The following is a 69,941-nucleotide window of genomic DNA, read 5'->3' on the forward strand; positions in this document are numbered from 1 at the left end:
CTAATTTATCTTAATTTCTTTGGTTTTATTTTAATGTAAGAAAAAAAAATTAATAACATATAATTAGTTTACTTTATTTTGAAAATATTTAAATCCTAATTAAGTATGAATGATTTTTTTTTTATATATATAAATTGATATTATATAAAATTTTTGTCTATCAATTAAATGCAAAATTTGATAAAATTAATTTAAAGTTGTTCTTGCTTCAATATATCAATCCTTTCTCCAAAACCCATAACCACAATAAACTTGCTAGTGTCCAGCATGCAGAGAGCCTCACACAAATAAGCAAATAGAAACAAAGTAAAGAAAAATGTTCTAAGTAAAACTCATATCTGAAAGCAAGTTAAACGTCAAGATTTGAAAGCTCTCTTTGTCCACTGTTTCTCGAGAGCTACCATTAGCCACACACCAAGTTTGAAAGCATCTCAACTGTTAAGTTTGCTTCGCTGCATGACACACACTAGGGCGACTGCCGAGGACGGCAACTTCTCTATCATTGCCGAGTTACAGTATGTCGATGAGCTCTGCATTTTCACATCAGTTTCCAGCTGCCAGCCCAACTGTGCATGTTTGTACTTGTAATTATAAGAACCAAATGTTAGTCCAACACTACTTTGTGTCACGACCCAAAATTCCGAGTCATGACCGTCGCATAATTTAAGTATTCTTAAATCATGTAAACCTTATCAGAGTATCTTAAATAAATATATTGTCACTTTCTAATTTCAAAAAATAGACAAAATCTAAATAAACAAAATATTGAATAAACATCATAAATATCGCATAAGTAAACTGCGGAGTCTTTACAGATTTCAAATAAAAACTTAAACTGTTTAATAAACTAAACTAATTATTAGCCCGAAAACATGAATTCGGGCATACCATAAAAATAAATCAAAGATTGTCCTTCTCAACAAAATGAACTGAATATTTGAATCAGCTACAGAATTCTACTGATCTGAAACAGATAACAGACAGAGAAAACGTGGTTTGAGCTAATGCTCAATGAATGATAATTATAGCACACAACAGAACAGGAATAGGCAAACGCTTGATTAATTTCGCAATAAATTTTCTATCCAATAAAATCATGCACATGCTATCAAAATCATTAATAAAATAATTTCATAAAATATATATACAAAAGAAATTCATTCAATAAAAAATTTTATGGTACAGTGCACCAGGGTGATGATACCTCACATTACCAAAGGCCAAATGGCAAGCGCACTACCAGATATTAGATATCTTCCTCCTCCTTCATAGATATCAATGCATATGATACTAATGCAAACCATAAATTACAATGATGCATGACTCAACAATGCAACCTAATACCGTGATAGTCCACACGGCGAGGTCAGATAACAGAAACAGATACTGGACACAGATACCAATTCAAAACAAAAAATCAATTTGTACAAATCAATCAAAATTAACAAAAAATTTCAAATAGCAAATAATAACTGATAGATAGTTTATTTCAATAATTTCAGAGAGTCAATAAGATCAAATCGATCTCAAATGAATTCAGTATAACACATTAGTAAATTTTATAGTCAGATATCATTCAATATAAAGACATTAAAGGCCTATTCCCGAAATCCTAATGGCTCTAATGCAGAGATAATTGACAAAATCAATTATTTAATCAAAATAGAAATAAAATTCAATAATAAAATAAAACTCTAGAAAATCACATGTAAAATAATTGTTAAAATACTGATTTAAAATTTCATTTAATAACAAATTTAATGCTGAGAAATTTTAAAAGGAACTAAAACGGTGTCATGTACTATAACTACCACTCACCTGTAACCTCCAAGGCAATAGTTATTTTCAGTGGAAGAGAGACAATTTCAACTGACGGATTGAATATTCGAATCTCTTACACACTCAAAATATAAAAGAAAAGAATATCAAATGATAATAAAAAAAAAATATAACTTTAACAGATCCCTATAGTTAAGGTTTTGTGGAGGAGCCAGTCAGTGGAAGAGTGCACCTGGGAGTCAAAACGGGACATGCGTAGCAAGTACCCTTATCTGTTCAATGTGTAATAATGTACTTTATTCTGCCTTGTGTAAAATTCGAGGACAAATTTTCTGTAAGGGGGGAAGAATGTAACACCCTTGATTTTTTTATATATTATTATTGGGCTTCGTGTAGGTATCCTCAATTCGCGGAAATTCGACAGTTGTCCGAATCTGTGAATTTTCGCCGCATGCACTACCACCAAAAGTCTCCGATTGGATCGAGGTTTTGGCTACCCCACCATTGTCATGCATCCCGAGCGTTCTCAAGTCGACCGGCAAAGGTAAACCCGAACCTTACTATTTTGTTATTTTCTAGTGCTTAAATCCATAAAATATTCGTGGTAGCTTAGAAAATTACGATTCTTTTTGCAATAGCTTAGTAATATTTCTAAGGACCGCGGGGCAGAGTTTTATAATTTTTAGAGCTTATTTGAGCAGTTTTTGCAAAAATGATCAATTATAAGGACTAAATTGAAATTTTACATATTGTGATGGATGATTGATTTGGTGGGCCCAGGAGGGGCTGTGTGATGTGATTGAGTTGTGGACATATGGATTGTGAATATAGAAGTGTGTTTTGAGCCCTTTTGCAGGTTGGGTAGGTCCTAGGTATAGGGAGACTCTGCGGATTTTCTACACGACTTAGGACGTATTGGTCTTTTTCTTTGTTTGTATTGAGTCAAATTTATTAAATGATTGTAATAAAATTGTCGTGTGAGCTGACCTTCTTCCTCCGCCCAGTCGCCACAGTGATTATCGTCAAGTCTGTGAGTAAAATATTAATTTTAATTGTAATTTCACTATTATTATATGTTCAAGCATGCCCATGCATCACTTATATGCATATATTTATGTAGTTAAAATCTAGGCACGATTTATGTTGCATTGATAATAAAGTGCCATGGATGTTGTTGTGGTAATTTGGAGCAGCAGCGTGCGTTGGCGTGCGTGTGATATGGTGTGGACTATGGATAGGACGGGTAGTCACGCTTGAGTTCTTCGGGACCCGATCCTTCGAGGGGTAGTCACGCTTGAGTTCTTCACTGGGACCCTCGATTTGGTTTATTAAGCGAAAGTCCGGCTTGAGTTCTTCACGGCACCAGTTGGATTTAAGAGAGTCAGATAGGGATCGGCTCCCATATGTTATGATTGATGCTACAGGTGCGTGAGTGCTCCAAATTACCTTTTGATGTTATGATGTGAAAATGTTGTTGATGTTGCATTTCACTCTGTGGTGCATTAGTTTTAGATAGTTATAGAGATTATGGTTAAAATTGATATTTTACTCTCTGAGTCGAACGCTCACTCTGCTCAATATTTTTTCAAAGCAGGAGGATTTTATTTTGGTTAATCGCTTTTCTCCTTCGCAGTTGATTATCGATATTTGTGAAATTTAATTTACTCCTATAATTACCGCATGAGTTAGAAGTATTTATATTATTATCTTCTGAAATATTAATATCATCTAGGACCAGTAAACGTATAATGATAAGCATTTATTATGAATTGGATGAGGAGCCGAGCTCCCATTTATTTTTATGAGGATATGAGTATGTGGAGGGTGAGCCGAGCTCCCAATTGAGGATTTATTATGTTTACAGTCGGGTGAGTCGAAAACTCCCGTTGGAAAGTCCATTTTATGGCGGACTGTCCGCTTGTTTTCTTGATATTGGGCCCAAATGTGCCTTATAGTTGGGTTAATTAATAGTTAAGGCTTACTACGGGCCTCTGGGCTTTAGGTCGCCTGTGTCCTAGTGCCGGTCCGGCCCATAGGTTGGATCGTGACAAATGTGGTATCAGAGCTTAGGCTCCAGATTCATAGGGAAAAATTATCTAAGTGTTGGGAAGAGTCTACTAGGAGTCACATGCGGAGTATAGGATTCTGTTTCGTCTTTTCCTGTAATTCTTTGTTTCTAGATTCTACGTTATACCTCGGGAAATATAAGATTACCTCTGTTAGTGTCTTGATTTTCGTGGAGTACATAGAAACATGAAATGGATTTAGCAAACTTATTGATGTCTACGTTGGAAACACGTACTCCAATAAATACTATATTTTCGTCAGTATGGGTTTAAATGGTGTGCCCATTTCGTGCAAGGCACGAGTACATAAAAGTGAGTCTTGAAAGTACAGTTGCCCTAGAGAAGGATGAGGATACCATTGCTGGCAGTCATCAGTGGATGACCGAGACAGAATAAGTTTATGATAATAGAAGATTCAAGAGAGATAAGAGATTAAGAGATCTAGTCTGCCAGGACGTATCGTAGTAACTATACAATATTCTCGATGTCTGTTTTGTAAGCTGCAGATTACAGTACCGACATGAGATTATTGTGTAGAGCTGCGTACTTCCCTGTAGTGCTTATGATGAGGATGTTGCAGGCAGTCTCTGTTTTGATACAGTAATGCCAGAACAGAGTTCTATATCTGCAAAGGAGTTGGGAACTCCTGGTTAGGGATCTAGAGCTAGAATATCGAAGGTCACAGTTGGGTGGTAACTAGAGTCAGTGACCCAGTTACCCTAGCATGAGCTAGAGTTACAGTAAGAGTTGCAAAGTAAAGGTGACACCTATAGAGTGAGACCATCTAGTCTTCGATACAGAATTTTGGATGGTTTTTGCAGTATGACAAACATTTTGCTTAGAGCTTAGTGAGAATAGTATACCTTGTGTGTATCAGTATGGAATAAAGTACAACCCTACTACCTAGGGAAAGTCGGAACTATGAATTGATGATTCACAGAGCTATAATATGATAGGAGAGTCATTAATTTGACATGGTTTTGGGCAAGGTGGTAAATGTAGTATCTTTGTTGCAGCAAGTTAGGGTATAGTCCTATCTTTTCAGAAGGGATCGAAAGTTATTACTAATAATGGTGACCAACAAAATAGTGCCCCAGATGGGACTGTAGAGTGTGGTAGAGAATAGTTGGCTCGGGTATCCTGGAGAGGATACAAGTTCCATTATAGGAATCATATATAATCAGATCACGATGGATGTAAATCCTTTGAATTGGATGACGGGTTTGGGTGCCCGAAATCTTAAGTTTTGGAATTGAGTAAACATGGAAAATAATAATAATAATAATAATAATAATAATAAATAAAATTACTGCAGAATCAGTTCTCGAGGTAGTAAGGGTATTATGTAAGCTAAAGGATAAGAATAGAGATCATACAATAAAAGTATGACTGTAATTTGCTGAGTTCCTTTCTAATTTCAAATTATTCAAAACAATAGTATAATCTAATTATAATAGTGTTAAGAGTAATAAATTAGCGAAGATAAATCACAGAAGGCCAATGGATAAAGAAAGTGCGTAATGAAAGTTTGGGCAATTGATTGCAAATGCAATATAATCTAAATGCTAGTGGAAGTACTAGCTAGAGTGGTCAAAGGACCAAACTGAGTAGCAGGACATATGATAACGCGATAGAGACTCAAAGATATAGTTAGCAAGTACAAATTATTATGTTAGGAAGAAGAATGGAACCGAGGATAGAATAGTCAAGTTCTATTTTGGGTAAGACAAAGGAAATAAATGAAAGGACAACCTAAAGAGCGCATAATAAAAGGAACAAAGTTAAGATATAGGATAGGCTAAGTGTTATTCTTGGCAAGGAGAATGACAAGGATGGAAAACCCAAAATGGGACCACATTAGTGAGAAAAGTGATGGAGGTATGGAATACAATAATAATGAGTAAATGTTAGAAGGTGTGCGATGGTATTACGGACTACCTAAATAGGTAGAGAAAGAGAAGTTAGTAAGCAGTAAGTTGAATAAAAGTCAGTCTAAGGGATCAAATAGGTATGATGAGAGGAAAAGAATGATAGATAATGACACATAGGTTTTAGGTTAGACTTTTGAGATAGTGAGAAGGTAGTTAGAGGTTCGTTATGAATGTCAGGCAAACATTTTTAGTGTGATCAACAAAATCACTTTGCAGTGACGCAATAACGACAGAGCAACAGTAGGGGTAGAATAAAAAGTGACAAGTATGGATGGTAATAAATCACTAGAAAGTTTAAGGATCAAATTAATGACCATAGATAAGGGTGGAATTAGTGTTTGAAGAATCTATTAGCGAGAGAAATCTTTCAGGATTCAACAAGGGTTAAGGGCACAATATAAATGATGATAGATATGAATCATAGGTCGAGTATAAGTAAAGTTAATAAATTATAAAATATTATGTCAAGAAGGAAAATGGTACGGTAAAGGGTTCATGCAGATGATACCTTATAGGTAGAGCACAATTGTGCTAGGAGATGATGAAATTTGAAGAGAAAAACTAAGAAAGATAGGTTAAACATTATTATATGGACAATCGGGCGTAGTTGAATATAGAGGATATTTTTCTTTCTTTTCAAGTTTAGCTCGTGTTTTTGATTCAAAAGCGTTATATAAGGAGCAGAGACTGAGGCAAGGAGACCTAGTTATTTGAGATTTTGATAGGCACCAATTCATATACAATTTCCTGATATGAGAATGACAGTAAGTGCATACCTAGTGTTAAGTATGAAATGACGATCAGAGTAATGACAGGAGTTAAATTGAGTTAGCTACTAAGGCTTGCAACTGTTTTAAACTATGAGCTGGAGGAAGTACTATTTATGGATGAGATTCAATAGATGAAATTGTTGCTGATGGGTAATTTGAGGTTGAAGTTTAGAAAGCTATGGGCAGTATATATGATTATATTAAGGAGAATGAACACGTGAAGTATCTTGTTTGGAATTAAGGCTGATAGGGAATGATAATGTTCTGATAGTTAAGTTGGAAAAAAGGGGGTAAAAAAAAAAAAATTCTCTATGGGTAATTATAAGTGTTACATAAGGTGAAGAATGTGCTGATAGGAGTAAATTATAGGGTTAGAATTCTCGAAGTAATAAAACTAGTAATCAAGATAAGACTAAGAAATAAAAAGAAAGTTAAAGTTGATGATGGGATAGACATCTTTGAAGGAAAAGGTGTAAGGATGAGATAGGACTAAAATTAAGGAATAAGTACAGCAGATTGAAAAGATACCAACAATACCAAAAATAGGAAAAGGGAAGTGGATAAGATCCAAAGGACAGGAAGAGAGCTCGATAGAGTCAGTTATAATGATGAGGATAAGGAGTGTCTAACCACTGCCCCTGTGTTAACACTACCTATGAGCGGTGAAGGATACACCGTGTACTGTGACTCCTTCAGAGTTGGCCTAGGGTGTGTTTTGATGCGGAATGGAAAAGTAGTGGCTTATGCTTCAAGGCAGCTGAAGAGGCATGAGCAGAATTATTCCACCCATGATTTGGAAATGGCGGCTGTAGTCTTTGCACTAAAAATCTGGAGACACTACCTGTATGGTGAAGTGTGCGAGATATACACCGACTATAAGAGTTTGAAGTACATCTTCCAACAGAGGGATTTAAACTTGAGACAGAGGAGATGGATGGAGCTTCTGGAAAACTATGATTGCACCATCCAGTACCACCCTGGGAAGGCCAATGTAGTAGCAGATGCTTTAAGCAGAAAATCTTCCGCGCTTTACGCACATTTCAACAGAGAAGAGACCGTTGATTCAGGAAGTACATGAGTTAATGGATCAAGGTTTAATCCTAGATCTTTCAGATGAGGGGGTCTTGTTGGCTCATTTTTCAGTGAGGCCAGACTTGCGAGATAGAGTTAGAGTTTCCCAATACAGAGACCAACAATTAATGAAGATCATAGAAAGAGTACAGCAAGGTGAAGGTGGTGAGTTTGGATTTGCCAATGATGGTGCCCTAGTGCAAGGTTCTAGGATGTATGTGCCCGATGTGGACAATCTCAGAGATGAAATCATGCGAGAGGCACACTATACACTGTACAATGTCCACCCAGGTTCCACCAAGATGTACCATGATGTGAAAGATAGCTATTGGTGGAATGGCATGAAGAGAGACATAGCAGACTTTGTGTCCAAGTGCTTGACTTGTCAGAAGGTGAAGTTTGAACACCAGAGACCGTCAGGGAAGTTGCAAGAGCTCCCTATCCCAGAATGAAAGTGGGAAATGATTTCTATGGATTTTGTGGATCGGGTTGCCTCGTACCACGCGAGGATATGATTCGATATGGGTAATTGTAGACCGCCTAACCAAATCACTCACTTGCCTGTGAAGACTACATATTCTGTGGCACAGTACGCCCGGCTCTACATTCGAGAAATAGTCAGATTGCATGGAGTTCCGGCTTCCATAATATCTGACAGAGGGCCCCAGTTCACTTCTCGGTTTTGGAGAAAGTTGCAGGAGGCACTTGGCACACAGTTGAACTTCAGTACGGCTTTCCACCCTCAGACAGACGGATAATCCGAAAGGATAATCCAAACACTAGAAGACATGCTTCGCATGAGTGTTTTGAATTTTGGAGGTCAATGGGATGAGCAGCTAGCTTTGGTGGAGTTTGCCTACAACAACAGTTATCACTCCAGCATAGGGATGCCACCCTATGAGGCACTATATGGAAGAAAGTGTAGGTCTCCTCTGTGTTGGATGAAAATGGGGGAAGCGAAGGTGCATGATGTAGACCTAGTGCAGTACACTTCAGAGATAGTTCCTTTAATCAGGGAACGACTGAAAACAGCTTTCAGTAGGCAGAAGAGTTATGCAGACCCCAGACGGAGGGATGTGGAGTTTGCAGTGGGCGACTATGTATTCCTGAAGGTTTCTCCAATGAAGGGAGTCATGAGATTTGGAAAGAAGGGTAAGTTGGCACCTCGGTATATTGGACCTTTTGAGGTTATTGATAGAGTTGGAGCAGTTGCCTACCGGTTGGAGCTACCACCCAACCTTTCTCACGTTCATCCCGTGTTTCACATCTCTATGCTCAGGAAATACATTCTCGATCCTTCTCATGTACTACAGTCGGATGTAATAGAACTAAAGGAGAACTTGACATTTGAGGAGCAACCTGTAGCCATAGTGGACTACCAAGTGAGACAGCTAAGATCAAAACAGATCCCTATAGTTAAGGTTTTGTGGAGGAGCCAGTCAGTGGAAGAGTGCACCTGGGAGTCAGAACGGGACATGCGTAGCAAGTACCCTTATCTGTTCAATGTGTAATCATGTACTTTATTCTGCCTTGTGTAAAATTCGAGGACGAATTTTCTGTAAGGGGGGAAGAATGTAACACCCCTGATTTTTTTATATATTATTATTGGGCTTCGTGTAGGTATCCTCAATTCGCGAAAATTCGACAGTTGTTCGGATCTGTGAATTTCCAGCCAAACAGACCAGCTACTGGAAAAGTCTCCGAATTGGATCGAGGTTTTGGCTACCCCACCATTGTCATGCATCCCGAGCGTGTTCCCGAAGTCAGAATCGGCAAAGGTAAACCCGAACCTTACTTTTTCGTAATTTTCTAGTGCTTAAATCCATAAAATATTCGTGGTAGCTTAGAAAATTACGATTCTTTTTGCAATAGCTTAGTAATATTTCTAAGGACCGCGGGGCAGAGTTTTATAATTTTTAGAGCTTATTTGAGCAGTTTTTGCAAAAATGATCAATTATAAGGACTAAATTGAAATTTTACATATTATGATGGATGATTGATTTGGTGGGCCCAGGAGGGGCTGTGTGATGTGATTGAGTTGTGGACATATGGATTGTGAATATAAAAGTGTGTTTTGAGCCCTTTTGCAGGTTGGGTAGGTCCTAGGTATAGGGAAGACTCTGCCGGATTTTCGGCACGACTTAGGACATATTGGTCTTTTTCTTTGTTTGTATTGAGTCAAATTTATTAAATGATTGTAATAAAATTGTCAGGTGAGCCGGGACAGCCTTCTTCCTCCGCCCAGCCGCCACAGTGATTGTCGTCAAGTCTGTGAGTAAAATATTAATTTTAATTGTAATTTCACTATTATTATATGTTCAAGCATGCCCATGCATCACTTATATGCATATATTTATGTAGTTAAACTCTAGGCACGATTTATGTTGCATTGATAACTGTTAAAGTGCCATGGATGTTGTTGTGGTAATTTGGAGCAGTGTGCGTGCGTTGGCGTGCGTGTGATGTGGTGTGGACTATGGATAGGACGGGTAGTCACGGCTTGAGTTCTTCGCTGGGACCCGATCCTTCGAGGGGTAGTCACGGCTTGAGTTCTTTGCTGGGACCCTCGATTTGGTTTATTAAGCGAAAGTCCGGCTTGAGTTCTTCAGGCACCAAAGTTGGATTTAAGAGAGAGCGTATGGGATCAGCTCCCATATGTTATGATTGATGCTACTGGGTGCGTGAGTGCTCCAAATTACCTTTTTGATGTTATGATGTGAAAATGTTGTTGATGTTGCATTTCACTCTACAGGGTGCATTAGTTTTAGATAGTTATAGAGATTATGGTTAAAATTGATATTTTACTCTCTGAGTCGAACGCTCACTCTGTTCAATATTTTTTCAGCTACAGGAGGATTTTATTAAGGTTAACCTGCTTTTCTCCTTCGCAGGTTGATTATCGATATTTGTGTAATTTTATTTACTCCTAGAATTTTCGCATGTGTTAGAAGTATTTATTTGATTATGGTCTGTAATATTATTATCATGTTGGACCTGTAAACGTATAATGATGTGCATGTTTGATGGATTGGATGAGGGAGCTGAGCTCCCATTTATTTTTATGAGGATATGAGTATGTGGAGGGTGAGCTGAGCTCCCCAATTGAGTATTTATTATGTTTACAGGTCGGGTGAGTCGAAAACTCCCCGTTGGAAAGTCTATTTTATGGCCGGACTCTGTCCGTTTGTTTTCTTGATATTGGGCCCAAATGGGCCTTAGAGTTGGGTAAATGAATAGTTAAGGCTTACTACGGGCCTCGGTGGCTTTAGGCTGGCCCAGGTCCTAGTGCCGGTCCGGCCCATAGGTTGGGTCGTGACAAAAATGAATGTGGACAATTTGTTATTAAATAAAAATCCAAGAATTAAATTATTTTTATATTGAAAATAGAGTTAAAAATATTTTGAAATTTTGGCCAAATTTAATAAGGAATTAACTGTAAATTTAATAGTAAAGATTAATTTATAAATTTATTAAAATATTAATCACTAAATTAGTTAATTTTAAAATTATAGAGATTAATTTATAAATTTAACTAAATCTTAAGGATTCAATTACTAATTGAATAAAGTCACAGGACTAAATTATTTTCATATGAAAAATAAAGTTAAAGGATGTTTTAATTATTTTTACTAGAATTAACAGCATTTTAATTAAAATTCTAACGATAAAGACTAATTAAGATATAAGTTTTATCAAATTAAGAATTAAATTATTTAATTTTAAAAATATATAAATTGAATTATAAATTTTATTAAATTTTAAAAAATAAATTATAATTTATGCATAATTAACAATTATGTAATTAATGATTCCTGGACTGCTGCCGAAATTTCTTTGAAATTTGAATGCATGCTCACATTGAATGATGGGACAAAAAGAAAAAGCCACTCGTGTTTTGTATTTTGTGGACTTACTATTTTCGAATATTTTTCTCTAAAACTTTTTATGCGTTTCTACGGAAGGGATCTTTCGCACAGTAAGGAAACCGTTCAAAGATTGAGTGCTGCCCTGCTGTATTGAAAAAATAAAATCAGAATAATTCAGAGTCAATATGATAAGGACGCCCTTAATTACTATAAGCAGAATTTGCAGCGGCCTGCTCAGCACCGACACATCATGTTTTCTACTCACTCCTGAGCTGGTGAAAGGGAGAACGCCCCTCTACCCGACCAGTTAATGCAGTGAACACATTTTGGGAATCCGCCTTGATCATCAAAGATTGGAATCCTTTGAATGAGCTAGCTGCGAACCACACACCCCTGCTAAACACTAAGCCCTTTATGTTTCAATGTTAAAACCCAATTTTCAATCACATGCTCTCATGTGATTGAATGAATGTTCATTATGTATTTACTATTTTAGTTTGGTTCTAATTATTCTTCGTTAAGAACTGAATCATAATAGTATTAATATCAAACTAAAAAATTGATTTTATATATGTATATATTTTACTTTTTAGATGTATTTTATAATTTTAATAAAATTATGTATATTTATATGTAATTAATAAGATTGTAATATTATTTTTAATTATAAGTGTATATAATTTAATATTACTTTTTATTTTTCTAATTTTTTAAAATAATTAATTTTAATCTTAGGTACATTAAATCATCTGATGACCCTTAATTATATCACTAAATCACATGTTAATCATATAACATGTTTTTTAATTCTTAATTATATATAGTATCTTTTAGTTAAAGAATATAAAATAATTAAGAAATATGTAAAAGATAATATAATATTCTTATTAAGAAATACATTTTTTATATTAATATTATTATTTTAATGTTAGTTATGTAATATGCTTTTTAATTCTTAATTATATATATGTATTTTTTACTTAAAGAATATGTAATAATTAAGAAGTACGTAAAAGATAATAAGATGTTCTTATTAAGGAATATATTTTTTTATATTAATATTTTATTAAGGAATATATTTTTTTATATTAATATTACTATTTTAATGTTAGTATTATTATTTTCATTTTTTTCATATTGGAAATTTAAGATTGTATTTTCTATTTTAAGATGAATATAAGAATGTTATAGTTTAGGTGTAAAAATTGATATTTGAAATGAAATTAAAATCAAAATTGAATTCCAAATAGAACTAAAATTAGGATCACAATCGCACCGAATTATTTAGAATTGAACCAGAATCAAAATTGAAATTTGATTTCAACTTTGGTTTCTAAAAGTCACATAACCAAAGGTTTGGTTTCAGTTTTGATTCTTAGCTAGAATCATATCAGAACCAGAATCGAACAACCCAAATCGAAACCAACTCTATATTAGTGGTTGATCCAAAACCCCATCAAGAAATATTTTTCTTTGACTTTTAAAGTGTTTTTAAAAGTCTACAAAAGTCTTTTTATATATTTTCTTCTTAATATTTTTGTGTTGTTGTGTTATGAGCATCTATTTATAATAAGCTTAGTTGAACTTAAACTTAATAAATGACTTAAATTTAATTTAATTTATGACTTAAGTTACTTCATAAATGAATAGATTTAGTAAGCTTAAGTTATTTTAATACATTATTTTATTTAGATTAAAGTCTTACAACATTTACCAATAAGCCTTTCCCTATTAGTATTATTATGGGAAGAAGAGCCAAGTTTAATAGAGGATAAATTAAATTAGGAGTGGAGCAAGCAAGGCAGAGAAAGGAAGGAGGGAAATGAGGGATGGGAGCAAAACCCATAGCAAATCGAATCAAATTTCTATCTTTAATCACAAGCCAAAATCATAACCCAAAAATAAAAAATAAATTTGTACGCATAAGCAAAGGAAAAATTCAAAAGAAAATTAGCCGAAAAAATAATTGTTTACACCAAATATATTAATTTTTGGATATTAACTATTTTAGACATTTAAATAATTAAAATTAATTTTTTATAAAATTAATTTAATTAATTTTATTATATTAATTAAATTATAAGCCCTAAATATTATCAATTAGTTATTTTTAGTGAATAGAGATAATTATTAGAAAGTATACTACAATAAATGTTATAATTAGCATCAAAGATTTTACATTAACATTAATTTTATTGTCTATAAATCTAACAAACCACGTCAATATAAACATTGCTACTAATGTTATATAAAAAACATATGACAGTAATTATTATTATAATTAAAAATTTTTATAGTAATAATTATTGCTATTAATAATTACTTTTTTATAGCTATAATTTTATTATAAAATACTTGCAGTCACAATTTTATTGCGGTAACACATAGAAATTTATATATTCCTATGATAACTTATGGCAATAAATTTTATACATTTATTAGTAAAAATCATTACTATTAAATCTAACATTTTTTATTGTGGCGGAATTTACAGATGAGAAATAAATAGCAGCTAGCTGAGATAAGGAATGCTACAGAAAGTTAGAGATAATTAGAAATTAAGAGATAATTAGAAATTAAGAGGAAGCATTTGAAGTAACTTGCACATACAGGGGCATCCAAATCCTTCCATTCAGAGTTCTTCGAGTATCTTCAAGACGAGTATAAATAGTAGAGATATAGTAACATTGAAACCCCTACTCAATCAATCAATCAAATTAACAATCAGACTCGTTAGTCTTTTACAATTTACTTTATTATTGTCAATTTTATTATTCAAAGTTATGTCATTTGTTTTTTTAAAATTATTATGATTTACTTTTGAAAAGTCTTGTATTTACTTTTCAAACAATCATTTCAACTCTCTTTCAATTTTCAATAGACTTTATTTTTAATCTCATGCATACTTTTATTCGCAATTACTTGTGAGATTGCGAAATTACATATAGTAAAGTTAATTCATGCAATTATTTATTCTAGAAATTAGAAGCATAACTAGTTACTACATTCAATATCTACCAAATTATTTTTCAAAAATGCTTTGTGGATCAATTTGATCCAGATCAAGAAGGCAAAATGATACTTTCAACATCGTATTTACATTAATTAAAAATTGAATGAATAAATACTCTTTTGTAATGATAAGAATACCCTTTATGTGAAGAGATGAAATTTAAAATTTAAATTTTATCTTGATTATAGAGCAACATTTAAATTCAGTAATTATTTTCATTACAATAACTTAATTAAATCCAATACTATTAATCTTGAATTAATTTCTATTGTATCACTCTTCATCCATTACTATTTGCTGATTATGTTTTTATACCAACATTTTCCTAAGCTGAAAAATATGATTAACTGTAGACCCATCGTTACAATTTAACAATGAGTTATGGTCCATGAAATTGTTCAAAATTATGATGGCTGTGGAGAAAAATTATAACTTGTTCTCTTTTACAAGATATGAAAGAAAGAAATATGATAATATTAATTGAAACATGATAATATTAATTAATTAATTAATATTGGATAAAAATAATTAATTAATATTAAATAAAATATATATTTTAATTTATTATAAACTATTATTATAATTACAAATTAGAATAAATTGATAATATCATATTATTAGGAATTAGGATTCTAATATTTATTAACTTTTACTAAAAATAAAATTTAGAATAAAATTATTGGGAATATAATTAATATATATTCAGGATAAATTTATTTTTAGAGTTTTAATATATATTAAATATTACTTCTAATTTATATACATTAATTTATATTTTATGCATATTCTAACTCCATTTATAATTGTCTCCTAATATTCTATTTGAGAAAAAATAGTATACAACTTGTTTATATAATCTAGAGATATAAAATATCTAATTATATTGTAATTACATATATAAAATCTTTAGATATATATGAATTAAATTATATCTTGTAATTATATTGGTTATGTATATATTAGTTCATTGCACTATAGTATATACTAATTCTATATAAAATTATTATTCCTTATAATTCAATTATATATTAAATAGTGTATGACATTTTTAAATTGAAGCATATATTGCAATTATGAATTATAAGTCACATTTAATTAAATTGGTTATTTCATCAATTGTATCTTATAATACATTTTGTACGTAAATTTATTTATGAAATATATTATAATTAAATGTGCTATACATATTTTAACTCCATATAATTATAGTACATAGCACTATAATATATTATATGCTACATCTTTCATCAATTATTCCTTATAAAATTATTAATACTTGAATAAATTATGAAACATATTATAGTTAAATGTGCTAAAATATATCTTAGCTTCATATAATTACGACATTGTATTATAATATGTATTAGATCTCTCATCAATTGCTTTTTACAATTCAATTAATACCTAAATCAATTATAAAACATGTTATAAGTAATTGTGTTATGCATATCGTATATAATTATTATACAACATTATAATATTTACTAGATTTCCATCATCCACTCCTTATAATTCTTAGTACTTAAATCAATTATGAAATATATTATAATTAAACGTACTTTGCATATATTACCTCCATACAATAAGTATATAGCACTATAATATACGTTAAATCTTTCATTAATTATTCTATATAGTTCAATTAGAGTATGTACTTAAATAATATGATAATTATATATATAATTTATCCATATAATTATATTAGACATTAAACTGTATTTGATTTAAACATATAATAATTTAGTTGCTCTGTATTCAATAAATTTTAAACTTGGAAAAAAAAAGATAAAATAATGTAAAGATGCATGATTGGTTGGGTGATATTTAAATGTTAAAATTTATTCAGCAAACACAGTTATATATTTTGACCCATTTTATATTTCTTTTTAATTTTAAAAATTGCCAAGGAAAAAATGCAGTCATTGGATTGTGTTGTTTTCTTCTTTAATTTAAAAAAAATAGTAAATTGCTAAAAAAATGCAGCCTTTTTTATTATTCTTTTATTTTAAATAATGATTGACTTATAAATTCATCCCTTACACTTCACATATAAAATATCTAATTTAAAAAAATATATATATATAGATAAAAAGGGAAAAAACTAATCTGTGGTTTAATGAAAATTCCTAGAGTTAATGAAATAATACTTTCATCCATATAAATATATTAATGAAATAATGTATTATATTCCATATAAATTAATTAAATATAAGTAAAAATTAATTAAAATTTTATTTAATTGATGTATGATATGAGCAATTCTATATATTTATATACTCAATTCAACTCAACTAAACATTTATCCCAAGAATTTGAGGTCGACTATATGAATTCTCTTTCTTCATTTTAGACGATTTTGGCAATTCTATATATTTATATAATCTTAATAGCCACTGCCCTCTCGAATTTCTAGAGTAAAAAATAGCAAGACTCATATTTATAGCATTTATTCATTTTTAGCTGTAAATTTAGAAATTAGATTCAAAGTCCACATTGCAATAAACTAATTTCAAAAAATTACAAATTCACCTATTTTCACTGTATCAATTATAATTTGAAAACTTCAATATATAAAATTTTAATTGTATCTTAATTTGATCTCATTTATTTGATTTTTCTTCGTTGACTTGCGTATTTAGTGTTTGCATGTGACTACGACACCTCATTGGGATATAAAAGAATGACAAAGAATTTGAATTCACAACAACTATAATTATTATTATTTATTTCTATAATTAATTTTTATAATTATTTATTTTAAATTATTTTGTAAGGAAACAACAACTTAAGGCGGAACAAGATATGATCTTCGTTATTTGATTATTCTTCATTGACCAGCGAATATGCTTTTTGCATGCGAGTACGACACTACAGTGGGGTATGAAAGAATGACAAAGAATTGGAATTCACGGGTAGCCGCGAAGAAATTCTATGGCTGACGTGCTGCACGTGACACAGACTAATAACCTAGGGGAAATGAACTCTACGACAGTACCAAAAGTGTCAACCCCAGAAGTCCTGAGTTTCCTTCTTACTCGAAAACTCAGTCCTTGTTTGCCAGATTGAAAACCAATTGGAGAACATATATTTTTAGACAAATTTATATGCATTAATTATTTTTAATAATTATTTTTCAGTATCTTCTTTAAAATTAAATCCCAATTAACATAAAATTAAGATTAATATCTCTGAGTTAAAAGCTCTGTGTCTCTTTACTTTCTTTTTTTTATTTTTTGCTTATTTTTGTATTTTGAGTTTAGTAAATCAAATTTAATATCATAAATTCCTATATAATATTTTTATCCCAAAATAATTTTTTAAGTAATGAAAAGAAATTCCTATATAATATATATAATATAAAGTAAGTATGTCTATATTTTAAAAATATTATTCCAATTTTATTTTTGAAATAATTAAATACAATTTTAAAAAATCATATGTAAAATTGATTAGATGTCATTAGTAAAATGTACAAAATTTCCTTTTATATTAATTAGAAATTGGATTTTATTTTAAAGATTGCTTATTTATTTTTAAAATAGTTGATAAGTGAATAGATTAAATTAAAAATCTTTAATTTTACGTTACGATACTTTTTATAAAATTAAATTAAATTTTATTGAATTTTATAAAAAAAAATTAAAATTCAATAACTTTTATAAAAATACTCATAAAATTGAATGACAATATATGTTAATTTCTTATCACTTGATAGTATAATTAGCCACTGTTTTGGACTGGATTCAAATTAGAAGTTTAGAATTTATAAAGGGAATGAATCTAAAAGGTTGGTTCAGTTGATTCCGGCCTAATTTAGGCTGTATTTAATTTGGTTTAATGATGATTTTAAATTGGATTTTTGAGCAATTTAATCTCATTCGATTCATATTTTTTCTATTTTTGCTAAATACAGTTAAAATTAATTGAATTAGATTAGACTACTATTTCCAGTTTAATTCCACTTTAGAATTGAGAATGGATCAAAATTCACCTCCTATATGAATTTTACAATTGGTTTGAACCATTGACCAAGGTCATCTTCGGTCCGATTCAGGGCTTGAACAAGTTTCTGACCAGGTCTAGCCGTAATTAAGTTTACAAAAATTTTCTGAACAAGATTTATTAGGTCTTTTAATAATATTATTATTAAAAAAAAAAAGGGTTCACACAAATGTCTCCCACATATAAAAGCCAACCTTTTTGCCGCTTTTCACCAGGTCAATGTGGTGCTCCACACGTGATGACTCCTCTTTGCGGCACCGCCCTATTTTTTTTTTTTTTTTCAATGTGGTACCGCCTTTTGGCGCCTCTTAAAAAGGAAAAGCTGATAAAAATATATATATATTAAATATAGTCTCATCAGACACTTAATGCTCAATTTGAAAAGAAAACTCCAAGTAAAATTGTACTTGCGAAAGTACGCAGGATGTGGAAGAACTCTTAAAATTATGCATTCTTTTTTAATAAATCATTTATAAAAAAATTTTTAATTTAATTTTTATATAATAATATTTTTTTTAAAAAAAATAAATTTTTAAAAAAAATAAAATTTTTTAAACCACATACTTTCATTATTTAATTAAATTTTTATAAAATTTTAATTTACAAATAGGAATATAGACATATTTTTAAAAATTTTAGCTAAAATTTAAAAATACAAATTTAGCTTTATTATTATTATTATTATTATTATTATTATTTTAAAGTAAATTTAATATATTTTAATTATAAGAATATTAAAATAATTTTAAAGTTATTTTAATAATATTAAAAATAATACTTTTAAAATACTTTTTTTAACGTGTGAACCTCAATGTTTAATTAGTTATTTATTTAACTATCCATTAAACAATTTATATGCTTTTAGCAAAGAGTTTGAGTTTCGTATTATTGTAAGTAGGGTCGATAGAATTCGATTCAAATTAAAAAATTAAACTGAATCGAATAGAGTCAATTCGATTCAATCAATTCGATTTTAAAATTCAATCGGTTTAGTTCAATTTTACATTATAAAAATTTCAGTTATTTCAATTCGGTTAGGTTTTGAAGAGAAAAAAATCGGTTAAACCGAACCGAAGTGAATAGTAATTTATATATTCAAATCGAACTAAATCAAACTGAATTGATTTTTAAATTGATTTATTTTTATGAGAAATTTATGAATGATATTTAATTTTATATATATTAATTATTTAATTTCATTGATTAATGGTTATTAGGTTCAAACTAAAGTTAAAATTAAACCAAATAACTTGAAAATCAAGTCTAAATTAAAAAATCAATAAAAAATAAAAATCGATTGGTTTAAACCGAACCGAACTAAAATAAAGCGGTTCGATTCAATTCGATTTTTGACCCATTTCGGTTCGATTCGATTTCTAAAATTTAAAATTCAATTTTTATAATTTAATTCGGTTCAGTTCGATTTCGATTTGAACTGAATGCTCACCTCTAATTGTAATGTCTTATTTCAAAATTTAAAACTAAATAGTATATATAAAAAATTTATTTATTATTACTTAAAATTAAATTTATTGTTCACTTTTCTTGAATATTGGGTATAGGGATTATTAAAATATCCATCTTCTTCACTCATCAAAATTTCAATTAGAAGAACAAAATATTATTGAAAAAAAAATGCAAGAGAAGGAAAAAAATCACAAATTAGGAAATGTTTTATGATTTATTATTATTTTAAATATTAGCATAATATTTAAGATAATATCTTTGAGGATACTTAAATATTATTTTTGCTTAAATATTATTTTTGCTATCATGTGCATATAATTTTTAATCACAAAGCCTTTTTTTAATTCCAATTATACTGTAAAAATATTATATTATTACATTCTTATAAAGAATTATTTAGAAAAAAATAATTAATAATTATTTAAAAAATTAATTTAATTTTAATAAACATATAATTATTTAAAAATTTAATTAATATAAATTTAATTTACATAACTAATTAAGAATTTTATCATTAATAAATTTTATAATATAATTTTAAAATTATAAAATAAAAAATAAATATTATTTTATTTTATTAAAATAAAATGATAAATAATTTGCACAAAATAAATATATATGTGTGTGTTTGAGTTGAGATTTTACTAATATAGAGTTGGTTTACATTATATGACGAAATTATCAATCTGTTATATTCTAGAGGAGAAAAGTGTCATTTATAGGTTTTACTTACTACAGAGGGCTTAAACATTTTTAAAAATAAAATATTCATATCTTAACCTAATTAATTTCATTAATTTTTTTCATTATATTATTTAATTATTTTGTAATGTTTACTAAGAAAATTAATAAAAAAAATCTATATATTTTTTTTATTTAAACAAATTGCATGTTGAAAATAATGAGAAAATTTTAAAATAAATTATAAACGGAGGAAAATTCTTGTAACGTACTCAAATATATATACACTCAATCAATAAAATTTAATAATTCACAATTTCACTATAATTTAATATAAATTGATTGGTTGTGTACACGTAGAAATAAGAATCAGCCATTTTTCCTTCCTTGTTTTATTGAAAGAAGTGTTGACATGGTCTATAAATAGGAGTGTAGTGTCGTGCGTTCCAGTGACACTGCTCTAAGAAGTAAGAATCAGCCATTTTTCCTTCCTTGTGTGGCCGTAATTCCATCAACTTATTAAAAGCTTGGTGCAAGAACACATTTATCATTTTTCATTTGTTTCGTTTCTTTGGAATGGAACATAGCAGTAGCTCATTTAGACTTCAACGAACTATGAAAGAGAGAGATCGAAGAATGCACATGAGAGATCTCCTTGCCACTCTAGCTTCGGTTGTTCGTCCCCAAGCAACTTCCAAGGTTCTGTACTTCTATGTCCATCTAAACCATATCTAACAAAAACTAACTAATATAAAGCTAATAACTCTAGTGCATGCATGTTTTGTTACAGCTGACAGTTCCACAACTCTTGGATCAAGCCGCCATTCATGTGAGGCAGATGCATGCGAGAATAGAGGAACTGAAGCTAAGAAAGGAACAAGCCAAAGGATATGGGAATTTTTCCAGAGATTCTCACAGGACAGGCAACTCAAGTAAACTACCTGTACTAGATATAAGAAGTAGTGATTATACTGTGGAAGTGAACTTGATATGTGGATTGAACGAGAACTTCATGTTACATGAAGTTATCCATGTTCTTCAAGAAGAAGGAGCTGAAGTAATGAGCTTTTCAAGCCATCAAGCCGGTGCACGTATCATGTATATAATTAAGACCCAGGTACTGGTTTCTTGTATTTACAATTCTGGATTTCCAAAAAGGGTTTTGTCAGGTTCAAATTAATTATTTAATTAGCTATCTTTTTGCAGGCTCTCGGTGTTAGAATTGGAATAAACACATTGAGAATTCATGAGAGATTAAAGGAATTGCTATACACCGACTTTTTCGGGTTTGCCTCAACTTTGAGTTCATATACAGATACACAGAAAGGCAAGGGATCAGAAGGAACTTATCAGAATTGGTGGCCTGAATATAGCAATCGGGGACCTGAAGGAACTTATCGGAACTAGTTTCCTGGTTATAGCAATCTTCTGTCATGGCTGGAAATCTTGCATATGGTTTAATTGTCAGCATCCTCACCTTCGCACATTAGTTATTTCTTCTACTTTTTTTTTTCTTTTTTCTTTTTTTAAATATTATAGCAGTTTCTTTGGCGCTCGCTTGATTAATTTCTCTGCAGTCAGATATCTGTCCGTTGCTTCACGGCTTGGGCTTTAATTTAGATCATGTGTGTACACTCGTATATATATATTTGATTTATATGCGCAAAATCTTGATTTATCAACATGCATACATAATCTTTACTTTTGCATGATTCATAGTAGGATAATTTACAATTAAGTTCTTAATATATATCAAAGTCTAGTTCCTGATATGTTTTTAAATAATAATTTGATCCTTAAAGTTTAATTATATTAATATATTAATTTTTTATTTTCAATTTAAATCAATTTAGCTCTAAAATTTTATGTTATTAGTAAAATAGTACTTATATTTAAATTTTATATTTAAAAATTATTTGTTTTGTATTTAAATAACTATATAAAATTATTTTATATAATTATTTAAATATAAAATAAATAATTACTCAAATATAAAATTTGTATATAAGGACCATTTTAGTAATAAAACAAAATTTTAAAGAAATTGTTTTAAATTGAAAAATAGTAGTTATCGGCCAATTTAGATGACATGGACTAATTAGTTAATAGAATTAAATTTTAAGGATCAAATTGTTACTAAAAAATATATTAGTGACTAATAGGATAACAATCACACATGGTTACTCAACCTTGTGAGTGTTTTAATAGAAATCATCGAACTTCAATTTTTTTTTTCATAAAACTCATTAAACTTTTATTTGATTTCAAAAAAGTTACCGTAACAAAAAATTAAAAGTTTTAAAGTTAACCTATTAATCTGTCAACTATTTTATAAATAAAATTACCTAATTAGTGGTTATTAGTGAATAAGAAATAGATAAAGCGAGATATTTAACAGTGAAGGGGATAGCTGAATGTGCTTTATATATTCTATTTTCTTTTTTTTTTAAGAAACTATAAAATAAGATAATTCTATTTATAAAATAGTTGACAAGTTAGTAGATTAATCTAAAAGCCTTTAATTTTTTGTTACAATTATTTTTATGAAATTAATTTTTAATATAGTGAGTTTTGTAAAAAAATATTAAAATTAAGTGACTTTTATAAAAATACTTATAAATTTAAGTGATTACATATAATATTTACCGGAGATTAATAAGTGGATTTTGTTATACCTAGAGACTTACATGTAAATTACCCTTTATAATTATATTTTTTTAACTGTCTTCTTTTATTTCTATTTTCTATTTTTTTTTTTAGTTTTATATGTCTCTGCATATATAATTCCATTAATTTTAAGCTTCCTGTTAGATTTTAGACTTATACTGAATTGGCATTTCCAAATTCAATGATAGCAAAAGGTCTTATAAGGTTTCCATGGAATAATCCAGCCTAATGGAAATAAAAACTTCATTCTTATTAAAAAAAACTTCAATTCATTTTCAAATTTCTTTTTTTTTCATAATATCTAATAATGAATATAAATATGATAAAATTTTTTAACAGAATAAAAAAATTCCTCATGTGTTAATTGCAAATAAAATAAAATAGCTAAAAAATAAATTTTAAGACAACAAAAATTCTTGTGTTTATCAAATAGGATAAAAAGTGGATTTATGCCCTTCTTTTTGGCTTTTTAAACTTTTAACCCTTGTTTGAAAGGGTGGAAGAATAAGGGAGGAAAGAAAAATTGAGAAGTAAAATATTAATATTTCCTTTTTTATTATGTTTGGAATTAATAAAGGAAAATTAATGAAAAAAGAAAAAGATGATGGATAATAACAAATGGGCCAATGAGAAATAAATAAATAAATAAATATTTCCCTTTCTTATTATGTTTGAAATGAAGGAAAATTAATGCAGAAAGAAAAAGAGGAGGAAAAATAACAAATGAGGTCATAATTTATTTTGTCTCTATTTTGAAGAGGAAATGAGAGAAAATGTGCTTAAATTGCATTTTTATCCTCTAAATTTTTTCATTTATTTAAAAATAAAAAGGTAATAATTTTATAAAACAATTTTCTTTCTCCTTTTCCTCTCCTATATTTAAAACAGAAGAAGAAAAATAATTCTATCTCCACTCTTTATTTCCCTTCTTACTTTTTACTCCTTATAATATGTATTACTTGATGTGCAATTTTTTGGTAAAATATAAAAAAATAATATCTAATTTAAGTGATTTATAATTTGAATCATGCAACTTAATTTTTTATAAGTCAATGTTGATGCAGCAAATTAATTAAATTTTTAAATAAAAATTAATTATGCATTATTACATCAATATGATATCAGCATGACATTAACCATATGTCATCTCTAATTATAATATTTTAATTAAAAAATAAATAAAACTCTGATGATAATATTATGTGACTCGACTCACCTATATTAAAGGAACAAACTATGAGTACAAATGGTGCTTCGGTGTGATGCTTGCATGGTGAAATTAGTGTCCTTGCTGTGTGTTGTGAAGCTATTCGGAGCATAGTTTGCCTGGCGGTTTGGAGGTGGTCTTAGAGTTGGTCACCTTTACTTAGCCTTTCCCGGTTTCAGCCGGCACTGGTCCAACTCCTCGGTTATCTCAGACTTTTGCTGCATCTCTCCCATTCCTCATTTGGCTTTGACGTGTTGAGCAGGGAAGATTAATGAGCTGAGTGAATGCTATCTCCCTCTGAGGTTGACGTCTATCTCTCTGCATGTTAGTCTTCCAGGCTGTCTCGCCTTTTTCTTTTATATAGGCCTCTGCCATGCCGCTCATGGAACGAGGAGTCAGCAACCATGGTTGATAAAGGAAGAAGGCATTGATGTTCCGAGTCGACCGGTTTAGTCTAGAGATTCTTTTTCTTTAGACTTGGATTGTACTTGGGCTTGGGTGGAGTGTAGTTTTACATTTTTCTAGGCTGGACCATTGTAAACCATATTTTTTTAATGAAATATCCTTTCCCCTCCCCAAAAAAAAACCTCTAAGTGCATATTTATAAGAACTAATTGGTTTTAAGCGAGGGTTAGTAAAACAAGTTAGCGGGTCAAAATGGATTGACAAGTTAAAACAGATTACTAAGTTGACACGTGATACAAATAATAAAATATATCATAAATATGTGAAATCGGATTAATAAATCAATTCATAATATAACATTGTTATTAACGTGTCATAAATGAGTGATACAATTTTAACATAAATACGAAAAATCCCAACTCAATCCTCTATTTTTACATTGTGTTTGTGTCATATTCACACCCTATTTTAATAATAATAATAATTAGGCAGAACCTTTTTATGTCTCTCCTTCTCGAGTTGTCTCATATCTCATATGAACTCCTCAATCCATTACGGTGAGCACACTAAGAGAGAACTGATCTCTTTCTCTCTATCTTTTTTTTTTTTTTATCAAATTAAATCAAGTGGACGCTTGTTTTTTATTTGCAGTTGTCAGTACCTGAAATGGTAGATCATGCCACTGTTTATGTGAAGCAGCTGCAGGAAAGAATAGTGAAACTGAAGCGAAGAAGGAAAGAGGCACAATCTAACATGTTAAGGAGCTCAAGAAAACCAGTAATAGACCTAAGAAGTAGGGATTCTATTCTGGAAGTGAATTTGATAAGTGGGTTGAAGAAGTCATGAAGTGAATTTGATAAATGGGTTAAAAAAGATATTTTTCTTGCCAATACTCGATCTACCATACAATGTCTAAACAAGAATTTTTCAATTTGGGAATATAATTTATGGTGCAAAATGAGTTTTAATGATAATATTTTACGGTGCATAATGGTTCCATCAACATAGCCGATTAGATTTTGGTAAATTTAGAATAGGAAGAAATTAAGTCTTCCATACTGGGTAATTTCTAGGGTTAATTGTACAAAAAAAGTATAGAATAAGCTTGCTTGTTACAGCTAATGTCATAGAATATATAAAGAATTTAGAAAATCTCATATATGTCACAGATGAATAAGGAAATTAAATGTTGTGTTCTTTGAATGATGAACAAGTAGAATGAATTTTATATTGAGTTTGAAGAAATTGATTTTTTTTATTGTCAATAAATAAATTTATCAAAAAAGAAAGAAGAAAAAGAGGAGAATAGGCCTAATAAGCCAACAGAGAACAAGAAAAAAGGGGGAAATTGCAATTTGTTTGTGTTTTGTAAATGCGAACCTACATGGAGATTTGCATGCATGAACTGTACTGCCATAAATATACACACCAAGCACTTGAGAGCGCATGGTCAACTCTAATGAAGCAAAACTATTTCTCTGTGTTGGAATGGCAATCAAATGAACTTTTAATTTTTCAATTAACTATTAATGTGGATTTTTAGCTAAAAGTAAGTGTCCCCTCTAAGATTTTACTCGTAATTATATGTAATTTTCGATATAGCTACATTAAAAAAAATTTTTGCTTAAATTTGATTCATTATAAACTCAAAACACAAATATATATATAATTTAATAAGTAGATCTTACTATATATCTTATATATTAAATCTATGATAAATTAGGTTTAGACAAAAAAAAAATCATACATCAAAAAGTTACCAGAGACATAAAATTAATTAATTAATTAATTATAAAACCGATGTGTCAGCCTAATAGGCCTTTCAAAGTTTGCATTAGGGTTCAAATTTTAAAATTAACCTCAACTATCCCTTGATGTGTCCCAACCGCAAGTGCACGGGTCGTTCAAGTAGTATAGAAAAAGATATCGTTCCCACGAGGAGTTGTGTTAATGATTGAATTTTTGATGTAAAATAAAATATGTTAAAATTGTATTTTAATCAAATTAATAAAAGATATTTAGGAATTTGAAGCATAAGGTATGAAAATGCAAAACTAAATTCAAACAATGACTAATTTAATAATTCGCAAAATAAAGAAATTGATAATAATGAAAATTAATAAAATGATATTAAACTAAACACTCAAAAGTAAAATTCCAAGCAATAATTGATGAAAGACGATTTTGGAGTTAAGGGTTCATATTTAAGTCATTTTGGGATATTTTCTAGCTAGCCCAATCCATGAAATTTATGGGTTTAAAGGAGATTAATTCTAAAATCCTTTGAAAACTCTTTCGAGTGAGACAAAGAGTGCCTTAATTAACTTAATCCTACTTTCGTGGAGTTAAAATTAACCAAGACCCATTAGGTTCTTTAATCAATCTATTAAAACCCTCTTAACCCTTAGTCTATTTCTAGATCTAAGTTAATTAAGTCCAATTTCTTGATTAACTATCACTTGGTTTTCTCCTTTCGGTGCTTCAACCAAGGATTAAGAATATAACTTAATGGGGCCCTTCATTAAGCATGTGAATAAGCACACAAGAAATGGATTAAACCTCATAAATTCATTAAATTGGGACTAACCCAGTTCAAATCCACAAAAATAACTAAATATTACATCCCTTACTCCAGAATCAAAGTAAAACTACTCACTATCCATAATATTTAAAAGATATTCTGATTTAATATGGAAATAAAACTTTAATCTAAGCTAAGAAACAAAAAGCTCAACACTAGAAATGTAGGAAAAATGTAAGAAAAGAAAGAAATCCTCAAATCTGGTTGAAAATGGTGTGGGAGGTGATTGTGTCTCTTCAGTTGCTGCTGCTCCTTCTTCTCCTCTTCCTTCTTTTTCTTCCCCCCCTTCTAAAATGGGAAATGGGGCTATTTATAGCATTTTCTGACATGGAGCCCTAAAATGGTGTGTTTTAAGAGGGATTTTTTGAGGGAATCTTCTGCCAGCTCATTAATGAAATCTTTGTGGGACTGCATAAGTGGACTGCATAAGTCATGCAGTCCCTTATGCAGTTTTCGGCTGGTTTCTGGCTCACTTATGCGAAACTGCATGACCAGGTGCATAGGTTATGCACAATTCTGTGAGATTGCATAAGGGGGTGTGAATCCGCATAAGCCATGCACTCTCCTTATGCACAATTCGGCAGGTATTGGAACAGTGATTTTTCTCCTTATGCAAATCTGCATGGCTTATGCGGCAAGTTATGCGCAATTTGGCCAATGCATATTTCAACTTTGAAACTTGTTTTTGACATCTTTGGCTGTAGAGATCACTCCTCAATGGCAAAATTTCTTTTTTAGTCCTTCAAAAACACTATTTTTCCTACAAAAAAAAGTAAAAATTACAAATTAATCCAAAATTGATAATTATGAAAAACTAACTAATTAACTAATGAAATTAGCTAAAAATGACTAATAATCAAATAAAATGGCTATGAAATTAAACCTAAATGATTATGCAAAATGTATGCATCAAATACCCCCAAACTCAAACTTTTGCTTGTCCTCAAGCAAACTTTAAAATGTGATGCGAAATTTTTAGGAGTGCCTTATCCAAAGAGCTATGAAAATTACCTATTAGAGTAACTTAACACACCTTTAGCCATAACAGCAATCCATATACCCATCCTTCAAAATGCAAAGAATTTAATGCTTATCCAAGCTTTCACCGCTTAGCCATCAAGTCAATTATCATTCAAAATCCCCAAACCAACCAATCAAAAGAGAAAGTCATGCTCAAAAGGAATTCTAGGACAATCAATAGTCAAAGTGTCTCTATATAGAATGATGGAACTAAATGAATGAATGGATAATTTTCCAATCCCATAGGCAAATTCCCTACTCCTATCTCCACTAATGTAGCAAGTACTATCAAGAGATCAAAGGTCTTTTTAGGGATGTAATGGGGCCATGGGGTTCGAAATGAGGCTAAGAAGAAAAAAGGGATAAAGGATTCAAAGCATGAGAATATTTTCAATCTTGAAAATATAAGGTACACTTCTTATTTTATTATTTTTTTTTCTTTTTCTTTCTCTTTTTTTTATTTTATATATATATATATATGGAGGAGAGAAATACACAATGAGAATTGTCAAGTGCTAGCATATTTTACAAACACACATAAAAATGGAGGGACACTTTGATACTTTAAACTTGTGTCTTGCATTTTCTCTTGATGATTGTTCCTAAAAATGCCACCCCCAAACTCATTTCCTTTAATTACTTTGGTTGGATTTCTTTCAATTTGAATGACAATAGTGAAAAGCACATATACTAGCACTTTTACAAAATGACAAGCATTTATTCTCCCTTTTATTGATATATATATATATATATATTCTCTTTTCTTTTCTTTTTCTCTCTTTTTTTTTATGTACCTAATATTTAATTATCCTCATGAAAAGGATTGGAGTGTTTGGTTAATTGGCTAGGTAGCAATTAGGATTTCAAGAAAAATTAGGAATAAAAAGGCTCAAAGGGGTTTGCAAGGGTAAATTTTAATTAGGAAAAGGGCCAAAGGTTTAAAATGAGAAGGTTTAAATCAAAGAATGCCTAATCATCTCTCTTTTCAAGTACAAGCTGGTATTTCGCCTCTAAAGGTTTAGAAAATTTGTTCTAGGATTGGTGAGACATCATTTGACTACCTTATATCCAATAACTCCCTCTAAATACTTCCATCTCCAAATGACTAGTTGGGTGGCTTTTTGGCTAAGAAGATATAGGCAAGGGATAGACACTTCAAAACCTTGCACCTCTTAGGAAACTTTCCATCCACAAACCTAACTAAAGGTAAGTCAAATCACTCTCATAGGCACATTTTCAATACTCAAGGGATTTGGCAAAAGATTTTAATGCATGATGCATGATTCCTAAAAATGAGCAATACATTAACTAAATGGAGGAAATCTATTTGTGTGCAATGTGTACAATTTCTAAGTGATGTATAATGTGTGTGTAAATGTGTTATGTATATGTATGTATGGATATATATGTAAAATATTTACAATATATGTAAATGGAATGGGATGAGATGTTTCTATACTCAAAATGTTAAAAATGTAACAAAAATGTAGCAAAAATCAAAATGTGCATCCCCAAACTCAAAATTAGACATTGTCCTCAATCTCTCAAGCAGTGTATTATAAAAACTTAAAGTAAACAGGAATTACCAGGAATTGTGAGATTTAAGAGCAAAAAGAAGGAGTTACCTGGTATAGAGCAGATGAGAATTCAAGAAATAATGGAGATGCATAAGAAGCTGCACAGGTTATGCAAAGTAAAGTGCTGTCCAGAATAGGTGCATAAGCTGTGCGGTTCTGCATGAGTGGCAATAAGGACTGCACAGGCTATGCAAAATATTTGCATAAGGGGATTTACAGCCTGTGCAGTACATTCAAAAGCTGCTGCATGATGATGAGCAAGGAAAAATGCAAACACCAGTAAAAGCATGCAAATATAAAGAGTATGGATAAGTATGCACAAAAGGGCAGTAAAGGCAATGAAAATCAATGAAAAACTAATGTAATAACTATCCAATAAAACTTCAAGAAAAACAGAATTCAAAACAAACTAAAATTGTTTCAACATATCTACAAAGAAAAACTCCTACAAGTTTGAACAAAAGTAAAGCAGAAACTAATCTAATTCTATTGTTTTGCCCTTGTCCAAAGATGCTGCTAAAGGGTCAAGTTCTGTCTTTGGTTGTCGAAGTGATGGTCTTTGGAGGAGGTGATGGCGGTGGAGGAGGAGTTTCTTGTGGAGGGGAATCGGGGTTGGGAGGCCACATTGCCAAGGGCGAAACTTGGAGAGGGGAGGTTTGAGGGGAATGAGGAGGCGACTCCATTGGTTGCCGATGGTGAGGATGGAGGAGATGAGGGAGAAAATGAAAAAGGCAGAGAGAAATTAAGGCAAATGCGGTGAAAATAGGAGTGGAGAAGAAGAAGAGAGGTAATGCCGGGAGAAATGGAAGTGGAAGGACAGTCATGAACAGAAAAGAGGGGAAGAGGAGGTGGGAAAAATGGTTGTCGAAAGGAAATTTTGATTTGAACAGGGTTTGTGTAAAACTGCATAAGTGAAAAGTGAGTGTGCATAACTTATGCACTCTCTCATGCATGTTTCGGTGGGTGATAAAAAAGTGTGAAAAACTGATTATGCAAGAGTGCATAGATTATGCGCTAACTTATGCAAGTTTTGGCCTGTTTTGGATTTCAGAGAAATAGGTCATGCGGAAGTGCATAAGTTATGCACTCTCCTTATGCAGGTCTCGGCAGGTTTTGGCTTTTGGGGAGTGTGGTTATGCAGAAGTGCATAAGTCATGCACCTTGCTTATGCACCTCTTGGCAGGTTTTGGCTTTTGGGGAGTGTGGTTATGCAGAAGTGCATAAGTCATGCACCCTGCTTATGCACCTCTCGGCAGGTTTTGATTTTTGGAGAGTGTGGTCATGCGGAAGTGCATAAGCTATGCACTCTCCTTATGCAGATTTCGGCAGGGAGAGAAAATGCAGGATTTGAAGTCATGCAGAAGTGCATAAGTCATGCGCTCTTCTTATGCAAGTCTTGGCAGATATGAAATTTGACAAAATGTGGCTATGCAGAGTTGCATAAGTTATGCACCTCCTTATGCAGTTTGCAACAGAGATGAAAATGGCAATAATTGTGGTTATGCAGGATTACATAAGCTATGCAGTTACTTATGCACAATTCAACAAAATTGAGAGAACAAATGAAAATGATTTACAAGTGTGAAAAATACCCTAAAATGAAGAAATATAATTCTATGAAGCATAAACTATGAGAAATTGTCACCAAAAACACATCAATATATACAAAGTCCATCAAAATTGCATCACATAAGCTTGTAAAAGTGAATCCTGCATAAAAGGCATTTATGAATCATGCCATTTCAACTCAAATTTTGCAAATCAACATTTAGCACATTAAAACTCAATAAAATCTGCATAAAGTTGCATTTATCCACAAATGAGAATGGACTCCCCAAGTTTTGCCAAGAAAATGCAATATGTCCACCTTAAATCCCACAACCCAAATAGGCTCAAAACTGCAAAAATGACCCACTTACCACCATATTAACATTATAAGCACAAATACTTAAAAGTTATACACCCAACCTCACCAAGAACATAAGTCATCTGCTGCAGACCCCCTCCTTTGCTGCAAATTTCATTTTTCTGCATAAACCAAGAGCAAACCTGCACAGGTTATGCAGCAAAAATTAATCAGTTTTGGGAGAGTTGAGGGATAAAATATCAGTTAAGGGTCACTCCCCAGCAGTTCACCAACCTTCCTTCATTGAAATACATCTACAAGGGACAAGATTCAACAATGTCAAAAATTGAATTTGGAGATTTAAGATAAAAACAAAAGCAATGTAAATAAAAGTAAATCAACAAAAAGGAAAATAAAAGAACTTGGGATGCCTCCCAAGAGGGCTAATTTATAGTCCTTAGCTGGACTCTTTTCATGTTTCATGACGGCTGAAATTGGAATTTATTGCCTCTGTTTCCAATAGGTGCTTCAATGAATCTATACTTCATTTTCTTTCCATCATATGAGAAGATCCTTGTTGCTTTGTCTAAAAATCCAACCATTTCTTTCTTGACGACCTTTGGTGCATCTTTTTCTTTGAGATATGGTTGCTTGACTTCACTTTTCTCCACTTGCTCAACTTGAAAGATTGGTGCCATAGGACAAGGTGGATTACTATTCAAATGTTGTGCAAATGCAGCCTCTTTTGGATTTTCGTCATTGATACTCCCTTCATAGATAAGACAACTTTTAAGAGAAGCCTTTGGATAGCTCTTTCTAAAGTGCTCTTTTGCTAACTTATCAACTATATCAATTCTCAAACAAGAGTCTACATCTTCATGTTGCTTCTTCTTATCATTGTCAATGTTGAAGACTAAATGATCCTCTCCGACTCTAAGAGTAAGCTTTTCACCTTTCACGTCAATCAAAGCACCAGCTGTAGCCAGGAAAGGCCTCCCCAAAATGATTGGCATATGAGAATCCTCTTCCATGTCCAAAATAACAAAGTCAACTGGGATGTAAAATTTTCCAACCTTCAGTGGTATATTTTCCAAGATCCCTTCTGGATATTTAATTGATCTATCTGCCAACTGAAGAGAAATGTGGGTTGGCTTAAGATCTCCCATGTTAAGCTTCTCATAGATGGAGAGGGGCATAAGGCTTACACTAGCCCCCAAATCACATAAAGCTTTTACAGAACATGATTCCCCAATGTGGCATGGAATTGAAAAACTCCCTGGATCTTTGAGCTTTGGAGGAAGTTTCCTTTGGAGGATAGCACTGCATTCCTCAGTTAAGGCTACAGTCTCATAATCTTCAAGTCTTCTTTTGTTTGAGAGAATTTCTTTCAAAAACTTAGCATAAGAAGACATTTGGGAAAGAGCATCGATAAAAGGCACATTTATATATAGCTTCTTCAAAACCTCTAAGAACTTCCTAAATTGCGTATCAAGCTTGGCTTTTTGAAATCTCTATGGAAAGGGAAGCTGTGGCTTGTAAGGCTCTGGAGGTATATATTTCTCTTCTTTCTCTCCAACCTCCTCTTTACCTTTTCTTGCACTCCCTTTTTCACTCTTTTGTTTTTCATCTCCCTCAAAATCTTCCTCATTTTCTCTCTTTTCAACTTTTTCACTCTTCTCATTATGCACTATTTTACCACTCCTCAGTATGATGGCATGACATTGCTCCCTTGGATTTTCTGTTTGACTAGGAAGTTTCCCCATAGAATTGGTACTTGATGAGCATGCTTGTTGTGCAATCTGATTTTCCAGCATCCTATTGTGTGTTTGCATTTGTTCCAGCCTTGCTTTCATCTCTCTCAACTCTTCATCACGCTTAGTTTGATTAGCAAGAATTTGTTGTAATAAAGCCTCTGTGGTGGAACTTTGTTCTTACTGTCTTGATAAAGGTGCAGGATTTGCATTCTTTTGCTGAAAACTAGGTGGTTGTTGCCTAGGTTGTTGGTATTGATGCCTTTGTTGTTGTGGTGGAAAGTTCTGAGTTGAAGCTTGATTTTGCTGATTCTCCCATGAAAAATTGGGATGATTCCTCCAAGCATATGAAGGATAATCTATTCCATAGCTCATTGTTCCTTCTGCATAAGTAACTTGTTGAGAACTTCCAGAACATGATGATGAATTGACTAGCATACTTAAATCCTCCATTTTCTTAGCAAGGACATTAGTGAGTGCATCAAATTTGGCATTGATCATGTTGAATGGATCAAGCTCATACATTCCAGCAACTTGCCTTTTTTGAGTTGGAGTTGACCCTCTTGGACTACTCCATAGATGACTGTTCTTTGCTATTTTCTCTAATAACTCATAAGCTTCATCTTCATGCTTAATGATGAATTCCCCTCCAGTTTGAGCATCAATGATTCCTCTGATAGCAGGAGTGACATTTGTGTAAAAATTCTGGTTTATCATCCATTTAGGAATGGCATGATGTGGACATTGTCTCTCCAATTCCTTCCATCTCATCCATGACTCATAAAGAGTCTCATCTTCTCTTGGTCTAAAAGCAATCATTTGATTCCTCAACTCTTGAGTTTTTCTAGGTGGAAAGTATTGGGCAAGAAATGCATCAGTGAGCTGCTCCCAATTTATAATTGAGTTGTGAGGTAAAGAATCAAGCCAATCCAATGCTCTATCTTTCAAAGAGAATGGAAACAATTTTAGCCTTGTTGCATCATCAGATACTCCTGGTTGCTTTTGCATGTCATAGATCATAACAAACTTCTTAAGATGAGTATGAGGATTTTCTGAAGGATGACCTCCGAATTGAGAATTCTGAATCATTTGTAGTACTCCAAAATCCATCTTATAACTATTTGCATCAATTCTTGGTCTTGCTATACTCTGTCTTAAATCATCAAAATGAGGAAATGCGTGATCCATCATACTTCCCTTAGGCACATTAGCATTTACAATTTCTTCACCATGAGCTGCATTTTCATTGTTTCGATCATTTTCAGCATTACCACCACCAATTCCAACTATTTCTTCAGCCATTTCTTATTCAATTTCAGCTGCTCTCAATGCTTCTTTTCTTCTTCTAGTTTCTTTCTTGTTGGCTCTACAAAACTTCTCAATTTCAGTATTAAATAATAAGGATGTGTCACTTGTGCTTCTAGCTCTTCTCATAAAAGATTAAGAGTACCTAAAAAAAAAAACAAACAAAAACACAAAATAAAAAGATAACAAAGATAAAACTATAAACAACTAAAATAATCAAGAATTCAATCTTAAACAAACAACTCCCCGACAACGGCACCAAAAACTTGATGTGTCCCAACCGCAAGTGCACGGGTCGTTCAAGTAGTATAGAAAAAGATATCGTTCCCACGAGGAGTTGTGTTAATGATTGAATTTTTGATGTAAAATAAAATATGTTAAAATTGTATTTTAATCAAATTAATAAAAGAAATTTAGGAATTTGAAGCATAAGGTATGAAAATGCAAAACTAAATTCAAACAATGACTAATTTAATAATTCACAAAATAAAGAAATTGATAATAATGAAAATTAATAAAATGAGATTAAACTAAACACTCAAAAGTAAAATTCCAAGCAATAATTGATGAAAGACGATTCTGGAGTTAAGGGTTTATATTTAAGTCATTTTGGGATTTTTCCTAGCTAGCCCAATCCATGAAATTTATGGGTTTGAAGGAGATTAATTCTAAAATCCTTTGAAAACTCTTTCGAGTGAGACAAAGAGTGCCTTAATTAACTTAATCCTACTTTCGTGGAGTTAAAATTAACCAAGACCCATTAGGTTCTTTAATCAATCTATTAAAACCCTCTTAACCCTTAGTCTATTTCTAGATCTAAGTTAATTAAGTCCAATTTCTTGATTAACTATCACTTGGTTTTCTCCTTTCGGTTCTTCAACCAAGGATTAAGAACATAACTTAATGGGGCCCTTCATTAAGCATGTGAATAAGCACACAAGAAATGGATTAAACCTCATAAATTCATTAAATTGGGACTAACCCAGTTCAAATCCACAAAAATAACTAAATATTACATCCCTTACTCCAGAATCAAAGTAAAACTACTCACTATCCATAATATTTAAAAGATATTCTGATTTAATATGGAAATAAAACTTTAATCTAAGCTAAGAAACAAAAAGCTCAACACTAGAAATGTAGGAAAAATGTAAGAAAAGAAAGAAATCCTCAAATCTGGTTGAAAATGGTGTGGGAGGTGATTGTGTCTCTTCAGTTGCTGCTGCTCCTTCTTCTCCTCTTCCTTCTCTTTCTTCCCCCCCTTCTAAAATGGGAAATGGGGCTATTTATAGCATTTTCTGATATGGAGCCCTAAAATGGTGTGTTTTAGGAGGGATTTTCTGAGGGAATCTTCTGCCAGCTCATTAATGAAATCTTTGTGGGACTGCATAAGTGGACTGCATAAGTCATGCAATCCCTTATGCAGTTTTCGGCTGGTTTCTGGCTCACTTATGCGAAACTGCATGACCAGGTGCATAGGTTATGCACAATTCCTTGAGATTGCATAAGGGGGCGTGAATCCGCATAAGCCATGCACTCTCCTTATGCACAATTCGGCAGGTATTGGAACAGTGATTTTTCTCCTTATGCAGATCTACATGGCTTATGCGGCAAGTTATGCGCAATTTGGCCAATGCATATTTCAACTTTGAAACTTGTTTTTGACATCTTTGGCTGTAAAGATCACTCCTCAATGGCAAAATTTCTTTTTTAGTCCTTCCAAAACACTATTTTTCCTATAAAACAAAGTAAAAATTACAAATTAATCCAAAATTGACAATTATGAAAAACTAACTAATTAACTAATGAAATTAGTTAAAAATGACTAATAATCAAATAAAATGGCTATGAAATTAAACCTAAATAATTATGCAAAATGTATGCATCATCCCCCAATGCTAAAAAAATAGCGATTTTCATAAGCCTTAATTGACCATTAAATTCTTAGGACTTTTGATCCTAATATTTGATATTGGATTCAAAACTTAATTCTTTAATGTACTTTTTTTTTCTGGAAATAAAGAAATTACATAGAATATTAATTAAAAATTGGAATTGCCTACATTTAAGGGGTAAGGAAAAGCAGGAGAATGGACTGTACTAGCTCCTCTCATCAATAAAAGGAAAAGGCAAAATAAGCAAGGTGAACGATGTTGATTAATTAATTATTAATTAGGATAATTTAAAGAAAGACTTTTTATTAAATTTTTATGTGTGAATAAAAAGGGTTAAGAGGAATCACTCTATCTCCTTACATCTCTTCCATTTAAAATTTTGATAAAGATAATTATGTCTTTTATGAGCATTTATGTCATTTGTGTCATAGCATTTGTGACATTTAGCACTGTCCATGTAAATTGATGTCACAAATTGATGTAAATTGTCTAACTCACCCTTCATATGAATGGAGTGAATACTGGGAGGAAAAATGGTGAACCAAATTTGATGTCATTATTGCTTATTAAAGTAAAATAATTTACCTACTAACTCATAAATATTACTTGTAATAGTTCCAAAAGAATAATTAATAAAGCCAGCTGCCATTTTGTATTAAATGAAAGAAGTTTAGTTAATATTACAATAAAAACAATATATCAAAATAAAATAATCTCAAATGCAAATACTAAAAGAATAATAATCTAAACATTTGTTATATATTTTCATGCAATAAAATGTTGGATGAGGGCAAGTAGCCTGACTGGCTTAGAAACATGCATCCTATCATGGTTCAGGGTTCGAGTCTTCCTTATGTCATATGTTATTTTTTTCCATTTATAAGCGCACCTAACACAATACATTCTTTATATATGTATATATATATTTTTATTGATTTAAAAAGTGGATGAGAGCTAATAGCCCAATTGCACATACTCTCAAGCATAAGGTAGAGGGTTCAGGGTTTGAATCCTCCCTTTGCCCTTCTTTTTTTCTTTATGATTCTTTATAATTCTTTTCATTAAAAATATAATATTAAATTGTGATGATTAGAAGCATTTTTAAACCCTAATTAACACTTTTCCTTAAAATTATAATATAATAAATGTTTAGATTTAAAATTATAAGATATATATAAAACATTTACTTATATACACTTAGTATTATAGTATTAACACCGCTTCACTACTATTAGAATAATCACCTATACAACGATCAATAGTTAAATCAGTACCACCGCTATAATCATCACATGTATAATATTACCACCATTATCATCATTAAATCATTATTTTTAATTTAAGTATAGAGGTAGCTATTCAAAGATATTTAGAGAATGATATAAATAAAAAGAGTTATGCACTATCGATATTAAGATTATCATATATATAAAGATAAATAGAGGGAGAAAGAGATAAAGATATGGAGAGAGATATATAAAAATATATAAATCAATATATGTGTTGATTTTTTAATAACTCTTGTGTGTGTGTGTGTGTGTATATATATTTCAATGTAAAAAATTATTAGATGAGGGCTACTACCCCGATTGGCACATGCTCCCAAGCATAAGGTAGAAGGTTCAGGGTTTGAATCCTCCAATTGCCCTTCTTTTCTTCTTTATAATTCTTTTCATTAAAAAATATAATATTAAATTGTGATAATTGGAAGTATTTTTAAACCCTAATTAATATTTTCCTTAAAATTATAATATAACAAATGTTTAGATTTAAAATTGTAAGATATATATAAATCATTTACTTATATACACTTAGTTTTATAGTATTAACACCACTTCACTACTATTAGAATAATCACCTATATAACGACCAATAGTTAAATCAGCACCACCGCTATAATCACCACGTGTACAATATTACCACCATTATCATCATTAAATCATTGTTTTTAATTTAAGTATAGAGGGAGCTAGTAAAAAATATTTAGAGAATGATATAAATAAAAAGAGTTATAGACTATCGATATTAAGATTATCATATATATAAAGATAAATAGAGGGAGAGAGAGATAAAGATGTGGAGAGAGATATATAGAAATGTATAAATCAATATATGTGTTGATTTTTTAATAACTCTTGTGTGTGTGTATGTGTATGTATATATATATTTCAATGTAAAAAATAATTGGATGAGATCTAATAATTTGATTGGCACATGCTCCCAAGCATAAGATAGAGAGTTTAGGGTTCAAATCCTCCCTTTGATCTTCTTTTTTTCTTTATAATTCTTTTCATTTTTTTCCTTTATGATTCTTTATAAGTATTTTTTATCGAAAGTATTTTTAATCCTAATTAACATTTTTCCTTAAAATTATAATATAACAAATGTTTAGATTTAAAATTGTAAGATATATATAAATTATTTACTTATATACATTTAATTTTATAGTATTAACACCACTTCACTACTATTGGAATAATCACTTATGCAACGACCAATAGTCAAATCACCACCACCACTATAATCACCACGTGTACAATATTACCACCATTATTATCATTAAATCATTGTTTTTAATTTAAGTATAGAAGGAGCTAGTCAAAGATATTTAGAGAATGATATAAATAAAAAGAGTTATAGACTATCGATACTAAAATTATCATATACATAAAGATAAATAGAGGGAGAGAGAAAGATAAAGACATGGAGAGAGATATATAGAAATGTATAAATCAATATATGTGTTGATTTTTTTAATAACTCTTGTGTGTGTGTGTGTGTGTGTATATATATATTCCAATGTAAAAAATAAATTTTTAATAACTCTTGGAACTCACGTAATATTAATTATAGTGGGTAGCTAAAAGAAAGCATGAGAACTCTCATCATATTTATTCAAGTAGTTGTTAGATAGAAGAGAAAGAATGAAAATTCAAATTTCACTCTATCACCTCGCATCTCTTCTATTCAAAATTTTGATAAGAAAAATTATGTCATTTTATGAGCATTTATGTCATTTGTGTTACAACATTTGTGACATTTAGCACTGTCCATAAATTAATTTATTGATCTAAAAGGTTTCTCTCAATAATAAATATGGCTCAAGTAAACTCCTGAGAATTTAATTTGTATTAGAGTGATATGGGGTGTATCTATGGAGAGCTTGAACTCATGTGAGGATGATTTTATTTATCGTTAGATTAAATTTTTGTATATAAATTTGTACACTTCATATATATACTTTAATTAATTCTGCACATATTTTGATATAAATATTTAATCTAATGATAATTAAATTTATTCTCATTTAAATTCCAACTTATATTAGATGCATTCGAGTAATGTATAAATTTTATATTTATGATTCACGAAATTATTATAATTTATTAATAATATATAAAATAATATTATTTTTACTATTTTAATTGCCACATCAGTAACATCATCTATGTTCTCCAAATCTCCAATTTTGAAGTTTGACAAAATCAACCCTAAAATGTGAAATTATACCAAAATTAACCATCCATATATATTCTTTATTTCAAGTTAAAAAAAAATAAAAATTAGACATTAATTTAGTTCAATTTTTAAATTATGTTGATGATTGGGTTAACTATAAATAGCGTTAAATGTGAGCATAACTCTTGACACGTGGGTTCTATAATGATGTAGGATTGATGAACTTATCTTGAGGAAGCCCTACAACTATCCCTACAAAGATTGCTTGTTTAATTTAGTAGTCCTATAGGTATGTGGGGCATACAACTTTCAAGTTGAATATTATCAACATCACAGATTAAAGAATAATTATGAAGTTGTAATATAATTTGGCAGATTAATGAATAATTAAGAATTTAATTATTTACTATTAAAAAAAAACCGTAGACCATATTTGGTCTACATTAAACCATAGTATGTTACATTAGTTTTAATGCAATAAGAATTTAGAGTTAATAAATTTTTTATTTTTATTTTATTTAAAATATATTAATTTTTAAAAATTAATAAAATTTAATCTTTAATTATCATTTATTACTAATAGCTTTTAGTGACAAATAATCCATCCCTAATAATATTTAACAAGAAGAGCTATGTAACAAATTAAATTTGTAAATAAATTAATTTTTTAATATTTTTATAATTAATATAAAATAAACTTTTAATATTATTTTAAAAGTGATTCTACTTATACATAAAAAAAAAATCTATTATTAATAAATTTTGGGGCGATTTAATTTATATATGTGTTATAATTTTGATCTAAAATTCATTGTACACGTGTATATTTATATAGCATTCAATAATTTAGAGATATAATAATAATTAATGTCTAGAAGTAAAAAAGCAAACAATAATTAATTAATTACTAAATTTATATTGTAATATGATATTCATTTAATGTCACAGAGAATATATTTTATATTTGTATAAATAAAGATAGGATTATATGTGTTGAGATAGTGAGTGTTGAATAGGTTTTGAGACGTGATGAAACATTATCTTTATCGCATTAATTAACTCTACTAGATTATTACAGTGTTATGGTAATATATTTTATAAGATATAACAAAATCTTAAATATATAGATAATAATTTCTAAAAATTTCCCTTAAAAACTTTTTGTACAAATATAATTTAGAGAAATTATAAGAGAAGAAAAAGAAAAAATAGAAGTAGTATATATGATTTGAACAACTCATCCATATTTATAGATAATGAAAAGTCGTGACATATTTTATAGACAAACACATCTATTTACTTTCTACATACACGATTGTTTGTTTTAAATCAACATCTCTTCTAATAGATGTGATTATTTATGTATAATAAACATGTTTATTTATTAACACACATATTTATTATAATAACTCGCCTAATAGTTGTACCTATTTTTTTTATAATAGACATATTTATTTATTAATAAATATATCTATTATAACGCTTTTTCTAACAGATATAACTGTTTGTGTGTAATAGATATATCTGTTTATTAACAAACACATTTACTTGTTAATAAATATATCTGTTAGTAATTTAATTATAAAATTAAAATAAAATAATTATTTTATTTTACACGCATATATACCAAGCATCATCATAGATTAATATGTATGTTTATTTAAATATATACAATTTTATATATTTCACTTTATTTTTATTTTTTTTTTTATATTTTAATAATGTGAGAATTCTCTCCTTTTTATCTAATATATAAGCTACTTATACATTATATTTATTACAGTGTAAATTATTGTTATAATGAAAAATAATAAAATTTAAAAATTTTATAAAATACAATTTAAATTATGGTGTTATTTAAAATATTACGAATTAAAAATTTTATGATAAGAATTGAAGTGTGAAGCCATTAATAAATCAGATTTCAGTGCATGTTTAATATAATTAAATATTATCTCTCCTAAAATACCCCATAATCCATAATGAGAGGTTAACACAAGCGGTAGGATGCCCAGGATGTGCGACGTCGTTTTCAGTCTTTCCCATTATCTGATCACTCACAGGCAAAAGAACGTACGAGAAAGAAACGACGGCGTATTCATTTTCTTATTTACAATTCAAATTTGTTACGAATTGACGCACCACCGCATGACCGTTGCATCAACGTTCCAAAATTCTCAAAATTTTTGAAAAATCTAGGCCTTTTTGGCCTCTCCTACTTACCGTTGCCAATGCCCTCTCAGTAGCCAGTGCCCTACCAGTCTTCCTTTTTTCACGTCTTCCTTCCTTACCAGGCATGAAATCCCCCACAACCCTCAACTGAAAATACCTCTCTTTCCAGGATTCTTGATCTTTCTTTACGATCTTCCATTTAACGGGTCATATTCTGTGTGCGTTTCTTGAATTCTTTCTTATCACCTGAATTTGATTCTTGATTTTGGCAATTTCTTTAAACCCCCCACAACGGACATGGCGGCATTGGCACCTGGAATTCTACTGAAGCTTCTCAATGGGATGAATACAGGGACAAAACCCACCAGTGAGCACCGGAGCTCACTTCTGCAGGTGACTGATATAGTCCCAGCTGATCTTGACGAAAAAAATCTCTTGCCCAAACACGGATTCTACATTAAAATCTCTGATTCTTCGCACTCAATCTATGTCAGTCTTCCCTCTGAGCAAGATGACTTTGTTCTCAGCAACAAAATGCAGCTAGGCCAATTCATTTATGTCGATAGATTGGAGCCGGGATCTCCGGTTCCAGTTGTCAAAGGGGCTAAGCCGCTTCCCGGGAGACACCCGCTAGTGGGCACACCAGAACCATTAATGGGTCTTAGGGAAAAAGGGGAGAAAGGCGAACAAAATCCCAAATCAAAGGCTTCAGGTCACAGGAGAGGTTCTTGGGGAACAGGGCAAAATGGGGAAAACGGGGTTTTATCTCCCATGGTTTTAAAGCCAATTCCTTTGGATTTTGATCAGTGTACGCCGATGAAACAGCGGGCAAGCTGTGGGAAACCAGCTTCTCCGTTGATAAGAGGAAGAATGGGCAAAGATGGAAGTGCAAGTGCGGGAATTAGATGTTCGTTTGGTGGTGGTCTGCTTGCTAAAATGGTGGATGCAAAAGGTGAGAGTCCTGCATTACTTAGAAAAAGCTGCGCTGTAACTTCTGCATCGAAGTTTCGAAGAAGCAAGAGCGTCTGTGAAAGAGAGTCTAGAATCCCAAGTAGTCCCTTGAACTCATCTGTAGGTACATTTTTCCTCAATTATGCATATCAAGTCATGACCTATTCTGTTTTTTCTAAAACTGAATGTTCTGTTTTGCTCTGCTTTATTCACTAATTAGTTTTTGGCAAGTAATTGAAGTTTTCAATTGTGTTTAATCTTCCTTCAAAATAAAATACTGTCCTTTTATAGGAAAATAAAAGTTCAACTCCACCACCAAGTTTGAGGAATGGAAGGGTGGTGGCTTCTCTCAAAATGGGCGGAGGATCACAAAACTCCTCCAACTCAAAGCCTGCCCCGGAGCCACAGTCTCAGTCCAGTAAATCTGCTTCTGACAATAGTGCCAGTCTACCTATCAATTTGCCAGGAAAATTAAGCATACTTGGCAAGGTGAACTCAAGATTCCCAGCACTCCTATTAATTAAATATTAAACTTCTTTGGCTCTGTTTGCTAATTTTTGTGCCTAACAGGAAGCTGTGCAGCAGCGAGAAACAGCCCAGAAGATAGCCCTCCAGGCCCTTAGAGATGCTTCAGCTACAGAAACTTTAGTTCGATCTCTTAAGTATTAAACTTCTCTTATCCATTTGCATTTTTCTTTTTCGTTCAATTGCTTGCCTTGGCGTGAAATTTGAAATTGAGTTCTGCTATTGTAGGATGTTTTCGAACTTGAGCAAATCTGCTAGACCAGACGCTCCAGCGGCCTGTTTTGATAAGTTTCTGGAATTCCATCAACAAATTGTACAAGCAGTTACCGATATGGTGTCCATTCAAGCAGCTGCTGAAATTGCTCAAAACCCCAAAGTTGAACAAAACGATAGAAAGCCTCAGGAGGAGTTCCCAATCTTACACGAAATTGTACACAACTCTATGGACCAATCCAAGAACTCAGAATTAAATTCATCCAAAAGAAGAGCAGCTCTACACAAATCATTTGCTGCCTTTCCTGAAAGAAGTGAACAGAAGGCAAATTTGGGAAAACTCCTACGATCAAATGCCAACCAAAAGGCCTCTTCAGAGGGAAAAGGTCCATCCACTCCTCCGCTTGGAAAACTGCCCCTTGAGTCTATCAGCGAGAACGATGAAAACAAGATACCAGCATTTTGCAGTTTAAGCAATACAATTAGATTGGGAAAGCAGATTGAGACTGAAGCTGGAAATTGGTTTATGGAGTTCCTGGAAAAAGCTTTGGAAAGTGGTATGAAGAAATCTCAAGGCACAGCAGATGGGGATGCCAAGAAAGTTCCTCAGTCTCTTATACTAAAAGTTACAAACTGGGTGGAGGTAGAACAGTGTGATAGCAGTAAGTGGCCAGTTCATCCCAAGGCAGCACAAATAGCCCGAAAGCTGAGGATCAAAATGAAGAACCCTTGAAAAGTACTTCTTACCATGGATGATTATCTTTTGTGTGTTCCATTTGTTTGGGAATGATGTTGCTTTTATTGTAGTGAATACAATTTGCACGTGCATGAGTTCTATTTCAAAGCCCATAGTGTTCCAAAACTACCATAACCACCAGGTACTTGTAAAGGATAAGACCTCCAGGTTTCATTTCCATATCCTGAATTCCCATCAATGTTCACCATAACCTTGATTTTCATGCAACCTGGATTTTCATGCAAGACCTTGTGAAGTACTCTTTCAACTGAATCTTCTGTGTCAAAGCATGGGGCTTCTAAAGAAAAATTGCATTTATAGGTACAAATTTGATGCCAAGTTATAAGCAAAACTTTGAAAAGTTAAATATGGGCCTCAAAAAAGTTAAATATGGGCCTCAAGTATAAGCAAACCTTTGAAAAGTTAAATATGGGCCTCAAAAAAATCACAAAACAAGTTTTAGACTGGTAATTTAAACAATCCATGGACATCCACCATAATCCTTCAATGTCTCCGATGGTTCCTTTGGATTTTGATCAGTGCACGCCGGTGAAACACCCGACAAGTTGTGGGAAACCGGGCAGAATTTGGTGTTCATTTTGTGGTGGTCTGCTTGCTAAAATGGTGGATAAGGGAGAGTTCTGCATCGCTTATAAAAAGTTGCGCTTTAACTTCTGCATCGAGTTTCCAATTTCAAAATCTTATGCACATTTATGTTAAATATAATAAAATCAATATATAATAAATAATTTCTGCATCACTTATTAAATATAATTATTTATATAATTAAATATAATTATTTATATTTTACAAAAAAATATAATTTATTTATAATTTAAATTTAATTTTTTTATCAAAATTATATTTTTTTTATATAAAAACTAATTAAAATTATATAATTCAAATTTTATACCTTTAAATTTAAAAATGAGTTGAATTATTCATAAATTGTTAAATAATTAGAGAATCGATTTAATAAAAAGTTAGTTCAGCTCAATTTATTTAAAATTTATTATTTAAATGAGTCAAATTTAAATTTATGAGTAGGTCAAACTCGATATGAGTTAAAGTTGAGTTCGGTTCGAGTTCAAAAAATTTTTGACAAACCAAACATGATCTCTTCTCAGTTCCTTTACAGTCCCAGGTGACCGGTACAAAACTTGGATCTATGTATAAGGTATGGGCCTAGGTTACTGTTGAGAGGAGGCATAAAATTACTATTAAAATAATATATTTTTAAATATATTAATTTAAAGATATTAAAAATTAATTTAAAATTAATAAAAACTCTAAAATAAAAATAATTTCTTTCAAATTATTTTTTTAAAAATATTTAAAATTATATATTTTTTAAAAGCGCCTTTTTCATCTGTATTTCATCCGGTGAGGAACTGGTGTGTCGTGCAGGTTGAGTTGTGGTGGGCGTCTGTGTTGGATAGCTACGGAGAGGGAATGGCGAGGGATGAATTGGCGATGGTGCATAGGGTCTCCTCAGTGATTTTATTCCATTTACATGCATATGGTGGGAGGGAAAACAAGGGCATTTTGGTCTTTTTATTTCTCATTAATGGAATCCGTCGATAAAGTTGGCACGGGCCTAAAAAAATTTAATTTTATAAAATAAAAAATATTTTAAAAATTAGGAACAAATTAATTTTGATATTTCACATAGCTGATAATAATTTATCCTAATAATTTTCTTGATAAACCCTAGCACTCTTTCGTCACTGGCCCAAATCTGAGATCCAAGCATGGATTTTCTTCGAAGTTACAAAGACGACGACGAATTCGACGAACATGAAGCCCAAAACCCTAATTCCTCACCGGATTCATCTCCTCCGCGCCTCCTTCCATCCAAATCCGCCGCCCCAAAAGTCGACGATACGATGCTAGCCCTAACGGTGGCGCAGGCCAACCAGACCCTCTCTAAGCCCATTGATCCCGTGCACCACGCCGTCGCATTTAACCCTACCTACGACCAGCTCTGGGCTCCAATCTACGGTCCTGCACATCCCTACGCCAAGGACGGTATCGCTCAGGGCATGCGCAACCACAAGCTAGGCTTCGTTGAAGACGCCGCCATCGACTCGTTCGTTTTCGATGAGCAATACAACACCTTCTACAAGTATGGTTACGCCGCCGACCCTTCGGCTTCCGAAGGTAACAACTATGTTGGCGATTTGGATGCTTTACAGAAAAATAATGGCATATCGGTTTATAATATACCGCAGCATGAGCAAAAGAGGCAAAAAATTGAGAAGAAGAAGGAAACCGAGGAGGATGAGGGTGGGAATGTGGATACGGATGTAGATAAGGCAGAGATTGATAATCCGGCGACCGATGCCTGGTTGATGAAGAATAAAAAGAGCCCATGGGCAGGCAAGAAGGAGGGTTTGCAAACGGAATTGACAGAAGAGCAGAAGAAATACGCAGAGGAGTACGCTAAGAAGAAAGAAGAGAAAGGAGCTGGAGGTGAAAAAGGAGAGGTTGTTGCTGATAAGAGCACTTTTCACGGCAAGGAAGAGAGGGATTATCAAGGAAGATCCTGGATTGCGGCCCCCAAGGATGCTAAAGCGACTAATGATCATTGTTATATACCAAAGAGACTTGTGCATACATGGAGTGGGCATACAAAGGGAGTTTCTGCAATAAGGTTTTTCCCCAAATACGGCCATTTGATTCTTTCTGCAGGGATGGATACCAAGGTGAAGATATGGGATGTGTTCAATTCGGGCAAGTGTATGAGAACTTACATGGGTCATTCAAAGGCTGTTAGGGATATTTCGTTTTGTAATGATGGAACTAAGTTTTTGACTGCTGGATATGATAAGAATATTAAGTACTGGGATACAGAGACTGGACAGGTTATCTCGACTTTTTCAACGGGGAAGATCCCTTATGTTGTTAAGCTCAACCCTGATGATGATAAGCAGAATATACTGTTGGCGGGTATGAGTGACAAGAAAATTGTGCAGTGGGATATAAATACAGGGCAGATCACTCAGGAGTACGATCAACATTTGGGGGCAGTAAATACCATTACTTTTGTGGACAATAATAGAAGATTTGTTACCTCAAGTGATGATAAATCACTTCGTGTATGGGAATTTGGGATTCCTGTTGTTATTAAGTATATAAGTGAACCGCACATGCATTCTATGCCATCAATTGCTGTTCATCCCAACACAAACTGGTTTGCAGCACAGAGTTTGGATAACCAGATTCTTATCTACAGTACCAGGGAAAGGTTTCAATTGAATAAGAAAAAGAGGTTTGCCGGGCATATTGTGGCAGGTTATGCTTGCCAAGTCAATTTCTCACCAGATGGACGATTCGTTATGTCAGGAGATGGTGAGGGTAAGTGCTGGTTTTGGGACTGGAAGAGTTGCAAAGTTTTCAGGACTCTTAAGTGTCATGAGGGAGTGAGCATTGGTTGTGAGTGGCATCCACTGGAGCAAAGTAAAGTTGCAACTTGCGGTTGGGATGGCTTGATTAAGTACTGGTGAGTAATCTTTCTTGCCAGAATGCTCATACTAAATAGCTTGTTTTTGGTGTTTGCAGATGTTCTGGTGATGTTGGTGATTCATGTGTATTTGTCTGTTTGTATATGCTGAACCTGTTCAATGAATGTGTCAATCTCCATGAAAGCTATTAACATCTATGTTATGTTAGTATAGGAACGCATACTTTTCGTAAGATTTATAACAAATTAAAATCTCAAAATGCATTTCTAGGAAGGTGAACTGCTGTTTTCTTTTCTAGGAAGGTGAACCGCTGTTTTCTTCTTGTCACTTTTGCTTGATTTTAACTTTTGATATTAAAAGATGAGTGCAGTATTATTAAGTAATCATAAACATCCAGTATCTTAAACGTGTATTTTTAAAACCATATTATAGATTTATGCTCACCTTATCTTCCTTAAAATACTGCATCCAATTATTGCATTTGTGCATTATTTTTAATAGAGACGTTAGTTTGAAGCACAAGAATGTAAAAATTGAACATCATAAATATGCATTTGCATTTAAGTTTCTGAAGAAGGCTGTGAATTTCATTCTTTTCACAATGATTACCAGATAATTATACACCCTTAATTCCCTCTTTCAATGGTTTGTTATCTATCCTAATATTGTTATTTTTATATTCTATTCTGCCATATTGTCCGGTTTGTCATATATGCATGCCATTTTGAACATTTACTTATGTGCATCTGTGCATTATTTTTGTTGTCTTGGGTTTACTTGTCATTGAATTAGAACTTGTAGTTTCAATGACTGGTTTAGTTTTGGTGCTTACTATTTTGGAAACCAAACAACTCTTTCATCATTAAATTATCACTTTCATTTCTTTATTAAAGGTGCAAAAAGTCATGATCTGACGCATGAAATAGAATACTGGATCTCAATTCTAAGGCTTTTGTGATGCGTGATTGTGCATCAATCCCGAATTGATCGATGGTATTGGGACAAGATTGTTTTGTTTCTTCATTTTCTTGTTAACATTTGCTTCGAGTGGGTTCATAACTCCATACATTAATCTAATGCATACTTCTCCATAATTTTGTTGTTAGGACTTTTGTTTTGCCTTGGGAATCAATATTTATAACTAGATATTTGATATGTAAGTTTTTTCTTTCTATAAAGGCCTGAAATTAGATTTGATCCTATTCGATAATGGTCCTGTTGATAATTATGTCTTTCTATTTTGTGTTTCATAGTTTATAAAGTTTTCAGGATCTCCATTAGAAAGAAGCTTCTACCAAACGTTAGTGGCCTGAAAATCCTCTACCATTGGATAAGTGAAGATAATTAATTTTGCTGGATGATATGTCTGCCAACGTTATGTCAACTATTTTAAGATTAAGACTTGTGCTGTTGTTGCTATGTCTGCATTTTACCAGTTATGACTTGTACACATACATGTTGTCTCTTCCTGAATGAAAATATAACATTTCATGTTTGGCTTTCTGTTTGCAGGGACTAATTTCTTTTTCCGTGGCTGGATGCCAACATCAGTCGATGAGCCCAGTTCAGCCATCCTGCCAGAGGAAAGGCTGTACATATTCTGCCAGAGAGAGGGCGACATGTACCATGCTACACAGAGACTGGAGGCAAAACTGTATTCTTCTCCACTGAAATTTAGTGTCCCAGTTGATGAGGATTGAGGAAAATAGATAAGATGTAGATTATCACTTCACATCAATACTGAACTAGAGATGTAATTTTATTAATGTTTTTTTCTACCTGAGGTTTTGTGCCTGCCTTATTTTCCTTCCCTGATATTCTTTGTTTTTCTTTAAAGAAAATTTCATTAGCTGGCCCTAAGGGGGCAAAGAAAAAGTAACAAAAACATATTGACTTAGAGGGTTACAACAGGAACAGAGATCCCTCAAAGCCTTGGTCACTAAACAGTGGGTAGCTCTATTTATTTGTCTTTTAACAAAGGAAAAAGAAACTTGATTAAGATTTTGACACAAAATTCTTGCATCATTAATGATCCCTTCAGCAACAACAGGGCTGGCGTTCCCCTACAAGGATTTAATCACTATTTGAAAATCTCCATTCATTGTGACCTTGTCAAAACTCTTATTCTTAGCCAACAAAAGAGCATCTTGGCTGGTCAAGCTCTCTAAAAGAAGAAGATTTGTGATTGCATTAATTCTTTTGACAAACCAACCACAAAAATGGCCAAGGTGATTTCTGGCTATATAAGTAATCGAACCCAAATTCTAATATTTGCAAACACCAGCGTCAAAATTAATTTTAATCCATCCCATCAGATGTGGGGAAAAGAAAACAATACGAGTCTCTAGATTGGGGCGTACTTTCAGGCTCTTATGTTGTTCTGCTAGAAAATCTTACATATTGTTTAGAGCTAAAGAGACCACCGTATGGGGTTGAATGTTTTGTTGTCTAAAGATAAAAGCATTTCTTCGTTTCCAAACTTGCCATAACAGGAAAATAAACAATTTAGCATAGTCTGATTGATCACATGATTATTCAGACGAACCATGGCCTCAAACCAAATATCCATCATGTTAGATCCCAAAAGCACAGATGACTTTAGCCTCTCAGGAGAGTTTAGCCATACCTCAATAACATGTGGACAGTAAAAAAATATGTGTCGAATAGTTTCTGGTGTATCGTAAGCTTCACATTCAATTGGGATGTGTGGCAGACGTTTGTTCAGCAGAACCTTACAAGAAAGCTACTCTTTGAGCAGTTTCCACAAAAATATGGATATCTTCTTAGGAATTTGTAATTTCCATACTTACTTCCATAGCTTCTTAGTCTCAATGCTAACCAAGGGACCGAGTCCTGCTAAAGATCTATCCAGATTGCTTCGAAGAACTTCCTTGGCTATGTAATACCCTGAGTTAACTGCATAATTGTCGTGCTTCGTGTAGTGCCAAATGAGTTTGTCCTGTTGTCTAAATAATTGGAGGGGAATGGTTAAGATATTTGACACCTCTTCGTTTTCAAAATTGGCTCTAAGTGTGTCCATTTTCCACTCTGGACGATTTACATGCATTAATTGAGAAACATGGATAATGAATTCTTCATGGTTATGCCTCACTTTTGGCCTATCCGGATATGATTTGGGGATCCATCTCTCCGTCTTATAGAAAATACACTCGCCATTGCCCACCGACCATCTAATACCATGTTGTAAGATACGTCGACCCCAAAGGATACTTCTCCAACCCCACGAGGGGTTCTTCCCAATGTTGGCTCCCATGAAGTTGTAATGGGGAAAATATCTCTCCTTGAGAACTCTAGCTAGCAAAAAGGATTGATTGGAAAGGATTCTCCATCATTGTTTGGCGAGAAGAGCCATATTAAAGGCTTCAATTTCTTTAAAACCCAAGCCATGTAACGTCCCGAAAATTTCAAGTTTTGAATAGTACTATTTCCGGTCTGTGAATAGTATTATTCAAAACCAGCTCGAGGACTAAAAATGAGATAAAAATTAATTAAGACAAGCAAAATAAAAATCAAAGTGATCATTAAGTTATGGACTTAATCGGTATTATTGAAAAAGATGGGCTATAACTTGATGAAGGGCATTTTGGTCAATTCACTTGAAGAATTAACTTTTGACCGAAATATCAATTAAATTAAGTGAGATTGATGTATCGGAATGGGACTTAATTAACCAAAAGAAGTATAAAATAATTAGACTTTATAATTAGAATATTATAAAATTTAATAATTATAATTAAATTTATTTAGATATTTATTGTAAAAACCATAAAAAAAAAAGAATTGACATTGGCATGTGACAGTGGATTTCCCGAGCAGTTATTAAAAAAGAAAAAAAGGTTAAAAAACGGGAGGAGGAACCCCCCCCCCCCCCCATTTTCTCTTCTCTCCCTCTCCTTCCCTCTCTTCTTCTTCTTTCTTTTTCCGGTGACCGGCCGGCGACCTCCCGAGCAGCTACCCACCTGGCCGGCGACCCTCCGGCGACGGTAAGAGCCACCAGAAATGGCGGCAAGAGAGGGAGGAGAGAGAGAAAATACTCGCACAGTGGGCAGCAGCTTTCCGGCGCAATTCCGGCTTCATCCGACGTCTGATCGAGGCGATTCAGGTGGCATTGGAAAGCTTGTTCCGAGAGCTTTCTTTTGATACCAATTTTGCAACAAATGGAGGTCAGATGAGTGAGATATGGAGGAGAGAAGTTTCGGATTTTTCAAGGTTTTTCGTCAGATCTACGACGATCCGACCGTTGGATCAACGATCCGAGACCACATATGGACTGAGGAAGAGGAGAGGAACATGGTGGTATGATCAGATCCGGCAAATGTCTCCGGCGACCGGCGGCCACCGTCTTGTGGTGGTTCGTGATGGCTCACGATAGGCTATGGAGGTGATTCAACTTCCAGAGGCTTCCTCATAAATTTTTGGAATTTTTGAGACACAGATAAACTTCGGGTAAGACAATTTTTATTATTTCTCTGTCTGTGGAGCATAAATACAGTGTTTCTTAAACAGGAAAAATTGGAGAAAAATTTTAAGAAAAAATATATGATGAAAGTAAAATTATTTAGAGATATTCTATGGTGTTTGTTGAATTTTTGAGTGATTATAGAATATTTTTGAAAAATATAGATGGAATTTAGTTAGATTTTTAGCATATGGGCATATAAAATTATTTGAAATTAAGATAATTAAATTTATATAATTGGTTGAAGCTTGAGAATGGAGGTTTAAATATGTGAATATTTAATTATATTGAATTAAGAATATGTTAGATGTTGGAAACTTATGGAATCGAGTCAAATTCTTGAATAAAATATTCATGGGTGATTAGAAAATTATAATTCATTTTGCTAAATAGGCTTATAATATTATTAAGGACCGCGGGGCAAAATTTTAGAATTTTTAGAGCTTGTTTGAGTGGATTTTTGAAAAATATCAATTATAGGGACTAAAACGTAATTTTTAAGATTTTGAGTATTGTCTGATTTGGAGGGCCCAGGAGGGGCCATGTGATATTGATGAGATGTGGTTGTGGAAATTGAGAATTTAGAAGTGTTATTTGAGCCTTTTTGCAGGTTGGGTAGGTCCCAAGTATAGGGGAAACTCTGCCGGATTTTCGACATAAATTAGGCTGTCTGTTGCCTCTTTAGAGTTTTATTTTGACTTAGTACTAATAAATTTATAATTTAATTATTAGGTGATCGATGTCAGCTATTTTCCTACATCCAGCAGCCACAATAGTCATCGGTGTACTGTGAGTAAAATATTAATTTTAATTGTAATTTCACTATTATTATATGTTCAAGCATGCCCATGCATCACTTATATGTATATATTTATGTAGATAAACTATAGGCACGTTTTATGGTGCATTCACAACTGTTAAAGTGCTATGTATGTTGTTGTGGTAATTTAGAGCAGTGTGCATGCGTTGGCGTGCATGTGATGTGGTGTGGACTATGGATAGGACGGGTAGTCACGGCTTGAGATCTTCGCTGGGACCCGATCCTTCGGGGGTAGTCACGGCTTGAGTTCTTCGCTGGGACCCCGATTTGGTTTATTAAGCGAAAGTCCGGCTTGAGTTCTTCGCTGGCACGAGGTTGGATTTAAGAGAGCTGTATAAGGGATCAGCTCCCATATATTATGATTGATATTACTGGGTGTGTGAGTGCTCCAAATTACCTTTTGATGTTATGATGTGCAATTGTTGTTGATGTTGCATTTCACTCTACAGGGTGCATTAGCTTTAGATAGTTATAGAGATTATGGTTAAAATTGATATTTTACTCTCTGAGTCGAACGCTCACTCCTGTTCAATATTTTTCCAGGCCACAGGAGGAGTTATTTTACAGAGCAACATGTTTTCTTCTTCGCAGGTTTAACGTCGATTATTTAATTATTTTACTATCTTTTCTAAATTTAAATCTAGAACTCCGCATGTGTTAGTAATAGTGTGGACCTTGTTAAAAAAAAATAATTGTATTAATTTAAATTTTTGAAATTTATAAATTAAGATTTGTATGGTATTTAAACAGTTTGTAAATGAGGTAACAGGGTTGAGCGAGGCTCCCCTTATTTCAAATTTTGATGGCTATCGGGTTGGGTCGACCCGAATAAAAATATTTTATTTTATTTAATTGTATTTACATGTTGGACCTAAGTTTTTGGGCCTTGGTTATGGATTTGAGAATAGTAAGGCTTACTACGGGCCTCGGGGGCTTTATGCCGGCCCAGGTCCTAGTGCCGGTCCGGCCCATAGGTTGGGTCGTGACAAAGTTGGTATCAGAGCTTAGGCTCTAGATTCATGGGAAAGAATATACTTGGGAGTGTAAAAGGAGTCTTGTTAGGATACTACATGTGGAGTATAGGATTCTGTTTCGTCTTTTTCTATAATTCTTTATTTCTAGATTCTGCGTTATACCTCGGGAAATATAAAAGTACCTCAATTAGTGTCTTGATTTTCGTGGAGTACACAGAAATGTGAAATAGAGTTAGTAGACATGTGAGGTCTATCATGAGGATACGTACTCCAAGAAATGTTATATTTTTTCCAGTATGGGTTTAAATGGTGTGCCCATTTCGTGTAAGGCACGAGTACATAAAAGTGAGTCTTAAAAGTACAGTTGCCCTAGATAAGGATGAGGATACCACTGCTAGCAGTCATCAGTAGATGACCCAGTCAGAATAAGTTTGTGATAATAGAAGATTCAGGAGAGATAAGAAATTAGGAGACCTAGTCTGTCAGAATGTATCATAGTAACTATACAATGTTCTCGATGTCTGCTCTGTAAGCTGCAGATTACAGTACCGACATGAGATTATTGTGTAGAGCTGCATGCATCCCCATGGTGCTCCATAATGAGGGTGTTTGAGATGACTTCTATTTTGGTACAGTTATGCCAGAACAGAGTTCTATATTTGCAGAGGAGTTGGAAACTCCTGGTTAAGAGTCTAGAGTTAGAATATTGAAAGGTCACAGTTGGGTGATAACTAGAGTCAGTGACTCAGTTACCCCAGCATGAGCTAGAGTTACATCAAGAGTTGCCATCAGATCAGAGGTTTCGGACTAGTTGCAAGGTAAAGGTGACACCTATAGAGTGAGACCATCTAGTCTTCGGTATGGAATTTTGGATGGTTTTTGCAGAACGATAGACGTTTTGCTTAGAACTTAGTGAGAATAGAATACCTTGTGTATATTAGCAAGGTGTAAAGTACAACTCTACTACCTAGAGAAGGTCGAAACTATGAATTGATGATTCACAAAGCTAAATATGATAGGAGAGTCATTAATTTGACATGGTTTGGGCTTTGTTGTAGCAAGTTAGGGTATAGTCCTATATTTTCAGAAGGGATCGAAGGTTATTACTAATAATGGTGACCAACAAAATAGTGCCCCAGATGGGACTGTAGAGTGTGGTAGAGAGTAGTTGGCTCGGGTATCCCACAGAGGATACAAGTTCCATTGTAGAAATCATACATAATCAGATCACAATGAATGTAAATCCTTTGAATGGGATGACGGGTTTGGGTGCTCGGAATCTTAAGTTTTGGCTAATTGGGTAAACATAAATAATAATAATAATAATAATAATAATAATAATAATAATAATAATAATAATAATAATAATAATAATAATAACAAATAAATAAAATTACTACAGAATTAGTTCTCGAGGTAGTAAGGGTATTATGTAAGCTAAAGGATAAGAATAGAGATCATACAATAAAAGTATGACTGCAATTTGCTGAGTTCTTTTCTAACTTCATATTATTCAAAACAATAGTATAATCTAATTATAACAGTATTAAGAGAAATAAATTAGCAAAGATAAATTGTAGAAGGCCAATGGATAGAGAAAGTGCAGAATGAAGGCTTGGACAATTGGTGCCAGATGCAATATAATCTAAATGCCAATAGAAGTACTAGCTAGAGTGGTCAAAGGACCAAATCTGAATAGCACAGATATATGATAACGTGGTAGAGACTCTGAAAGATATTGTTAGCAGGTACAGCTGTCATGTTAGGAAGAAGAATGGAACCAGGGATAGAATAGTTAAGTTCTATTTTGGGTAAGACAAAGGAAATAAATGAAAGGACAACCTGAAGGGCGTGTAACAAAAGGAACAAAGTTAAGATATAGGGTAGGCTAAGTGTTATTCTTAGCAAGGTAAATGACGAGGATGGAGAACCCAAAATGGGACCACATTAGTGAGAATAGTGATGGAGATATGGAATCTAGTAATGTGATACTCATAGCATGATGTAGTTGAGGTAGTGCCAGGGGCTAAAATATAGAGCTTGAAGTTACATAATTGGATCATACTTTATCTATTTCCTATTCCTAAAGTGAAGTGAATAGCAAGGGGGCAAGATTCTTTTAACTTATTAACAGTATCAAGAAGATTAGGCGAGGAATACAATAATAATGAGCAAAAGCTAAAAAGTGTGCGATGGTATTGTGGACTATTTAATTAGGCAGAGAAAAAGAAGTTAGTAAGTAGTAAGTTGAATAAAAGTTAATTTAAGGGATCAAATAGGTATGATGAGTGGAAAGAATTATAGATAATGACACATAGGCTTTAGGTTAGACTTTTGAGATAGTGAGAAGGTAGTTAGAGGTTCGTTATGAATGTCAGGCAAACATTTTTAGTGTGATCAACAAAATCACTTTTTAGTGAAGCAATAACGACAGAACAACAGTAGGGGTAGAACGAAAAGTGACAAATATGAGTGGTAATAAATCACTAGAAAGTTTAAGGATCAAATTAATGACTATAGATAAGGGTGAAATTAGTGTTGGAAGAATCTATTAGTAAGAGAAATCTTTCAGGAATCAACAAAAGTTAAGGGCACAATATAAACGATGATAGATATGAATCATAGGTCGAGTATAAGTAAAGTTAATAAATTGTAAAATATTATATCAGGAAGGACAATGGTACGGTAAAGGGTTCATGCAGATGATGCATTATGGGTAGAGCACAATTGTGCTAGGAGATGATGAAATTTGGAGAGAAAGACCAAGAAACATAGGTTAAACGTTGTTATATGGACAATCGGGCATAATTAAATATAAGAGGATATTTTTCTTTCTTTTCAAGTTTAGCTTGTGCTTTTGGTTCTAGAGGGTTATATAAGGAACATAGACTGAATCAAGGAGACCTAGTTATTTGAGAGTTTGGTAGGCACCAATTCATACACAATTTCCTGATATGAGAATGACAGTAAGTGCATACCTAGTGTTAAGTATGAAAGGATGATCAAAGTAATAACAGGAGTCAAATTGAGTTAGCTACTAAGGCTTGTGACTATTTTAAATTATGAGCTAGATGAAGTACTATTTATGGATGAGTTTCAATAGATGAAATTATTGCTGAAGGGTAATTTGAGGTTGAAGTTTAGAGAGCTATGGGCAGTATATGTGATTTTATTAAGGAGAATGAACACGTGAAGTATCTTGTTTGGAAGTAAGGCATGACACACATTTCCCCACGGCCGTGTTAGTTCAGATGGAACTTATAGTTTCAAGGGCTCCTATCCATCCAGGATGAGCAACTTCCTACTGAGGCTGGTGGGGAATGATAATGTTCTGATAGTTAAGTTGGGAAAGGGGATACAAAAAGAAATTTCTATGGTTAACTACAAGTGTTACATAAGGTGAAGAATGTGCTGGTAGGAGTAAATCGTAAGGTTAGAATTCCCGGAGTAATAGAACTAGTAATCAAGATAAGACTCAGAAATAAGATGAAAGTTAAAGTTGATGATGGGATGGACATCCTTGAAGGAAAAAGGTGTAAGGGTGAAATAGGATTAAGATTAATGAATAAGTGCAGCAGGTCGAAAAGATATCAACAATAGCAGAAATAGGAAAAGGAAGTAGATAAGATCCAAAGGATAGAAAGAAAGCTCGATAGAGCTAGTTATAATGATGAGGATAAGGAGGAATAGGTATGCTAGGAACACACTAAGAGATGTTTAAAATAAGTTATTATGAGATGATAGATTAACGGAGTAGTAGAGCCTCGATCTGAGTGCTAATGTGTCAAAAGTAGGCCACATACTAAGAAACTAAAGGAAGAAGTCTAGATATTTCCATTCCAGAGAAGGAGTGAGAATTGATAAAGTCGCATGGATTGAGTTGTCAGGGAATATAAACACTTTTGTTACCTAGAAGGAGAGACCCAGTTTACTTTCCAATGTTGATAAATGATACACTTGGCCCTTGGAGGAGACTCTACCTGACTAGTTACATAAGATGGATAGAGGTTGGTCTAAGTACCTTAGTAATGACACAAAAGAGATTAAAAATTTGAAGTAGCATGGGAGTGAGAAGATTTATAGGTATTGACCACTGAGGTCATAAGAAGAGTGAAGATCTCGAACAAGATGCCTGGATTAGGTGCTACAGGAAAGCTACTCATAGGATACCATGGAATAAGGAACATAAGTTAAGCCATTGAGGAAACAGAGATTATTGAAACAAAGGAATGATGACTGAAGTCACCAAGAAACATGTTGGGGCGTAATAAAAGTGAGGTAAGTATCAAAGTTGATTGAAGTTATGAGACATCAAGTCAAGAACAGTAAGGTATAGCGAATACTTGAAATGTCAGAAAAATGGTCAATAAATAGTTACAAGATAAAAGCCCTCTAAAAAGAGATGATGACAAATAGGACACTACAGTAGAATCAGGGAACGGTAGAATTTTATATATAATATACGAAGAGTTTGAAGAATAGATGTTTTACCAATCTCTGCATAGCTGAAGGAGTAATGATTACGCTTGTTCTAATAATATTCTTTTCCTCATTTCTTTGTTATTCGAAAATTCGAGGATGAATTTTTCTTAAGGGGGGAAGAATGTAACAACCATAAAAAAAAAAAAAAGATTTGACTTTGGAGTGTGATAGTGGATTTCCACTGTCACTGCCAAAATTTTATTAAAAAAAAAAAAGGTTCAAAAACGGGAGGAGGAAACCCCCCCCCCCCCCCCCATTTTCTCTTCTCTCCCTCTCCTTCCCTTTCTTCTTCTTCTTTCTTTTTCCGGTGACCAGCCGGCGACCCTCCGGCGACGGCAAGAGCCACCAGAAACGGCGGCAAGAGAGGGAGGAGAGAGAGAAAATGCGCGCACAGTGTGTCACGACCCAACCTATGGGCCGGACCGGCACTAGGACCTGGGCCAGCCTAAAGCCCCCGAGGCCCGTAGTAAGCCTAACTGTTCATTAACCCAACTCTAAGGCCCATTTGGGCCCAGTATCAAGAAAACAAACGGACAGAGTCCGGCCATAAAATGGACTTTCCAACAGGGAGTTTTCGACTCACCCGACCTGTAAACACAATAAATACTCAATTGGGGAGCTCAGCTCACCCTCCACATACTCATATCCTCATAATAATAAATGGGAGCTCAGCTCCCTCATCCAATCCATCAAACATGCATATCATTATACGTTTACAGGTCCAACATGATAATAATATTACAGACCATAATCAATAAATACTTCTAACACATGCGGAAATTCTAGGAGTAAATAAAATTACACAAATACTGATAAACAACCTGCGAAGTAGAAAAGCAGGTTAACCCAGAATAAAATATCCTCCTGTGGCCTGTAAAAATTTTTGAACAGGAGTGAGCGTTCGACTCAGAGAGTAAAATATCAATTTTAACCATAATCTCTATAACTATCTAAATCTAATGCACCCTGTAGAGTGAAATGCAACATCCACATCATTTTCACATCATAACATCACAAAGGTAATTTGGAGCACTCACGCACCCTGTAACATCAATCATAATATATGGGAGCTGATCCCCTATACAGCTCTCTTAAATCCAACCTGGTGCCAGCGAAGAACTCAGCTCGGACTTCCACTTAAATACCAAAGCGGGGTCCCAAATAAGAACTCAAGCCGTGTCTACCCCGAAGGACCGGGTCCCAGCGAAGAACTCAAGCCGTGTCTACCCGTCCTATCCATAGTCCACACCACATCACACGCACGCCAACGCACCCACACTGCTCCAAATTACCACAACAACATACATGGCACTTTAACATTTATCAATGCATCAAAAATCGTGCCTAGAGTTTAACTACATAAATATATGCATATAAGTGATGCATGGGCATGCTGAACATATAATAATATCGAAATTACAATTAAAATTAATATTCTACTCACAGACTTGACGATGGTCACCGGTAATGGGCGGAGGAAGAAGGTCATCTGGCTCACGACAATTTTATTACAATCATTTAATAAATTTGACTTAATACAAACAAAGAAAAGACCAATACGTCCTAAGTCGTGCAGAAAATCCGTGAGTCTCCCTATACCTAGGACCTACCCAACCTGCAAAAGGGCTCAAAATACACTTCTATACTCACAATCCATATATCCACAACTCAATCATCACACAGCCCCTCCTGGGCCCATCAAATCAATCATCCATCACAATATGTAAAATTTCAATTTAGTCCCTATAATTAACCATTTTTGCAAAAACTGCCCAAATAAGCTCTAAAAATTATAAAACTACGCTTGCGGTCCTTAGAAATATTACTAAGCTATTGCAAAAAGAATCGTAATTTTTTAAGCTACCACGAATATTTTATGCATTTTCAATCCTATTTAAGCACTAGAAAATTACGAAAAAGCAAGGTTCGGGTTTACCTTTGCCGATTCCGACTTCGGGAACGCGCTCGGGATGCCTGACAATGGTGGGGTAGCCAAAACCTCGATCCAATTCGGAGACTTTTCCAGTGGCGATGCATGCGGCGGAAATTCACAGATCCGGACAACTGTCGAATTTCCACGAATTGAGATACCTACACGAAGCCCAATAATAATATATAAAAAATCAGGGGTGTTACATTCTTCCCCCCTTACAGAAAATTCGTCCTCGAATTTTACACAAGGCAGAATAAAGCACATGATTATACATTGAACAGATAAGGGTACTTGCTACGCATGTCCCGTTCTAACTCCCAGGTGCACTGTTCCACTGACTGACTCCTCCACAAAACCTTAACCATAGGGATCTGTTTTGATCTCAGCTGTCCCACTTGGTAGTCCACTATGGCTACTGTTGCTCCTCAAATGTCAAGTTCTCTTTTAGCTCTATCACATCATTGCGATTACATGAGAAGGATCGGGAATGTATTTCCTGAGCATGGAGATGTGAAACACGGGATGAACGTGAGAGAGGTTGGGTGGTAGCTCCAAGCCGTGAGCAAGCTGCTCCAACTCTATCGGTAACCTCAAAAGGTCCAATATACCGAGGTGCCAACTTTCCCATCTTTCCAAATCTCATTACTCCCTTCATTGGAGAAACCTTCAGAATACATAGTCGCCACTTTGCAAACTCCACATCCCTCGTCTGGGTGCATAACTCTTACGCCTCACGAAAAGTTTGTTTTGATCGTTCCACGATTAAAGGAACTATCTCAAGTGTCTTGCACTAGGTTTACATCATGCACCTTCGCTTCCCCCATTTCTGTCCAACACAGAGGAGACCTACACTTTCTTCCATATAGTGCCTCATAGGGTGCCATTCCTATGCTGGAGTGATAACTGTTGTTGTAGGCAAACTCCACCAAAGCTAGCTGATCATCCCATTGACCTCCAAAATCCAAAACACTCATGCGAAGCATGTCTTCCAGTGTTTGGATTGTCCTTCAACTGTCCGTGCATGCGAGGGTGGAAAGCCGTACTAAAGTTCAACCGTGTGCCAAGTGCCTCCTGCAACTTTCTCCAAAACCGAGAAGTGAACTGGGGCCCTCTGTCAGATATTATGAAAGCCGGAACTCCATGCAATCTGACTATTTCTCGAATGTAGAGCCGGGCATACTGTGCCACAGAGTATGTAGTCTTCTGAGTAAGAAGTGAGCTGATTTGGTCAAGCGGTCTACAATTACCCATATCGAATCATATCCTCGCGTGGTACGAGACAACCCAGTCACAAAATCCATAGTGATAATTTCCCACTTCCATTCTGGGATAGGGAGCTCTTGTAGCTTCCCTGACGGTCTCTAGTGTTCAAACTTCACCTTCTGACAAGTCAAGCACTTGGACACAAAGTCTGCTATGTCTCTCTTCATGCCATTTCACCAATAGCTATCTTTCACATCATGGTACATCTTGGTGGAACACAGGTGGACATCATGCGATGTGTAGTGTGCCTCTCGCATGATTTCATTCCTGAGGTTGTCCACATCGAGCACACATATCCTAGAACCTTGCACTAGGGCGCCATCATTGGCAAATCTGAACTCACCACCCTCCCCTTGCTGTACTCTTTCTATAATCTTCATCAATTGTTGGTCTCTGTGCTGGGAAACTCTAACTCTGTCCCTCAAGTCTGGCCTCACTGAAAAGTGAGCCAACAATACCCCTTCATCTGAAAGATCTAGGATTAAACCTTGATCCATCAACTCATGTACCTCCTGAATCAGATCTCTTCTCTCTGTGAAATGTGCCAAAGCGCGGAAGATTTTTACGCTTAAAGCATCTGCTACTACATTGGCCTTCCCAGGGTGGTACTGGATGGGGCAATCATAGTCTTCCAGAAGCTCCATCCATCTCCTCTGTCTCAAGTTTAAATCCCTCTGTTGGAAGATGTACTTCAAACTCTTATGGTCGGTGTATATCTCGCACACTTCACCATATAGGTAGTGTCTCCAGATTTTTAGTGCAAAGACTACAGCCGCCATTTCCAAATCATGGGTGGGATAGTTCTGCTCATGCCTCTTGGTGCCTTGAAGCATAAGCCACTACTTTTCCATTCCGCATCAAAACACACCCTAGGCCAACTCTGGAGGCGTCACAGTATACGGTGTATCCTTCACCGCTCATAGGTAGTGTTAACACAGGGGCAGTGGTTAGACACTCCTTATCCTCATCATTATAACTGACTCTATCGAGCTCTCTTCATGTCCTTTGCATCTTATCCACTTCCCTTTTCCTATTTTTGGTATTGTTGGTATCATTTCAACTCTTTGTACTTATTCCTTAATTTTAGTCCTATCTCATCCTTACACCTTTTCCTTCAAAGATGTCTATCCCATCATCAACTTTAACTTTCTTTTTATTTCTTAGTCTTATCTTGAATACTAGTTTCATTACTTCAAGAATTCTAACCCTATGATTTACTCCTAATGACACATTCTTCACCTTATGTAACACTTATAATTACCCATAGAAAAATTTTTTTCTTGTATCCCCTTTTTCCAACTTAACTATCGTAACATTATTATTCCCTATCAGCCTTAGTAGGAAATTGCTTATCCTGGATGAATATGAGCCCCATAAACTATAAGTTCCATCTGAACTAACATGGCTGTAGGAAATATGTGTCATGCCTTAATTCCAAACAAGATACTTCACGTGTTCATTCTCCTTAATATAATCATATATACTGCCCATAGCTTTCTAAACTTCAACCTCAAATTACCCATCAGCAACAATTTCATCTATTGAATCTCAACCATAAATAGTACTTCCTCCGACTCATAGTTTAAAAGCAGTTGCAAGCCTTAGTAGCTAACTCAATTTAACTCTGTCATTACTCTGTTCGTCCTTTCATACTTAATACTAGGTATGCACTTACTGTCATTCTCATATCGAAATTATGTATGAATTTGTGCCTACTAAACTCTCAATAACTAGGTCTCCTTGACTCAGTTTTTGTTCCTTATATAACCTTCTAGAACCAAAAGCACAAGCTAAACTTGAAAAGAAAGAAAATATCCTCTTATATTCAACTACACCCGATTGTCATATTATAACGTTTCACCTAAGTTTCTTGGTCTTTCTCTCCAAATTTCATCATCTCCTAGCACAATTATGCTCTACCTATAAGGTATCATCTGCATGAACCCTTTACCGTACCATTTTCCTTCTTGACATAATATTTTATAATTTATTAACTTTACTTATACTCGACCTATGATTGATATCTATCATCGTTTTTATTGTGCCCTTAACTTTTGTTGATTCTTGAAAGATTTCTCTCACTAATAAATTCTTCCAACACTAATTCCACCCTTATCTAGGGTCATTAATTTGATCCTTGAACTTTCTAGTGATTTATAACCATCCAGACTTGTCACTTTTCGTTCTACCCCTACTATTGTCCTGTCGTTATTGCTTCACTACAAAGTGATTCTATTGATCACACTAAAAATGTTTGCCTGACATTCATAACGAACCTCTAACTACCTTCTCACTATCTCAAAAGTCTAACCTAAAACCTATGTGTCATTATCTATCATTCTTTTCCTCTCATCATACCTATTTGATCCCTTAGACTGACTTTTATTCAACTTACTGCTTACTAACTTCTCTTTCTCTACCTATTTAGGTAGTCCGCAATACCATCGCACACCTTCTAACATTTACTCATTATTATTGTATTCCATACCTCCATCACTTTTCTCACTAATGTGGTCCTATTTTGGGTTTTCCATCCTTGTCATTCTCCTTGCCAAGAATAACACTTAGCCTATCCTATATCTTAACTTTGTTCCTTTTATTATGCGCTCTTTAGGTTGTCCTTTCATTTATTTCCTTTGTCTTACCCAAAATAGAACTTGACTATTCTATCCCTGGTTCCATTCTTCTTCCTAACATAATAGCTGTACTTGCTAACTATATCTTTCAGAGTCTCTATCACGTTATCATATGTCTGTGCTACTCAGATTTGGTCCTTTGACCACTCTAGCTAGTACTTCCACTAGCATTTAGATTATATTGCATCTGCAATCAATTGCCCAAACTTTCATTCTGCACTTTCTTTATCCATTGGCCTTCTGTGATTTATCTTCGCTAATTTATTACTCTTAACACTATTATAATTAGATTATACTATTGTTTTGAATAATTTGAAATTAGAAAGGAACTCGACAAATTACTGATCATACTTTTATTGTATGATCTCTATTCTTATCCTTTAGCTTACATAATACCCTTACTACCTCGAACCGATTACAGTAATTTTATTTATTATTATTATTATTATTATTATTATTATTATTATTATTATTATTATTATTATTATTATTATTATTATTATTATTTTCCATGTTTACTCAATTCCAAAACTTAAGATTTCGGGCACCCAAACCCGTCATCCAATTCAAAGGATTTACATCCATCGTGATCGATTATATATGATTCCTATAATGGAACTTGTATCCTCTCCGGGATACCGAGCCAACTACTCTCTACCACACTCTCTACGGTCCCATCTGGGACACTATTCCATAAGTCATCATTATCAGTAATAACCTTCGATCCATTCTGAAAAGATAGGACTATATCCTAACTTGCTGCAACAAAGGTACTACATCTACCACCTTGCCAGAACCATGTCAAGTTAATGACTCTTTTATCATATCATAGCTCTATAAATCATCAATTCATAGTTTCGACCTTCTCTAGGTAGTAGAGTTGTACTTTATTCCATACTGATACACACAAGGTATACTATTCTCACTCTATAAGTGTCACCTTTACTTTGCAACTAGTCCGAAACCTCTGGTCTGATGGCAACTCTTGATGTAACTCTAGCTCATGTTGGGGTAACTGAGTCACTGACTCTAGTTATCACCCAACTGTGACCTTTCAATAATCTAACTCTAGACTCTTAGCCAGGAGTTCCCAACTCCTCTGCAAATATAGAACTCTGTTCTGGCATAACTGTACCAAAACAGAAGCCATCTCAAACACCCTCATTATGGAGCACCACGGGGATGCACGCAGCTCTACACAATAATCTCATGTCGATCAGAATCTGCGACTTACAGAGCAGACATCGAGAACATTGTATAGTTACTACGATACGTCCTGACAGACTAGGTCTCCTAATTTCTTATCTCTCCTGAATCTTCTATTATCACAAACTTATTCTGACTGGTCATCTATTGATGACTGCCAGTAGTGGTATCCTCATCCTTATCTAGGGCAACTGTACTTTTAAGACTCACTTTTATGTACTCGTGTCTTACACGAAATGGGCACACCATTTAAACCCATACTGACAAAAATATAACATTTCTTGGAGTACGTATCCTCATGATAGATCTCACATGTCTACTAACTCTATTTCACATTTCTGTGTACTCCACGAAAATCAAGACACTAATTGAGGAACTTTTATATTTCTCGAGGTATAACGCAGAATCTAGAAACAAAGATACAGAAAAGACAAAACAGAATCCTATACTCCGCATGTAACATCCTAACAAGACTCCTTTTACACTCCTAATTATATTATTTCCCATGAATCTAGAGCCTAAGCTCTGATACCACATTTGTCACGACCCAAACTATGGGCCGGACCGGCACTAGGACCTGGGCCAGCCTAAAGCCCCCGAGGCCCGTAGTAAGCCTAACTGTTCATTAACCCAACTCTAAGGCCCATTTGGGCCCAGTATCAAGAAAACAAACGGACAGAGTCCGGCCATAAAATAGACTTTCCAACAGGGAGTTTTCGACTCACCCGACCTGTAAATACAATAAATACTCAATTGGGGAGCTCAGCTCACCCTCCACATACTCATATCCTCATAATAATAAATGGGAGCTCAGCTCCCTCATCCAATCCATCAAACATGCATATCATTATACGTTTACAGGTCCAACATGATAATAATATTACAGACCATAATCAATAAATACTTCTAACACATGCGGAAATTCTAGGAGTAAATAAAATTACACAAATATTGATAAACAACCTGCGAAGTAGAAAAGCAGGTTAACCCAGAATAAAATATCCTCCTGTGGCCTGTAAAAATTTTTGAGCAGAGTGAGCGTTCGACTCGAGAGTAAAATATCAATTTTAACCATAATCTCTATAACTATCTAAATCTAATGCACCTGTAGAGTGAAATGCAACATCCACATCATTTTCACATCATAACATCAAAAAGGTAATTTGGAGCACTCACGCACCCTGTAACATCAATCATAATATATGGGGTGATCCCTATCTGACTCTCTTGAATCCAACTCAGTGCAGTGAAGAACTCACTCGGACTTCCACTTAAATACCAAATCGGGGTCCCAGTGAAGAACTCAAGCCGTGTCTACCCAGAAGGACCGGTCCCATGAAGAACTCAAGCCGTGTCTGCCGTCCTATCCATAGTCCACACCACATCACACGCACGCCAACGCACGCTGCTGCTCCAAATTACCACAACAACATATATGGCACTTTAACATTTATCAATGCATCAAAAATCGTGCCTAGAGTTTAACTACATAAATATATGCATATAAGTGATGCATGGGCATCTTTGAACATATAATAATATCGAAATTACAATTAAAATTAATATTCTACTCACGGACTTGTGATGGTCACCGAGGCGGTGGGCGGAGGAAGAAAGGCTGTCAGCTCACGACAATTTTATTACAATCATTTAATAAATTTGACTTAATACAAACAAAGAAAAAGACCAATACGTCCTAAGTCGTGCAAAAATCCTACAGAGTCTCCCTATACCTAGGACCTACCCAACTGCAAAAGGGCTCAAAATACACTTCTATACTCACAATCCATATATCCACAACTCAATCACATCACACAGCCCCTCCAGGCCCATCAAATCAATAATCCATCACAATATGTAAAATTTCAATTTAGTCCCTATAATTGACCATTTTTGCAAAAGCGCCCAAATAAGCTCTAAAAATTATAAAACTACTTGCATGGTCCTTAGAAATATTACTAAACTATTGCAAAAGAATCGTAATTTTCTAAGCTACCACGAATATTTTATGGATTTTCAATCCTATTTAAGCACTAGAAAATTACGAAAAAGCAAGGTTGGGTTTACCTTTCTTGATTCCGACTTGAGAACGCTCGGGATGCTGACAATGGTGGGGTAGCCAAAACCTCGATCCAATTCGGAGACTTTTGATGGTGATCTGTCGCCGGAAATTCACGAATCCGACAAGCTGCCAATTTCCGCGAATTGAGATACCTACACGAAGCCCAATAATAATATATAAAAAATCAGGGGTGTTACACAGTGGGCAGGGGCTTTCCGGCGCGATTCCGGCTTCATCCGACGTCTGATTGAGGCGATTTAGATGGCGTTGGAAAGCTTGTTCCGAGAGCTTTCTTTTGATACCAATTTTGCAACAAATGGAGGTCGGATGAGTGAGATATGGAGGAGAGAAGTTTCGGGTTTTTCAAGCTTTTTCGTCAGATCTACGACGATCCGACCGTTGGATCGACGAGATATGGACTGAGGAAGAGGAGAGGAACATGGTGGTATGATCAGATCCGTCAAATGTCGCCGGCGACCGGCGGCCGGCCACCGTGCGCGGTGGTTCCGGCGGTGGCTCCGATAGGCTATGGAGGTGATTCAACTTCCAGAGGCTTCCTCATAAATTTTTGAAATTTTTGAGACACAGATAAACTTCGGGTAAGACAATTTTTATTATTTCTGCATGCATGGAGCATAAATACAGTGTTTCTTAAACAGGAAAAATTGGAGAAAAATTCTAAGAAAAATATATGATGAAAGTAAAATTATTTGGAGATATTCTATGGTGTTTGTTGACTTTTTGAGTGATTGTAGAATATTTTTGAAAAATATAGATGGAATTTAGTTAGATTTTTAGCATATGGGCATATAAGATTATTTGAAATTAAGATAATTAAATTTTATATAATTGGTTGAAGCTTGAGGATGGAGGTTTAAATATGTGAATATTTAATTATGTTGAATTAAGAATATGTTAGATGTTGGAAACTTATGGAATCAAGTCAAATTCTTGAATAAAATATTCATGGGTGATTAGAAAATTATAATTCATTTTGCAATAGGCTTATAATATTATTAAGGACCGCGGGGCAAAATTTTAGAATTTTTAGAGCTTGTTTGAGTGGATTTTTGAAAAATGTCAATTATAGGGACTAAAACGTAATTTTTAAGATTTTGAGTATTATCTGATTTAGAGGGCCCAGGAGGGGCCATGTGATATTGATGAGATGTGGTTGTGGAAATTGAGAATTTAGAAGTGTTATTTGAGCCTTTTTGCAGGTTGGGTATGTCCCAGGTATAGGGGAAACTCTGCTGGATTTTCGACATAAATTAGGCTGTCTGTTGCCTCTTTAGAGTTTTATTTTGACTTAGTACTAATAAATTTATAATTTAATTATTAGGTGATTGATGTTAGCTATTTTTCTACATCCAGCAGCCACAATAGTCATCGGTGTACTGTGAGTAAAATATTAATTTTAATTGTAATTTCACTATTATTATATGTTCAAGCATGCCCATGCATCACTTATATGTATATATTTATGTAGTTAAACTCTAGGCACGTTTTATGGTGCATTCACAACTGTTAAAGTGCCATGTATGTTGTTGTGGTAATTTGGAGCAGTGTGCGTGCGTTGGCGTGCATGTGATGTGGTGTGGACTATGGATAGGACGGGTAGTCACGGCTTGAGATCTTCGCTGGGACCCGATCCTTCGGGGGTAG

General features: G+C 33.4%; 3 protein-coding genes, 1 long non-coding RNA gene and 1 other non-coding gene across 6 annotated transcripts; all 5 read left to right on the forward strand.

Annotated features, from left to right (window-relative positions):
- The first annotated feature begins 21,222 nt into the window (after positions 1–21,222).
- LOC110639385 (transcription factor bHLH168-like) lies at positions 21,223–22,053 on the forward strand. The gene is made up of 3 exons (XM_021790300.2): positions 21,223–21,345; positions 21,416–21,763; positions 21,853–22,053. Exons 1-3 carry the CDS (start codon positions 21,223–21,225, stop codon positions 22,051–22,053), a joined length of 672 nt encoding a protein of 223 aa, XP_021645992.2.
- Positions 22,054–34,427: 12,374 nt separating this feature from the next.
- On the forward strand, positions 34,428–34,535 carry LOC131181836 (small nucleolar RNA R71). Its single transcript, XR_009150312.1, has one exon. It is a non-coding gene; the product is annotated as a small nucleolar RNA R71 (small nucleolar RNA).
- An 8,025-nt stretch (positions 34,536–42,560) lies between these two features.
- Positions 42,561–45,082, forward strand: LOC110639376 (uncharacterized). Its single transcript, XM_058149741.1, has 4 exons — positions 42,561–43,602; positions 43,774–43,971; positions 44,053–44,144; positions 44,236–45,082. The coding sequence occupies exons 1-4, from the start codon at positions 42,829–42,831 to the stop codon at positions 44,951–44,953; spliced, it is 1,782 nt and encodes a 593-aa protein (XP_058005724.1). The 5' UTR covers positions 42,561–42,828; the 3' UTR covers positions 44,954–45,082.
- Positions 45,083–46,605: 1,523 nt separating this feature from the next.
- Positions 46,606–50,226, forward strand: LOC110639390 (uncharacterized). Of its 2 annotated transcripts, XM_021790303.2 has the most exons (2): positions 46,606–48,458; positions 49,933–50,226. In XM_021790303.2, the coding sequence occupies exons 1-2, from the start codon at positions 46,708–46,710 to the stop codon at positions 49,937–49,939; spliced, it is 1,758 nt and encodes a 585-aa protein (XP_021645995.2). In that variant the 5' UTR covers positions 46,606–46,707; the 3' UTR covers positions 49,940–50,226. The 2 variants fall into 2 exon arrangements, with proteins under 2 accessions (XP_021645995.2, XP_021645996.2); XM_021790304.2 differs by lacking the exon at positions 49,933–50,226 and having other exon boundaries at positions 46,612–48,462.
- A 2,587-nt stretch (positions 50,227–52,813) lies between these two features.
- LOC131181640 (uncharacterized) lies at positions 52,814–54,296 on the forward strand. The gene is made up of 3 exons (XR_009150142.1): positions 52,814–52,887; positions 53,633–53,689; positions 54,264–54,296. It is a non-coding gene; the product is annotated as an uncharacterized LOC131181640 (long non-coding RNA).
- Positions 54,297–69,941: the final 15,645 nt, after the last annotated feature.

Source organism: Hevea brasiliensis, chromosome 7 (assembly GCF_030052815.1).
Source record: "Hevea brasiliensis isolate MT/VB/25A 57/8 chromosome 7, ASM3005281v1, whole genome shotgun sequence".
NCBI classification, from domain to species: Eukaryota; Viridiplantae; Streptophyta; class Magnoliopsida; order Malpighiales; family Euphorbiaceae; genus Hevea; species Hevea brasiliensis.

Excerpts from the sequence above, each read along its gene's own strand:
- LOC110639390 (XM_021790303.2), top strand. The coding sequence starts at position 46,708 with ATGGATTTTCTTCGAAGTTACAAAGACGACGACGAATTCGACGAACAT.
- LOC110639376 (XM_058149741.1), top strand. The coding sequence starts at position 42,829 with ATGGCGGCATTGGCACCTGGAATTCTACTGAAGCTTCTCAATGGGATG. Across the intron at positions 43,972-44,052 it reads AATTAAGCATACTTGGCAAG|GAAGCTGTGCAGCAGCGAGA; the intron begins GTGAACTCAAGA and ends TGTGCCTAACAG. Across the intron at positions 44,145-44,235 it reads ACTTTAGTTCGATCTCTTAA|GATGTTTTCGAACTTGAGCA; the intron begins GTATTAAACTTC and ends CTGCTATTGTAG.
- LOC110639385 (XM_021790300.2), top strand. The coding sequence starts at position 21,223 with ATGGAACATAGCAGTAGCTCATTTAGACTTCAACGAACTATGAAAGAG. Across the intron at positions 21,346-21,415 it reads GTCCCCAAGCAACTTCCAAG|TGCATGCATGTTTTGTTACA; the intron begins GTTCTGTACTTC and ends TAATAACTCTAG. Across the intron at positions 21,764-21,852 it reads TGTATATAATTAAGACCCAG|GCTCTCGGTGTTAGAATTGG; the intron begins GTACTGGTTTCT and ends ATCTTTTTGCAG.